We start from the raw sequence: 60,948 nt of genomic DNA, 5'->3' as shown, positions 1-60,948 counted from the left end.
TGACATATTTAGACAATGTCTGCCTGGAATTTCCTCCCCCTTAAACATTTGTTATATCTCTGCAGCAGAACATAGCAGGAGCCTGGTTCAGGTCTTAAATTGAAGCTAGCCCCCTTGGCTTTGAGTGTGAATAGTCAAATTTCTTAATGTGCCCACTCAGCAGACAAACATATGAAAAAAAAAACAGCTGGTGAACATGTTTTTTTGGTCTTCAGAGGTCATATTTTTCAACTATATGCATGTCAAGGGCCTGGGAATGATTTGAAAACCTTGTTCTAGGTAACTACTAGATTGGATAAAAATCTGGGACAAATTGATCAATTAGAAAAAATTCTACATCATGTTTTGTGAAGACTGGACCTGGAATGACATTAATAAATTAATACAAAATCATGAAAATAAGAATAAAAACCATTGCAATTGCTATAAAAACCTTTAGACACTGCTAGAGAGCCTTTATCTGCTGTTATGCAATGAAAACAAAACCTCAGTTAACTTCTGGTGTGGAAAAAAAGGAGCACTGATAAGAAACTGATACTGACACGCTGGGCTGGCCAGGTGTTTTTATTGGGATTCTGCTAGTTCATTAATTTATTGGTTTATTGCATAGTAGTGTCATGTCTGTGGAAACAAACTTTATGGTTTTGTTGTGGTGATATTGGAGAATACGTGCATGTGAGAAAATTTGTAGAGCGGTTTCAAACAAACGTTATCTCAAATATAAAAAGTGTCACCTGGGGAGACAGGAGTACCTCCCCCGGTGACCTCGATACGGACTACCTCCACCTGTTACCCCTCACACTCAATGTTTCAGAAAAAGGGTTTTAATTTAAGCTTTGCCCAGCAGTGTTTGAGCAGAGAAAAGAAACAGAAGCGGTATTCGCGCCAGTCTAGCACAGTAACCACTAACTCAAATAATTCAATAATAATAATAACAATTATAATACTAATAATAGCGAAAGAACACCGACTTCTTCTTAAAAAAAAAAACTATTAACATAGTGCGTCTCCAACACTGGCTGGAGACTCTGTGTGTCCGGGCTCAGCGGTTATATAGGACAGGACTCGGCGAGCTGCAGGTGAAACTCATTGCTCTGCGCTCCCCGTGCGGAATGCGCGTCTCCTCCCTCCAGACTCGTCACACCGCCTTCATACTCTTCAGCGGGGGAAAAAAAACAACAAACTCACCTTTACTGTCTTCATACATGCCTCTTAAATCCCAGAGTCAGTACTGGGTTTCTCTGTTCGAGGTTACAAGCAGAAACAATAAAAGTGCTGAAAGCAGGAAGTTATTTTTGCTCGTAGGCATAAACGTGTAAAAATACATTTTCTGATTCCTAAAACCTAATAAAATCCACGTACAGTAAGTCTCCCTTTTGTTCCCAACGCACATAACTGAATATAAACCAGTCAAGTTCAGGTATTTTTCTGCTGAATATGAATACACTAGTTCTGGCGCAGCTGTTACAACAAAGATACTTACGAACTATTTTTTTCATACGAGCTACTGCCGTTTTTAAATGGAATATTTTTTCAATTCGCTAAATCACACGAAACACCAACAACACTCATCGTAAGCATCTGACCAATCACATTCCTGAATTTTAAAAGTATTTAGTATTTATTTTAACTTGTTTTTTTAAAAAATATACACCTGTTTTACATATTCTTGCCATTTTTGGCATATTGTAAGTGGTTTGTAACTTCAAATTGATAATTCCTGATCTTTATAACTGTATCATTTCTTTTTACCTTGTTTTAATATGTTTTAATTATTTTTGCATTTTATAGAACTTTTTAATATATTGTGAGCATTTTAGCAAAATTTTTAAATAGGACTATCAATGCTCCTGACTTTTAAACCTGTATTTATTCTGACATTATTCTCTCCAACTGCAGATGAGGAGGGATGCATTTGATTTTTAAATTGGTTGATTTTGGGGGAAAATGTACATTAATTTCTTTGTACGTATCAACAGTGGGAAACTTGGCATTTTGGGATGAATTGCAATCTTTACTGCAAGGCCCTGAGACTGATATAGAAATGATGTGAGATTTAAATGACACGTTTGATAAATCAGACAGGCACAGTACAACATCTAAAATGGCAGAACCCTCTAAAGTACTGAAATATTTTAGGCACATTCATAATCTACAAGATGTTTTGTGGTTACTGTGTCCTGCTACCCTTTCATATTTTTTAGTGTGCATGAATGTGTCCCACTTCTTTTACTAGTTTTTAAGGAAGATTCTGAAATATCTGATTACGAGATCAAGCCAGAAAAAAAATGATGACAATTAGTAGGAAGAAAGATACAATGTATTGACAATGTAATATGCTTTAAAGGATTAAAAGGAAAATAAATACTTTATCTATGCAAACTAATTCAACTGAACTCCTCTAAACACTATAGCCCGAAGAATTGCCGAAGCACAATGTATCACTTTGGGTGACACTAAAGGAAGAGGAACACAACACTCAAAACCACAAACAACTTATTTTCAACAGCAAAAATATGCTTGAAAATATTTGACAAAAAAAAGAAACCTTACACGCATGGAAACCAATATTTATCTGCTAGGGTAGAATGCAGCAGAGAACAGTAGGGCAGAAGGTTAGTGTAACTCTATAGTGCATCACAGAGGCTGGTCTCTTCCCCTCATTATGCAGGCTGACTTGTTCACAGTGAACTGTCCTCCAGCGATCCTCCTCGTCAGCTGCAATCACTGACATCAGACATGATGTTAATACTCTGACAGCACTTTGGCTGATTTAGTTAATGCGTTTTCCTATTAAACAGGAGATCTTGAGTTCAAATCCCAGTGGTGTCTTTCTTCCTGTCTTGTCTTATAGAATGTATCACTATGGATGATCACGTGCGGCTTGATTTTGTTAAATGCAAGTTTTCATTTTCTTTCTAGAACAACTTGCTTTTCATGAAATTCATACAGCTTGCGAAAGATGAAACACAGATCTTGCTTATCAGTGCAAAACAAATATTACAGGCCGGCAAGAATAAAGTCTTTTTTTTTTACCAAAAGCTTGCAAATGGAGAAAAGGGTTGCACGTGAGTCTCTGGGAGCTGTTAATTGAAAGGTTAGTGGTTCGAGCCCATTTCTCATTATTCTACTTAATTGGATTCCTTAGTAAAACCTTAACCCACTTGATATTTGCAGGAAATGCAGTTGTTTTGTGTGTCAAACTACAACAAGTAAACAAGTGAGTACATTAGTCATTATCACTGGGAATGACCAGTCATGGCCAGCATTCAAGGGAATCATATTCAGCCATGGACTTTGACCTTCAAATGGCTGGCGGGAGAATTCATTTATACTCTCGTTGCACCCTTAGTTAAAATATTTAAAATTACAATACAGATTTGTTGGAGAACTTGAAAAGCAAAAAAGACAGTTGGACAGCATGATTATGTTAGGACTGTACATTTGTATTTCAATACTTTTGTATATTTATCTTAATTTTAATATAGATGTAACCATAAATGCTGTTCTATATATATATAAAGATTGTTGTATTTTATAATATTTTAGCAGAGGGCACAAGGGGGTCTATTATACCTTGCGAAACATCCAAGACAACTATAATAGAGGCTCATATTTTTTTTAAAAAGTGCTTTAAAAGAAAACCAAAATTTGTATGATATCATCCCTTAATACCGACGTTCAGTTGAAGGATTTGAAGAAGCAACACAGATAGGTGAGTACATTGATTTTGGACCCATGTTTGCATCTGAATAATCTTTCCTCCTGGAAAGAATTAAAAACAGGTCTGTTTTGAGTCTCATGATGAGTCTCTTCTGGATCTGAAAAAAACAGTGTAAATTTGTTTCCGATGTATTTTTCAATTTTATCAGATTTTTTCAGGTGAATGCAGTTGATACGTTCAAGTTTTTCTATGATGACAGGACCCACACTTAGGGCTCAGTACTGATAACACTGCTGATATTGATGGAGTAGAAATAAGTGATGTATTGGCAGCTTTATCTGAAACGAGAAGTCCTAGAACACCTACAAAAATGTTAGGATTCAGAGGAAGAAATATTTTTCTACCTCACCCAATCCTATTGTATTAACGAGGCTGAAGTTGGCTGCTTATTCGCCAGCTTCTTATTCGCGTTTTTCGTTCCAGTGCTGCTGCTGTGATGTTATGCCGCCTTTCGCCTTTAGATGGCTCTCTATAGTCATTTTTAAAAATACTAATCCGAGTGGATTACTGCACATATCCTCAGTAAAGGGGAATATGTAAGTAATGATTATCCAAATTGCATTTTTGTATGAAACACATTTCAGAAAATCGAAAACCAATTTTCAAAACTCACAATAACACAAACTGGCATGTTAGACAACAAGTAAATAAGACAAAGGCAAAACGTGAATTCTCAAAGTCTTAAAATCTTGCATTTTGCAAGAAATGTTATTATAGCAGTTTACAATGGGACATTTAGAACATGGCATATGAGAATATATGGTTAACGGAGGATGAGCAAAGGGTGATGACACTTTCTGCGTATTGCTATGACCCTCCCTCCTGATTATAAAATTGTCTCACAATTCTGCCAATGAGGTGTGAGACACAATGTAACAGACTCTCAAAATCCTGAACTTCAGGAAATGTTGCTGTACCATTTTTAAGATATGACCTTCTGAATATGGCATGAGAGAATTCATAGGGAAAAGCTAATTGCTCTTTCTGTTGTATTGCGATGGCCCCTGTTTAAAAAAAAAACATCTCAGAATTCTGACACAAAGGTGTGAGACACAATGTAACAAATTATGAAAATCATGAACTATAAGAAAATTTACTGTACCTTTTTTTAATATGACCCTCTGAACATGGCATGTGAGGATTTATTGTCAACAAAATAGCACCCCTTCTGCTGAATTACTTTTTCCCTCCTTCCTCATTACCAAAACACTGACACTAAGGTAAGAGAGACAAAATCACTCACCACGAACATTTGTAATGACAAAACTTCACTGTTGCATTTCTGCGTTGTGACATTCTGAACATGGCATGTTAAAGTATATAGAAAACCTAGATCAGAACAGGCTAAATGTAATTCATAGTGATTTATATTTTTTTAATTCTTTCTAAATGAAAAAATATGTTTTTCAGTGATTATGACACTTCTGTATTACATAAAATATGCTTCAATGCCAAAATAAATAATAATGGAAAAAATACCCACATTGGACATTCATAGTTGTGATTATAGGAATGTTATATATCAGGTGGGTAGCTGTGTCAGCATGCGTAGGCTGCAAAGGAAAAAGTAAAGGATTATTCCATGCTGAAAAGAGAAGAAAGGAAACATAACGTGTTGGCCGTAGAGCCTTCTTCAGGTGTGAGAAAGACAGGGCAGTAAGCAAAGATAATTTCCTTTATCTTTGCTTACTGCAGTTTAAAGACATTAGGAAGTTTTACGGCTAACAGCTCCACATCAACTTCCTTTTATAACTAACCTCATCAGATCCCTCAACTCCCAACTCTTCCAATTTCTCACTTCAGAGAAGGATAAAAAACTCAATCATCCTCTACAGAGAAAAACCATCAACACCCCTACCACCTCCACCAATCCTAACCTTGTTTTTACTATACCTTCTGACCTTTCCCTTTCACCCCTTTGCATCCTCGGCTAACTTATTTTAAAATTACAATAGACTGTATAGTATTTATGTTTAAAATTAAGGTAAATATGTCAAAATATCAAAATCCAACTGCACAGTGCTATCGTAACAATGCTTGTCAAGTTCTCAAACAAACCTGCATTGTATTTTTAAAATATTTCAGCAGAGGATTCAACTGGAGTATAAATGAAGATTCAACGATAATTTTTTTTGAGTGAATATGGTTTTCTGGGGAGTTGCAATGTTGGGCATTATTGGACATTTCCCGGTGACCCTGACACGTGTTAAACACTCGCATTTCCTGCAAATATTAAAATGGTTATGGTTTCGCCGAGAAATCCAATTGATTTCAGACAACATTTACATTGCAGAAGAATCCCATCGCTGGGTGGACTCGAACCACCAACCTTTCAGTTAACAGCCGAACGCGCTAACCGATTGCGCCACAGAGACTGACTGGCAGATTCTTCTATCGAATCACAAGTTTTCGGTTAAAAAATAATAATCTTACCGTTTATTTTGCCAGCCGGTAATATTTCTTCTGCACTGATAACCAAGAATTGAATTTCATTTTTCGCAAGCTGTGTGAATTTCGTCAAAAACGGAAAAAAAGTTTTCCAGAAAGAAAATGAACACCTGCATTTAACGAAATTAAGCCCTTTGTGATTGCCCGAAATGATACGTTCTGTACTACAAGATAGGAAGAAAGACACGGCTGGGATTTGAATCTCGGTTCTTTTGGTTAATAGAGAAGCGCTTTATCCAACTAGGCTACGGTGACAGGACACCCATCACCTTTTACAGCCACTTGGACACACCGCTCTGAGACATCTGCGTTCAGTAAGCGCTGAACCTGCGCTCAGAGCAAATTGCCTCTTTTACATAGCAGCCCCGACACTGAGAAACGAAGAGAACTGGCTTTTATCTGGCATTTTCATGTCCAATGCGTTTGACATCTCCCAAGGGCGACAGAGTTCTTTTGCGACACTATTTCTTCTTCTTTTTTATTTCTGTACGCTTTGATAAAAAACGAGAAATCGTGCAAGGGAAAAATGTCTTTTTTTTTTCATAGAGAAAACGTGCACCAGGAAATGTTGTGTTGAGAAGAAATGATTTAACATGATACGTGACCTAATTTATCAGAGCAATTGCTCACCCAGCAAGGTCTGGAGAGGTTGGGGAGTCTGGTGGATGTGATAATTATACGGTATTGTGGAAGAAAACAGTCTTTCTTTGAATTCTCAGTCAATCGGAATTTCAGTGCGAAACATAAACCCCTTGTCTGATTTAAAGAGATTATATTTTAAAACTCATAAAAAATCAGAAAACACATGTTTCTCACTTTGAAATTTTAGACGGAGCGGTGCATTACTAGTAGAGGCGCTGAGCACACTATGGGGAAATTCAAGTCATGTGAAATGCCAGCGGTTTAATAAACAACGCGTCTGATTTCGGATCATAAGATTATAGGTTCGACTTCTACCTGGCTCGTGTAAATTTTATTATAGCTCCTCAGTAATAGATGTATATTATGTAATGAACCGCACCTGAAAGCAAACGTTGGGTCTGTTTCCTTTGTTTTCCAGCATGAAATAGCAAATCGTTACAAAAAGCACCTGCTAATGTCCAACAGCGTTTTTTTTTTTCAAATTACATTTTCAGGCTTCAGACACTTTTTAATAAAACAAAAGTGTCCGGAAACTCATTAACTTTCAGGTTTGCTTGAACCTGTATTAAAAAAAAAAGTTATCTGAAACTTCTGTGATTCCATTATCTGATGTAGCTGTCTCTAAAGTTGGACGTGATGTTAAGCAGATGTGAACTGTGCCTTTTCTCTTAAAAAAAAAACAAAGTTCTTTTTTTCCTCCTCACTCCAATGCTGGAGACTGTAAGCCTGTTTGAGCTCCACACTGCGTGTCCTGTACTGCTCTATTTTGTTTAGATTATCTATGTGGTGTACAGATAGAACTCAACTGCATTGTGTGAATTCCGTGTTCAGGACCAGCAGAACCTGAAAAAGTAACAGCTGACCTCGACGTGATTTGAACACGCAGCCTTCTGATCTGGAGTCAGACGCGCTACCGTTGCGCCACGAAGTCACGGCTGTCCATACCTTTGAATTCCCCAAAGGAGACAAATCAGCTTCACAAAAAAAAAAATCTCCTATGAAGAGCGCAGCTCTTCCAAAGAGAGTCTCTTCTTCCCAGACCACATTTTATTCTTCCTGCGCAGCTCTTGTGCAGGTGTTGTTCTCAATTACAGATCCAGGAACACTGATTGTTTTTTCTATTTTTTTAAATTAAGTACCCCAAGGTGCAACGGTAGCACGTCTGACTCTAAATCCCCAAGTTCATTTTCAAAGTATATCGGAGTCAACTGATACTGATCAGGTTCTGCTGCTACTGAACCCGCAGTCTTCACCTTAAAGTTCAATTCCCCAAGCTTTTTGACCTTATATGTCCATCCCGTCTCGTCAAAACTCGTATTTTCACAGGGTACCCTTCATAAATCGCAGTATAGAATGAAAAAACTCCAGTAGATCTCGGCCGCTGTTGGTGATTTTCCTTTAAAAATAAATGAATCTCTGGAAATTTTACGGAGTATCACTTTCACTGAGACCGAGAAGTGTTAAGCTGTACATGCGTCTTTGTGGTTTGGTTGTTAACCAAAAGGGTGGTGGTTTGAGCCATTCCAGGGACGATATGAGCCTTTTAATGTACACACCCTCCTCACTTCATTTCTCCACGTCCGGTCTTGTACCGCTAACAAATACAGAGCCCGTAGGAGGCAGTAAGCTCGCATATATAGCTCTCTGTGTATATAATGAAGAAGCAGAGGTTAGTTTCTCATCTGCGCGTTACAGAGCCTTACGCAACTCGTAGTGTACCACGGGGCATCAATCATTCCAGGCGGAAATGGACTCCTTTTTGTTTCTCGAGGGATCATATTAAACATTTCATTAGTATCGAGAGGAGGATCACCATGAAACACAAAAACAAACAGTTTCATTCTGTCTTTTTTAGAAAGTAGCGTTTGTGCTGCATTAATTATATTTTCGTGGAAATATAGAAGTTGTAAATGTTAAAATTTATATTTGAATCGAAATGTGGTTTTGAGTTAAATTTTAGCGGGATCATGTGATTAGTTTGTTTGTCACTACTATATATATTGCCATGTTACTAGAATTTGTAACTGAAGTTTACTAGTTGTGTTTTTATGATGATTAGCCATTTGTTGATTACAATATTGTATATAATGTATAATTTGAACTACATATTTTTCAGGTGTGAATAATTGTATATTTTAAGAATACATTTCTAAAACAAATCATTGGCTTTATTTACTAGTTTCTACACCTATAAAATATTTATTTGATGTATAATAGGCCTTTAACTATATATGTATATTAGTCCTCTAAATTTATCCGTATAATATAACTCCAGCCATTTATGTATAATAAACATATAATCATAGATGTCTAATTGACGTATAATGATATATGTATATTTGAATTTCATTCTAGACCAGTTACAGAGCACATTTATATGTCTAAAGTATGCGTTTAATAGCCATATATTCTACATCTTTTGTCCACTGGGATGTGCCGATTTTAATTTAACAAAGCTAGATACACATTTTCTAATGCAGCCTTCATTACAAGACAGTTTGTTTCTCGAAAGCGTGTTATGTAAAAAAGAGAAAAACGAAAATATTTAGATGACAATCTTTCAAAGCTGAAGATTTTACTTTTGAAAAATTGACATTTTATGTATGCAGATGCATTCGCTGGTTCTAGAACTTTGCTGTGCTTCCTGAATCATTTTCAGCGTTATAAAGTGGGTGTAGAGGGAGCGATCTCTTTGTAGAGCAGTTGACAGGCTGGAGATGTTCAGACTACTCTCGTTATTTCTCAAATGCTTACATCATTTTTCTTTCACGCTAGGACGCGAGTGTGTACATGGGCTTGGTTTTCGTTTCACTGATTCTCATTGAAGATTTGGGAATTAACGACGAAAGATTCAGTTTGGCAGAAGGTTTGGTTCACAACGATCTTGAAGACACGCCATGTAAGGCAGCGTGTGATGATTTGTACTATAAAAGACCAAGTGCTCAAAGTGACGTCTGCGTTTACCATTTAGACTTTTCCATCTCGGGCACACTTTTAGAAAGCAAAGATAGAGTAGTTGTGTTGAATCACACTAAGACATCTGTTAGCAGAGTGGTGCAGCGGAACCGTGCTGGGCCCTTAATCCAGAAATCGACTGATTGAAACCATCCTCAGCTATGTACATTTTATGCACGATTGATAAGCGCACCATCAGTTTAATGAAGTACATTAAAACTGATTTTTCTCTCGTGTGTGTGCAAGCTTCACACTTACAGTACTCTTTAATCTTTACCAATAGCAGATGCCCAAATGTATCTTTGGTTGTTCTGAGATCCTTGATAGTTTCCTCAAATCCTTCAAATGAACATCCATATCAAAGCAATTATGTTTAATTTTATTACAATTAAGGTACATATACAAAATATCAACACACAATTGTATAATGCTCATTTAATAATGATTGTCAAGGATTGTCAAGTTCTCCAACAAATCTGTGTTCTAATTTTAAAATATTTTTGCTAAGGATACAACGGGTGTATAAATGAATTCTCCTGACAGCCAGTTGAAGATAAAATTCCACATGTGAAAATGGTTTTCTTGGACATTGACAGGTACTTAATTGTTTACTTGTAGTTCCACACGAGTAAAATCCATATTTCCTGCAAATTTCAGGAGGGCTTGCGAAGAAATCCCATCAAGTTTTAGCAGAGGTTATGGTTACAGCGGAACAGTCTGAAGCTCGTCCCTTAGTGGGTTTGAACCACCAGCCCTTCATTTAATAGCTGCAGAGAGACACACTCCCGTTGCTTTTTGCCATTCACACGTTTGTAATTAAAGAATTATAAAATACTGACATTTTCCTGCCAGCCGGCAGTATATCTTCTGCACTGACCATGAATAACCAATAACTTTATTTCATCTTTCGCAGTCTGTAATCCACAGAAAAGGAAGTGAATACTTGTATTAAGCTAAATTAAGATGACGGAGATGCACTGCCGTTGTTTTTCTCCACTTTTCATTAAAAGGAGAAAAATCACTGATATTTTCTTGCGGTATTTCTTCTGTCCTGATTAGCAAGACTTATATTTTATCTTTCAGAAGTTGTATGAATTTCTTGAAGTTCAGAAACAACTTGTTCCACAAAGGAAATGAACACTTGGTTCAAAGTAAATCAAGACATATGTATCTCTCACCGCGTGTGCTCTTATCTGTCCATCTCTCTACTTTTCTCTCACTCTGACAGTCTGTGCAGAGTTTCTGAAGGGGATGTAACACCACTTGGCAAAGAGAAAAATTATCAGAGGCAGAATAATAAATCATTATTCTCTTCTCAGTCTGATTCACAGCTCAGAGACAATCGGACAGAAGCTCCATACTTCTTTTTATCCGTCAATCCAGAACCAGAGGACGTTCAGACAATCCTGGAACAGCCTGGACTCAGGTCACATCTCCCCATTTTCTCCTTCCTCACAGCCACTTAGAGACAGAGAAGAGCTCCTGGTTCTCCTCTCTGTGAACTGGGCTCAAGACTCACTGATCTGTCAGCTGTGGACTCTGTACCAGGTCAGAAGCAAGAAGCTTCTATTAACCCTTTCCAGGACCTCCAGCCCTTCAGTATTACTTTCTTTACTGTATGTCAATCTCCAAACATGTTTTATAAATGTTTTCTAACACACATGAGTGTGGAATTATCTTTTAATGTAATAAACACAAGTAGTGACACTCTGGTCAGTACACTGTATATTGATTATTAGTAGCCGATGGGCCAATGACCGTGTCTACAGTAGTGACCAGTTGACCAGTCTGTAGCTCTCAGCAGTGGGACTCAGATCACACAGAAGAAGACCTGTCTGTGTGTGATTCCACACCAGCCCAGGGAATCACCAGCTCTCATATGTCTCTCACAGGTGTCTCACAGTCTTATAAATTTACAATTAGATGAATTATTGTAACAGTTATACATTTAATTTAAATAATCAGACTACCTATGGAACTGAGAGCAGGCTGGAAATAAAACCAGGATACACATTTTAACCTCCAGGATCAGGTTCCTGATCCTCCTGGCTTCTATACTCTGATGATTCGTTTAAAACATTTAAATGCACTTATTACAGGGACTTGTACTCGTTCTCTACTGCTCCACACAGGTACGCCTTGTAACACATTCATCTGCGAAGTAAACTATTTTTTTTCCTGTTTAATGAATTTCATTCCTTGGTTTGTCACTCTCCTTTTACAACTGTTATGATTTGCTTCTCTTCACAGCCCGGTGTATTCTTTTTTGGGGGGGATGTTATATCTGTAAGAAAAGCCCCCCAGGCTCCGGACAGGAGTCTCCTCCAGCGGAGACGCGCTCTGCTCTGTTAGAAAGAGCGCTGTAATGTCACAGACACCAGCCTGAGCACCTGGATCAGAGAGCAAGACCGCGGGAGGGTGCGCACGGAGGAGAGTTATTGATCATTTATCTATCGAAAACCAATTAATTCAATTGAAAAACCGTAGAATAAACGATTAACTTCACCGATTGGTGAGTACTGGTTCTTTTTCTGTTTTTGATCCTGTTTTAAATATCTAGAAAACAGTCAATAAAGACTGTATCGATCAATTACCACAGTGTGTTTAGTGTAAAAAATGTTCAAACCGAAATTAAACAATGATTATTCTTATTATTATTTAGGTAACTGTATCCTAGAGCTAAAAAAATATATTCCAAGTTGATAAATGTATGTACAGTGCCTTGCGAAAGTATTCGGCCCCCTTGAACTTTTCAACCTTTTGCCACATTTCAAGCTTCAAACATAAAGATATAAATTTTTTATTTTATGTGAAGAATCACCAACAAGTGGGACACAATTGTGAAGTGGAACGAAATCTATTGGATTTTTGAAACTTTTTTAACTAATAAAAAAATGAAAAGTGGGGCGTGCAAAATTATTCGGCCCCTTTACTTTCAGTGCAGCAAACTCACTCCAGAAGTTCAGTGAGGATCTCTGAATGATCCAATGTTTTCCTAAATGACTGATGGTGATAAATAGAATCCACCTGTGTGTAATCAAGTCTCTGTATAAATGCACCTGCTCTGTGATAGTCTCAAGGTTCTGTTGAAAGCGCAGAGAGCATCATGAAGACCAAGGAACACACCAGGCAGGTCCGTAATACTGTTGTGGAGAAGTTTAAAGCCGGATTTGGATACAAAAAGATTTCCCAAGCTTCAAACATCCCAAGGAGCACTCTGCAAGCGATCATCTTGAAATGGAAGGAGTATCAGACCACTGCAAATCTACCAAGACCTGGCCGTCCCTCTAAACTTTCAGCTCAGACAAGGAGAAGACTGATCAGAGATGCAGCCAAGAGGCCCATGATCACTCTGGATGAACTGCAGAGAACTACAGCTGAGGTGGGAGAGTCTGTCCATAGGACAACAATCAGTCTTACACTGCACAAATCTGGCCTTTATGGAAGAGTGGCAAGAAGAAAGCCATTTCTCAAAGATATCCATAAAAAGTCTCGTCTAAAGTTTGCCACAAGCCACCTGGGAGACACCCCAAACATGTGGAAGAAGGTGCTCTGGTCAGATGAAACCAAAATCGAACTTTTTGGCCACAATGCAAAACGATATGTTTGGCGTAAAAGCAACACAGCTCATCACCCTCAATACACCATCCCCACTGTCAAACATGGTGGTGGCAGCATCATGGTTTGGGCCTGCTTTTCTTCAGCAGGGACAGGGAAGATGGTTAAAATTGAGGGGAAGATGGATGCAGCCAAATACAGGACCATTCTGAATGAAAACCTGTTGGAGTCTGCAAAAGACCTGAAACTGGGACGGAGATTTATCTTCCAACAAGACAATGATCCCAAACATACAGCAAAATCTACAAAGGAATGGTTCACAAATAAACGTATCCAGGTGTTTGAATGGCCAAGTCAAAGTCCAGACCTGAATCCAATCGAGAATCTGTGGAAAGAGCTGAAAACTGCTGTTCACAAACGCTCTCCATCCAACCTCACTGAGCTCGAGCTGTTTTGCAAGGAAGAATGGGCAAGAATTTCAGTCTCTCGATGTGCAAAACTGATAGAGACATACCCCAAGCGACTTGCAGCTGTAATCGCAGCAAAAGGTGGCTCTACAAAGTATTAACGCAAGGGGGCCGAATAATTTTGCACGCCCCACTTTTCATTTTTTTATTAGTTAAAAAAGTTTCAAAAATCCAATAGATTTCGTTCCACTTCACAATTGTGTCCCACTTGTTGGTGATTCTTCACATAAAATAAAAAAATTATATCTTTATGTTTGAAGCCTGAAATGTGGCAAAAGGTTAAAAAGTTCAAGAGGGCCGAATACTTTCGCAAGGCACTGTAAGTAACAGTTTACATGTATTTTTTCCCGTGTTTATAAATCATAAGTATGGTAACCACGGGGACAGGCGCCACGTCACTGTGCGCGTCTAGGTGTATCTCGTTCATCACAAAGAGCGATGTAACGTCATGGGTAGCAACAAATACTAATACTAGTGTATTCATATCAATATTAATGAGAGTACAACTGGTTGTTTTAATGCTAGTGTTCATGTGAGTATTAATGATGATAGCGCTACTGATAGTTTTAGTTTTAATGTTAATATTCATGTAAATATTATTTATAATTATAGTGTTACTGTTAGAGAATTAACAGTAGTATTATTAGTTTTAATACTAGTTATTCTAGCATTACTGTTATTCTCTTTGGGGGAATTAAAAGGACTTGTCACGAGTGACCGCGTGGCGCAACGGTAGCGCGTCTGACTCCAGATCAGAAGGTTGTGTGTTCAAATCACATCGAGGTCAGCTGGTGTGTTTGCAGGTGCTGCTGGTGCTGAACCTGGAAATTATACCATGCAGTCAGGTTTTCTCTGTACACCACATAGGTAATCTGAATGAAATAACAGTGCAGTACAGAACACCCAGATAGGAGCTTATGCAGCAGGTCATCTTGAACACGACAAGAGAAAAGGTACACTGCACATCTGTGAAACATCACGTCTGGCTTTAGAGACAGTAACATCAGAGAATGGAAGTTTCAGACTGCTTTTTTGTTACAGGTTCAAGCAAACCTGAAAGTTAGGGAGTGTTTGGTCACTTTTGTATGACAAAGTGTCTGAAGCCTGTAATTATAATTTGCCCTTTTTTAATTGTGGTTGAAATCCACTCCCATGTACCAAGACCTTACAGTATATTCATGTTTACTTAAATGACTAACTTTTGGACTATTGGACATTAGTTGGTGTTTTTTTTTTGTAACGATTTGCTATTTCATGCAGGAAAGAAAGGAACCCAGACCCAACGTTTGCTTTCAGGTGCGGTTCATTTACATAACGTACATCTATTTCTGAGGAGCCTGATTTGAATCACAAAACCCCGGTAGAAGTCGAATCGACAATCTTATAAACCGAAATCAGACGCGTTATCCATTAAACCACTAGCCCATCACGTAAATTAATTGCACCATGGTGAGTTCAGTTCCGCTACTAGTAATACCCCACCCCCATCTTAAATTTCTAAGTGAGAAACGTGTTTTCTACATTTTTTTTTTAGTTTTAAAAAATCATCACTTTTAAGCAGACAAAGCCTTTATGTGTCGCTCTGAATTACTAATTGATTTAGAATTCCAAGACAAAAGCGTTTCGTTCCACAACGGCGTGAAATGATCACGTCTTTCACTCTACTTCTCTCTAGTGGTAAAGCAGATCTTGCTAGGTGAGCATTTGCTCCAGTAACTTAGGTCATTTTTCATGTTAACTCACTTCTTCTAAACACAACATTTCCCGGTGCATGTTTTCTCCATGAAAAAAGACATTTTTCCTTACATGATTTCTCGTTTTGTTTCATCAAAGTGTACAGAAAGAAGAAAGAAAGGAAAAGTGTCGTTAATGAACTCTGTCCTCCTTGGAAGATGTCAAGCGCATTGGACATGAAAAGTGCCCAATAAAAGCCATTTCTCTTCATTTCTCTTACGGTCAGGACTCCTGTTCCGTGTAAAGGAGGCAGCTTGCTCAGCCAGCAGACTCAGGGCTTACTGAATGCAGATGGCTCAGAGCGGTGTGTCCAAGCGGCTATAAAAGAGGAGAATTCTGCCGGCACCGTAGCTGAGTTGGTTTAAGTACCTGTCTCGTTGACTGGAGATCCTAGCTCCACATCCCAGCTGTGCCTTTCTTCCTGTCTTTTTGTGCAGAAACTACCATCTTGGACAACCACATAGGGCTTGATTTAGTTTAAAGCATGAATTTATTTCCTTTCTGCAACAACTTGTTTTTCAAGAAATTCATACAGCTTGTGAAAAATGAAATGTAATTCTTTGCTATCAGAGCAGTAGGAATATTGCCAACTGGCAAGAAAATGCAAGCAATGTTTATTTTTTGACCGGAAAGGTGCGAATGGAGAAAAGCTTCTCTCATCAGTCTCTGTGGCGCAATTGGCGAGCGCGTTCGGCTGTTAACTGAAAGGTTGGTGGTTTAAACCCACCCAGGGACGATCTTCTTATTATTGTCAATGTAAACACTGTCTCCGCTAAAGCTGAAACCTTAACCCTCTTTATATTTGCAGAAAATGCGAGTCTTTTGCCCGTGTCCAACAACAACACTTGAGACCGGGGAAGTCCAATAGTGATCAACACCGCAACTCCCCAGAAATCCATATTCACTCTTGGAAAAGTATCTTTGAATGGCTTGCAGGAGATATCATTTATACTCCTGTTGCGTCCTCTGCTAAAAGAGTTTAGAAATACAACGCAGATTTGTTTGAGAATTTGACAAGCACTGTTACAGTACCTTAGCACTGTGACGTTGGATGTTGATATTTTGATATATTTACCTTAATTGTAACATAAATGTAAACATAAATGCTGTACAATCTATGCTGTACAATCAAACACAGGTATATTTTGAGTCTCATGCTGATCGTCCTGTGGATCCAAAAGAAAATTTTAAAGCTGATAAATTTTCGATTGGAATTTGCATCTAGCTACAACGTCCCTGGAAAAGAGATTTTATGAGTTGTGTGCAATCGGTATCTTTTACTTTATGTATGGTAGTGGAAATAGTTTTAAAAATGTTTTCTAAAGAAGATTGTATTGCCAGGACCTGCCTTTAGCGCTCAGTAGCGATGACGCTGTTGATATAGATGGAGAAGAAATGTAAGATGAATTGATGATCTAAGCTAAAATAGCCCTAACACGCCTCCTGTAACAGTGTTTGTATTCATAGCAAGAAATATTATTTTTCAAACCCGAACGTTGCTTTTGCATTAAGTGTTATGAAACCATTAGCGGTTTCAGTAGCTTCTGAAGACCGCACTTTTCCAAACTGAAGCCTATAAGAACATTATTCAAGATACACCATGGCCCAGAATCGTGCATTGGGACAAAGATTAACATCCATTTAAAGTACTCCCAAATAAAAGATTTGACCGAAAAATTAAAAGAGTAGGCAAGTATTAAAACAAAACCATAACTTCTTGACTTCCAATCTCTTTCCTGGTTCAGGCCATGTAAAATGACATATTCAGTGGACTCATGCCGAGGTTGTGAGTTTAAGCCTCACCTGGAGCAGCCTGGTTTTCTGTCTTGACAGGTAAACAGTTTTTTGTGTTATTTGCTAAATGGAGAGAGGATTCTGTGTTAATTGTGCTCCTCCTGGGAGAGGTCAAGATGAGAAGTTCACCAGGCTGGTGGTAAATATCCTGTCCAGGAATATCGGGGCTGTAGGGGGTCAGATCTATAGATGTAGTAAACACATTAGTGGAGACAGTGTGTCTGCTCTCCGTGAGAGAGCCGGGCGGGAGGAATAATCTGTGGTCTGGGATGAAGAGACCCTCGTTGGAAGAGCGGCGCTCCTCACAGGAGAGAATGAAAACAATCTTTTTCAGGGACGCTGATATTTCTCTTTGGGTGAATTAAAAGCACGTGTCGCAAGTGACCTCGTGGCGCAACGGTAGCGCGTCTGACTCCAGATCAGAAGGTCGCGTGTTCAAATCATGTCGAGGTCAGCTGATGTGTTTGCAGGTGCTGCTGGTGCCAAACCTGGAATTCACACCATGCAGTTGGGTTTTAGCTGTACACCACCTAGGTAATCTGAACAGTACAGAACACCCAGTCAGGAGCTTATGCAGCATTTCATCTTGAACACGACAAGAGAAAAGGCACACTGCACATCCGCGAAACATCACGTCCGACTTTAGAGACAGTGACATCAGAGAATGGAAGTTTCAAACCGCTTTTCTGTTACAGGTTCAAGCAAACCTGAAAGTTAGGGAGTGTTTGGTCACTTTTGTATGAAAAAGTGTCTGAAGCCTGTAATTATAATTTGCCCTTCTTTTAATTGTGGTTGAAATCCACTCCCATGTACCAAGACCTTACAGTATATTCATGTTTACTTAAATGACTAACTATTGGACTATTGGACATTAGTTGGTGTTTTTGTTTTTGTAACGATTTGCTATTTCATGCAGGAAAGAAAGGAACCCAGACCCAACGTTTGCTTTCAGGTGGGGTTCATTTACATAACAGACATCTATTTCTGAGGAGCCTGATTTGAATCACACAACCCCGGTAGAAGTCGAATCGACAATCTTATAAACCGAAATCAGACGCGTTATCCATTAAACCACTAGCCCGTCACGTAAATTAATTGCACCATGGTGAGTTCAGTGCCGTTACTAGTAATACCCCACCCCCATCTTAAATTTCTAAGTGAGAAACGTGTTTTCTACATTTTTTTAGTTTTAAAAAATCATCACTTTTAAGCAGACAAAGCCTTTATGTGTCGCTCTGAATTTCTAATTGATTTAGAATTCCAAGACAAAAGCGTTTCGTTCCACAGCGGCGTGAAATGATCACGTCTTTCACTCTACTTCTCTCTAGTAGTAAAGCAGATCTTGCTTGGTGAGCATTTGCTCTGGTAAATTAGGTCACTTTTCATGTTAACTCACTTCTTCTAAACACAACATTTCCCGGTGCATGTTTTCTCCATGAAAAAAGACATTTTCCCTTACATGATTTCTCGTTTTGTTTCATCAAAGTGTACAGAAAGAAGAAAGAAAGGAAAAGTGTCGTTAATGAACTCTGTCCCCCTTGGGAGATGTCAAGTGCATTGGACATGAAAAGTGCCCGATAAAAGCCATTTCTCTTCATTTCTCTTACGGTCAGGGCTCCTGTTCCGTGTAAAGGAGGCAGCTTGCTCAGCCGGCGGACTCAGTGCTTACTAAACGCAGGTGTCTCAGAGCGGTGTGTCCAAGTGGCAGTAAAAGAAGAGAGTTCTGCCGGTGTCGTGGCTTAGATGGTTAAAGCGCCTCTTTAATAAACACGAGATCCTGGGTTTAAATCCCAGCGGTGCCTTTCTTCCTGTCTTCTTGCATCGTTTACTGTTATAGACAACATGCTTCTGCATTAAGTTTAATGGAGGTGTTTATTTCGTTTTTGGCACAACTTGTTTTTCAAGAACTCCACACATTGCGAAAGCTAAAATGCTTATCTTTGTTATCAGTGCAAAAGAATTACTGCCAGCTGGGAAGAAAATGACAACGATTTTTTTTTACTTTAGCCAAAAATCTGTGAATGTAGAAAAATATGACATGTGTCAGTTTCTATGGCACACTCAGTCAGGGTGTGCTTCAGTTAAACACAACGTTCGTAGATCAAACGCACCCAGAGACACACTTCGAATTAATCCGATCTAAACATTACCTTCTCTAAATGTGATTGAGTTTCTTTGCACGTCCTTAGCCATCTTGATGTTTGCAGAGATTTTCAACTTTTGACACGAGTCAAACTACAAGTAAATAGTTGAGTACCTAAGTCAATATCAACGGGAATGTGAATATAAATGTAAACATCAATATTTCTGCTGTCTCCTGAGAAACACAAGTATAGAGTCAAAACACAACAAATAATGCTAAAAAAATATTCAGTTAACACCCAGATGTGACAAAACACATTTAAGACATATATCCCCTTTAAATATGTATTTCCTTAATATCAGTTCTCTTCCCTCCCCAGGATACCTGCAAATTCACTATCGCAAAATAAAGGCTGTGTGTAAGTCTTACATGTGTTCTGTCACATCTGGGTATTAAATTAATAGATGTGTTGTGTTATTTAATATGATTTGACTCCATGCTTGTGTTTCTCAGGAGACAGCAGAAATATTGGGGATTTGCGGCTACAGAAAATAATGTGAACTTTACAGGCAAGTTAGGTTACCTTAAAGAAACAAAAAACGTATTGTCAACGTGATTTTTTAAGACATTTGTTCGGAATAGTGTATCTTCTCGTGTCTGTGGCTGTTGTCCTACAATAACGGTGGTGAAATAGCAGGAATGTGCGGAAAGAATCGGAGATTGAACAGAAGACTCATCCAGTCGATAGTAAGGTTGTGTAGGACCGCACACCCTACGATGTCAGTGTTGAGTAGTGTGGTTTAAAAGCTTTTTCACGAACCAGGAAGGAGTACAAACCTACAGTCTTCTGATCCGTAATCAGACACATTATCCATTGTGCCATTGGTGTTTGTATTGCATTCCCATCCAGCACCACATTGAGTTCAGAGCCGCTACTATTCATGTGTTTTGTAGGTGTGTCTAGTTACTACGTCTTTCATTATGTCTGGTTTAAAATAATGTATCGAGGGATATTGACGGTAATATCATACGGATTTTGGTTTTCTTTTGATGGAAAATTGTATTAAAATACAACCCTCTTTCACATTTGTATAATACTTTCCCTTGCATCCTCAGATAAAAATTCTAAATACCAAAAAGTTACAATATATGGAATAGCATTTATTTTAAAATGTATTTTAAAATTTGCATTTATTTAGAGCTTAGTAAAGATAACATTGCTAATATTGATGGAGTAGAAATGTAAGATGAATTGATAGCTTTTTCTGAGCTTAAAAAGTCCTACAACGCCTCCTGTAACAGATAAGGACTCATAGCAAGACAGGACATGCTATTGCATTGTGCATTTTGCAGATACGACCAGTTTCTGGTTCTGGTGAGTGCATTTTTTCCAAACTGAAATTAACAAGAACATTTTCAAGATGCGCCATGTCCCTAAATCGTTCATCAGGACTACTATTAATATCAGGTGAAAGCAGTACAAAGCATAAATTTAACCTAAATATTAAGAGACTATATCTGTCAGCTACTGCTGTTATCACGACCACCAGGCAGTCAAGACCAAAGCGTAAGCGAGCTAATCAGCCCCAGCAGCGGGTGATTATTAACAAACACCGCCGTATGAGTTAAACCACCTGCGCACACTCACTGTGCGGTGCGCACTGCTATTTAAACCATCTTCACCTGCTTCCCTCTGCTCGGTATTGAGTCTACTCCTTGAGAGCTCTACCTGGCGTTTTTCCCCGTACCTCGTTTATTCTGGATTTTGGATTCCCCTTCTGCCTTTTCGACTTTGCACCTCGCCTCTCGCCTCGGACTGCCTGCTACCGGAGAACTTCCTGGATTACGACTTGCCTTTCGCCTTTTGACTACGACCTTGCCTCTCGTTTTGGTTTGTTCGCCTGCCTCATCTATCACCCGTGCCTGCGTCTGCACAGGATCCGTGTATCTTCCCACCAGGGATTCCTAACAGCTGTAAGCCATGTTCAGCCAATGCTAGAAATATTACTGCTCTACTACAGTAGCTAAAGAAAGCAAGTACAACTTAGAAACAGATCACAAGTCGAAGACATAAACCGACAAGGATGGGATTCGAACCCACGCGTACAAAGCACAACGGATTAGCAGTCCATCACCTTAACCACTCGGCAACCACATCATGAAAGCTGCCCCCCCCGGGCATGATTTTGCTCGGCGACCAGGCTCAGCACATCGACCTCAGATGTCTCAGAGCGGTGTGTCCAAGCGGCTGTATAAGAATAGGTAATAGGTTTATTCCATGCTGAAAAAAAGAAGAAAGAGAACACAACGTTTCGGCCGTGGAGCCTTCTTCAGGTGTGAGAGAGACAGGGCAGTATTCAAAGGTAAAGTAGCGGGAGAACAAAGGTTTGAGGGTGGGTACCCACCTGTATAAGAATAGTGTTCTGCCGGTGCTGTGGTAAAGCTGGTTAAAACACCTATTTCATAAAGAGGAGATCCTGGATCCGAATTCCAGCGGTACCTTTTTTTCCTGTCTTGTTTTACAGAACATGTAATTTGGGACACTCAAAGAGGTCTTGATTTGGTTTAATGCGTTTATTCATTTCCTTTGAAGAACAACTTGTTTTTTTTTAAATCATATAGCTTGCGAAAGATGAAATGCGAGTGAATTTTTTTGTTCACCAAAAGTATGTAAATGAAAAAAATCAAGGTGTAAGCATTTCTGTGGTGCAATCGGTTAGCGTGTTTAGCTATTAACCCCAAGGTGGGTTTTTTGATCCCACCCAGGGACGCACTTCTTCCTATAGTAAACATCATCACCGCAAAAATTTAATTGTTCCGCAAAACCTGAACTATTTTGATATTTGTAGTAGTAAACAATTGAGTACCAGAGTCAACATTACCGGGAATTTCCAATAATTTCCGATATTGGCAACTTGCGAGAAAGTTAGTATTCACCCATGGAATTATATGTTCCAGTGGGTGGCGGGAGAATTCACTTATGCTCCCGTTGCATCTTCAGCTAAAGTAATTTAAAATACAACGCAAAATTGTTTGAGAACTTGACAAGCAAAAACGACAGATCGCCGAAGTTGTATTTTAATATTTTCGTATATTTACTTTAATTTGAATATAAATGTTAACATAAATGCTGTTCAATATAATGTAATTTTGTTGTACTTTTGAAATATTTTAGCTGAGGATGCGAGGGGGGCTATTACACCTTGCCAAACATCTAAATAATTGTAAAAGAGGCTGGCATTTTAATAAAACGGGCGATCAAAAGAAAGCTACAAATAGTACGGTATTATGCTCAATATCCCTCAATATTGAAGGTCAAATGAAGAACTTGAAGAAACTCTCAAAGAATCAACGGCAATAGCAGAGGATGTTGATTTTGAACCAATGTTTTCACCTCAATTATCCAGCAGTCATTGCTTGACAGACTTCCTCAAGATATTCGGTGTTCTATACAGAAAATCGAAAATTAAAGGGCTAATGTGCCAAGAGGGGTGGTCCGAGGCAAAGACTGCGTTAGAGGAAGACTAAGCTCCGCACGATAACACGTGTCTAATACTCGGCCCCTGAAAAGCATCATATTCGTTGAACTGCCTACCAGCTGTGACTCTTGCACGAATTTCGCAGTACGTGGGTACGAGCTTATAATTCAGGAATAACAATGGTCAGACGTTTATGGTGGGTTTGTGTTTTGTATTATTTAATGAATGGAAAAAAACATTTTCAAAACTACAGCTCGAATGGAATAATAAAAAAAGTTTATTTGCCTGTTTGTTGTAACAGCTGTGCCAAAAATATTCATCTACAGATGCAGCCATTCAAAGTGCGCGGTACAGACACGTACTGGAGGTAATTGGCTACGGCGTCGCGCATCGTGACACAAGATGACGCGGGGTACCGCGGTATGTGATTGGTTGACTGACAGGGGCACTCGTGGTCCGTTGGTCTGTCGTAGAAAGATTTACAGTAAACGTCTTTACTGTGTCCATTGTAGTATTTAATATTTATATGGAATTTTACCTCTGAAGGGAAATCTTAGTGCCTGAGCATAAAAAGAATAGGAGCATATTGCAACGCGTGTGAAGTCCATAAACGATATTAATTTTGGAACTTAAACATACAGTATATGGCTGGTCTCGGTACTTTAAAGAAGACATACACACCAGTATTCCATTTCTCCCTAAACATTTTAAGCATCGAAGACTTAAACTAACGTGATACCGGAGACAACAAGCATACTTTTAGAATTTGATTAAAAGGGAATATAATATGGAATCGCGTATCTCAAGAAATTAATAACGATATAATTATATTCATGTTGCAAAAAAACTGCAGCGGACATAAAAACTCCCTTGCTTTTAACAGAGCGTTCCATAATTTCTAATTACGAAAATGATTTAAACTGCGACACTTATCATTCACCAAGAGCTCGAAATATCACAAGGATCCTCTAGAGCACAGCAAAGACTGTATCAAAAGAATCACGTATCTCAAGAAATTAATAAGATATAATTATATTTGTGTACTGCGACAGGGCTGTTTCACCTCTGTCTTCATGTGACTCGATTCAAAAGCCATTTAGCAAAGAGGGGATGAGAAGAGTGACAAACTAGTATACAGTACAGTACTTCAGATCTTTTTTTCTGAACCGGGGAAAATCTGATCATGTTTCTCTATAACAATAATAAAAAAACATTGCCACACCCGGACTGTTATTGCGCCCATTGAGGAGCCGGGCGCAATAACTGTTTTGTCGTCCCCTGATTTACTGATCGGCATTAATTACAGAAATCGAGTTCCTCCTCTTTGCAGAGGAACTGGTCCTGCTGTCGCCCACAGAACAGAGGCTGGAGCAGCACTGTCAGACCTGGGCGCTGACAGTCAATCTGGACAAGACCAGAGTTATGGTTTTCCAGAAAAAAAGCCAGACCCCCATTAGTCTTCCTGAGATCGTCGGATTATGAACAAATAAAAGCATCTTATTAAAAACGTGTTTGCTTTTGTCTGGGTATTTACTTTGTAATCTGTGGTTTACATCTACTGTATTATTTTGAGATGCCACTTTTAAAGGTGATATGTAAAATAAAGTTTTTTATTATTGTTATAGAGAAACATGATCAGATTTTCCCTGGTTCAGAAAAAAGACGATTAAAATCTGTAATCTTTCCAAGAAGTTTCTGCTTTGTGCTAAGACATTAACAAGTACAACCCCCATCTCTGTGGGAGGGCTGGCTGTGATGAATTAAACCGGTTTCACAGGTATTTTCAAAGTAGGAAGTACAGTAGGACAGCACAAAAAAAACAGACATTGTGTGGTACAGCACGGAGCTCAGTCAATTCAAACAAGTTCAGTTTCAAAAGAACTGCAACGGACATAAAAACTCCCTTGCTTTTAACAGAGTGTTTCATAATTGCCAACTACAAAATTTATTTAAACTGCGACACTTATCATTCAACTAGAGCTCGACTATCACAAGGATCCTCTAGAGCACAGCAAAGACTGTATTAAAAGAATCGCGTATCTCAAGAAATTAATAAGATATAATTATATTTGTGTAATTCGCATAATTATATAATGCCAGCAAACTCTTGTTTTTATGTCCACTATAACTACGCTGGGCAAACGTTCCGAGGTCAAATTCTTCCAGCAAGGGGGTACCTTTAAAGCGGAGACGACGGCACCAAAATTTTTTGGCGCGCCTTCTCTTTAAAGCCCTGGCCAAATATGAAGACAGTACGTACAGTTATAATTCAAACGGAATTAAAAACTATACATCCCAGTTACCATGGTGGTGCTTGTGATCATTGCGTTTGACCAACGAAACAGGGCGAAAAATCAGTCACATGACTTTGGGGCAGAGTTTCGAAATCTTAACCTATCAGCAACAAAGCGAAATTTACACGATAGGCTACCTCAAACTGTCAGTTACACGACTGTGTATGTCGACATTATGAAAAAAATGTTTCAGGCATTGATGTGAAGGACAAGAGAGCTTTCACTGGCCGATTATCATTATTATCATTATAATCATTATTATTAATAATGATATTAATTTAAGGGTCTAAATATCTAAACATATGTATCTGTATAGCAGGTAGTATCACTGTATTCCACTTTCTTTGGAAAAACAGATTCACAACGCAAAGCTGTATTGCTGTGTAAAAAAACCCGGTTTGTAATGAGCTGCTGAGCTAAGAATAGGAATGTTCCTGCTGGCAGAGGGGGTGGAAAGTGCCTGCGGTCATTTAATTAGTATTGCAATTCGCACTGATTCCCTTGCAAAGATATGGACTTAAGAATATTCGTGCCTGGTCAAAAAATGGCATTAAGCACTTAAAATTAATATGGTTAATAATAGTAAACTGTAACATGCTGTAACAAGATCGGCTAAACTGCGAAGAAAATGCTTTCAGAGAAAATGTTTCAGGTGTGAAGAACATAGATCTCCAATGCAATTTCAACCAAACCTGTTCCCACACACCCTGCCCCCACTACCATTAGAATATACACAAAGCACTCAAATCTTTCGAGCTAATGATCAGGTGACCCGAGAGAGAGCAAGAGAAACACCAAGGGGTGCAGAACCAGGGAACTATTTACATGGAAAACGGGCGATCTCCCCAGACTGTCTGCCCGTTTCACTGTTACCTGGATACCTCTTTATTTAACTCACTAACACTGATTTTTAGTTTAGAAGGATTCAAGTAGGGTTTTAGATGAAAGGCAGCGACCTTAATCTCTGACCAAGGTAAATGTTTCATTTTTTCAAAGAAATGTTTGTTAAAAAATAAAGTCATAGTTCCAAGGGATTCAATCACAGACCATGTGACATGGGAGTCAGGAAACTAACACACAGCACCACCGGATTTAATAACGCTATAAAAACACTATAAAATAATGTGACTCGGCACAAAACAAGTTTACAGCACAGTACAATAATAAATGCTGACCATGACTTCAGAAGCATAAATTGCCTTACACTCAATTTAAACACAAGCTGTCTTTAGCCCTCTAAGCTGGTTCATACAGAAATGTAGAGATCCAGGCTCAGAACACACAGCTTCATTAGCGAATACATATGCAGGACAACTAGAGAAGACGCTTTACAGAGGATGGATTTTTAGAAACATCCCATCAGTGACATCACTGAAGTCAACTCCTAGGTACTGTAACTGTCGTGTGGATAGTTTCACAAGAATCAGACAAAGGTTTAAGCATCGCTTGTTCTAGATAAAACTGCAAAAAAAAAACCAACAACCCATAATGTACTTCTTTGCGGCTCTGTTTGCCCAAATCATATATTCACAACGTGAAATCTAAAATCCGCAAAATCCGCAATATGGAAACAGAACCTGTGTAATTGTTGATAGATGATGTACTCGTAACATTTTTACAAGACGAACTACAACATTTAAAAAATGACTTGTATGTACTTGATATCTCTAATCAATGCACGGTGACATTGTTAAAAGCAGAGTCCCAGCACAAAATGAAACTAAAATGCATACCGTTTTGCGCTTCTTATTAGTTGCTCAAAAGTAATTTGACCGTATGAAATACATAATATAAACCTAGAAACATATACGTGAGCAGTATTTACGCACTGTAGTATCGGTGTTAAGACATACCTCTCAAATACTGTAAATCAAGTTAAAAATATCTCAAGACCGATTCTGGTCATAATGAAACCATGTTTCGTGAATGTTTTCTTTAAAGTACCGAGACCAGCCATGTACTGTATGTTTATGTTCCAAAATTAATATCGTTTATGGCCTTCACACGCGTTGCAGTATGCTCCTATTCTTTTTATGCTCAGCTACTAAGATTTCCCTTCAGTGGTAAAATTAGATATGAATATTCAATACTTAAACGGCCACAGTTAAGACATTAAATATACATATACATACTGTATACAGTACAGTTTTCATACTGTAATATGTTTACGTTCCTAAATCAATCTCTTTTATGAGCATGTGAAAGGCATGGTGAATCGGAGATTCTCAAAAATTACTGTACTTTGCATGATTGGAAACAAATGCGTGATTGCGAAATGCTGTGGTGTTACTTTTAACAAGACGGTCAATGAAAAAAAGAACGTTGACCAGGGCAATACTTTGAGTTTACACTTACAGCTTGTCCAAGGTCATTCATTATTAATACTATTAGTAATATCTTCTTTAAAGACTTTAATGGCCACAGCTCAAACATGAGAGGTTGAGCTTTATTAGCTCCACCTTGCCGAAATTCCGGATACTATTATTTTGCTTGTCATATTATAGGAGAATTTACGGTAACTCGTGGTATTTACCAGTAGCTTGCGGTAGACTGCGTACAGCGTACCGCAAAATAATGCAGTATCCCCCGCGCATTTTGAATGGCTGCATCTGTACATGCGAAGCATGCGCTCTACCACTGAGCTACATCCCCGATGGAAAAGGTAATGGAACAGACTTGTCCAGATGCTCACTGATCACAATCCACCACTCACGAAGAATGCCTGCAGTTTCCCACTTTCGCGTTTCCTCTACTACAGAGTAAATTCATGGGAATGAAGAAATAAGGAAGGAAAAATAATCGCATTAAAGCTTCAAGAGACTGGGAACAAATTAATCTATTATTTTTGTATCCAGTCACACGTGCGACGGTGGTTAATTCCCAGAAGTGCTTTTTTTCTACCTCCTTACTCGACTGTCTTTCAATTCTGTTTTATTTGAAAGCTTTTTGCATCTTTTAAGTGCTCTTGATTAAACTATGCATAGAAAAACAGCACTACGGATGATTTTCATGGACCGATGCACACTTGTTCTGTACAACTCAAGTGATAAAGCCCTGTCTGCAAGTAATGTAGAAGAAAATAAAAGGGTGAAACAATGCCCCAGCCACAGGAATGGTAACGGGAAGGATCGTGTTCTTATTTGATAAGTCCTTTTGAGATGTCTTGTCAATGCACACAGGCGTTAGAGCTGAATAATTTACTTTTAGTGGTGTTTTTAAACAAAGATGGAACATGTTATTTCTATACCAGGAAGAAAGGAGCAGACTTTAACTTTAAGAGGCAAAAACGACACCTTATCAAAGCTAATATTAATTAAAATGACATCACAACAAAAGTGGAGCCTTGAGTGAATAAAATTAGTTTTCATTAGTTGTGTCTCCATAACTTTGTAGGTGAGAGAGAGGATTGTGATAATTTGCAGGTGCTTCTCGGAAGTGCGTTGGTGGTACAGGCGCCTTCCAAATAATTGAGTCGGGTTTGAATCCCAGCCAGTACAAACCCAAATCTTTTCAAGATAATTTGTGGTCCGCTAACACATCTTTTGAAACACTACAACAGGTAACACCCCGTGTGAAACATCATGAACATCTGTTAAAGCCTGAGTTTTACATACTCTAACGTAAATAAACGTTAGTGTCTTCCGGTGTGTGAGCCAATTTCTCCAAAAAAATATTTGTTAGTCTGCCGGGAGGCTGTGCAAGGTGTTATAAAATAGAATTTCCAAAAGACAGGCTCCCTAAGCTTAACATCAAGGCAGAAAAAATGCTGTTTTCTCTACAGAAATGCTCTTTACATTTCAGCAATGTTGCAACTCCCTTTATAAACGTATACAACCAAGGCATTGAAAGTTTTTTTTTTAATTATTGTTCCAAAAAATGTTCCATTTGTTTTCTTTTTAATGTTGTTGATTAAAAGATTTTATTAAATGTGAAAAAAATCTGAATGTGAAAAAAGGTCAAAATGCTATTGAAAAAAATCAGTAATGTGAGGAAAGATGGATTGTGGGAGCCCCTTAACTACCCATGTCATGCTGTATTTCTCACTCATTCTACTGGGAGTGGTGCCGTCGCTTCATGATAAAGTCTGTCAGTGGTCATTCCAGACGGGTCAGGTATGACTGCTCTTCGGCACAAGAGACACGTGACTTCCGAGGATCCCGACAGTGTCGGCGTCTTTTCAGAGCCCGGATAGCTCAGTCAGTAGAGCATCAGACTTCTAATCTGAGGGCCCAGGGTTCAAGTCCCTGTTCGGGCGGCTGTGCCGTTTTTAATTCTATTGTGAATGTCATTCTGAATAGTCTTTTATCTTTCACTCTTCTAGCTTTACTGTGGTTATTTTAAATGTCCATTACTTGTATTTACAGTAGTGTATTTAGTGTTTCATTTCACAAACCGAAAATGTTCAAGTAGATCTTGTCACTCTACTCCACGTAATCATCTAAATTAAATCACAGTAGAGCACAGAACACGCAGTGAGGAACTCACACAGTGAGTACTCTTGAATACGACAAGAGGAAAGGCACACTGCACATCTGCAGAACATCACGTCCGAGTTTACAGTGACAGCAGAGGTTGGAAGCGACGTAGTGTTTTAATACTCGCTCGCTGAACGATCTCTCAAGAAACCTCGGTGGAGATTTAACGGGTGTCTAATAATCACGTTCAAAAAGATGACGATAAGTTTTTTTTTTAACTAGGTAGCCTTAATGGCAACACGGTGTGAGTAGATCTTAAAGCAGCTGCAGACAGAATACCCGTAATGGCAACACACTGCTTTGAGTTCGGCTTTTCTTATTTCTTCTGCAGAACCAGTGGTATCGGAATATACTGATCCGCATAAGAAGCGCTTTCGGTTTCTGATCATTTTTAATGAGCGCTGCTCTAAGTACCACAGGCAAGATGGCTGGTGGTCTAAGGCGTTGCGTTCAGGTCGCAGTTAACCCTGGAGACGTTTGTTAAAATCTCACTTCTAATAAAGAGGTCTTTCTCGTTAGAGTAGAAACGATAGAAGCCTTAAGCTGGAAAAAAAATCACAACATCTCGCATTTCACGTGTTTAATGTTAACTGTCTCAGTGGTTGCCTCGGTGATTGATGGCTCTTCTCCCTCGCAGGGTGACGGCAAACTTCTTCAGAGAGGGAGTCTCCCACGCACGGCTTTTCTTTATCAAGAGCTGAGACAACAGAAACAGACTTCCAACTGACATGAATTACTTCTTGAGCGTTTATGACCGTCTTTAAAAGCTGAGAGCAGGTGAAAAAGTATTTGGAAATGAGGAAATGACTGCTGACAGTAAACCGAGCTGATGCTCAGCTGCAGACAAGCGCTCCTCGTTAGTATAGTGCTGAGTACCCCCGCTTGTTGCGCGGGAGACTGGGGTACGTTTCTGTGACAGGGCACTGGTTTAATTTTTTAACAACCTGAGTTCACTTAAAAAGTGTGTACTGTGTACTACGTTTCGGACTAGTTACTGCGGTAAAATATGGAGATCATCTCCAGCTTTGAGCTCAACTGCAACAAGAAGTCATGCTAAATGTAGTATAGTGAGTAGACATCGCGAGACAACAGAACGAGAGAGTAGAAGGCGGGAATATATGGTGTAAGGGCGTGATCTGTGTAGTTAACAAAATAGTTAAAATAATATAAAAACATCTCTTTATTAAGATACACAACATTTATGGCGACGAGAGATGAGTGCTTGACGGACTCAAAGCGAGCAGAACACTGCAGATTTTAGTTCTCTTGCTGGTAGAAACGAACGTCTGAATTTTCGGACTTTTCGTTTAGCTTGCGCATTGGAAGATATGGCCGCCGCGCCGAGAAGCTTTGCTTATGCCCGGCTTTTTCCACCGCTTCTACTGAACCTCGGAGCTCCGGATTTGTATACGGAATACAAGATATGGATGGAGTCGTACAGATTTTTTTTAAATAGCCGGTGGATCTACAGAAGCTGAGGATGCCGTGAGACGTGCTACATTACTGCACTGTATCGGGGCTTCCGTGCAGCGGATTTTTGCCAACCTCCCTGGAGAAAAAGACTGTAGCTGCCTTAGACGCTTCCTTTACACCGCGGAGAAATGTGGTTTTGGAACGGCATAAATTTAGGCAGAGAACTTAGTCTCAGGACGAATCTGTTGATGCTTTTGTGACTGCGCTAAGAGAACTGGCTAAATTTGTGACTTTGGAGTATTGGAAACTGACATGTTAAGAGATCAACTTGTGGAAAAATGTGCACATAAGAGACTATAAATTGCTGCAGGAGGAAGGGCTGACTTTAAAAAGAGCTCTTACAGTCGCTAGAATTCATGAAGCAGCTCAAGCAGAATCAAGAATGCTTTCTGACCACAGTGACAAAGTGACACTGAACGGGGCACTCGCTCAAACTTTACAAACAAAAGCCGAGCAGCAGGACACAGTCATGCTAGAGAAATAGAAGAACAGGGGACGGCTGACATTACATGTTACAGGTGCGGACTAACAACGCACAAAGCAGATGAATGCGGATCGTGAACAGCAAAATGTCTACACTGCAAGAAAACAGGACATTGTGCACATGTCTGCAGAACATCACGTCCAAGTTTAAGGACAAGTATCCTTTTTATTGTTGTTGCTGCCTCCGGTTTACATTTGGCGATGTAAACCAGATTCAGAAAAAAATAATTTGAACAACCTTATTCCCATGCTTACTCGAAGGCGCGGTGGCCAAGTGGTAAGGCGTCGGTCTCGTAAACCAAAGAGCGTGGGTTCAAACCCCACCCGTGCCTGTTTCATTTGTCACCGCTTTTCTTTAGTTTCAAAGTCTTAAAAAAACTCGCAATGTAGGGATCTCAATAGTAAGAGAACATAACTTTCGCCAGTGATTAGTATTCTTGCATATCCTGCCTTGTTTTTTAGTCGACAAAGCTTGTTTCTCTTCACACCCATCTTCTGAATGATCGCCTCAGCATTGGGAAGGAACGTGCGCTTTGTACAGCCCCCGACTCCATGGTCTGATCACAAACAGATCAGGTGAGCTGTCAGTCCAGGTTGGAAGGAACGTTCGAAAGCACTAAAAATCTGACTTAGAAACGAGAAGACCGTGTTTTTTTAAACGAGTAAACGATAAAATAATATACTGCCTGCAAGACTATGTCAAGTTCAAGTTCAAGTTTAAAGTTCAAGTTCAAGTTTATTTTCATTATACTCATACACAGGTATATGGTATAACGAAATGCTATTTAGCAAGCTCTCGGACATAAGTAGTACAAAGAAGAAAACACAACAACAATACAATTGTATAACAAAAGAAAGACAGAGACAACAGCCGATGTGCAAAAAACAACAGGCAGCGTGCAAAACAACAAAAAGGTAACAGGTTATGTGCAAAAACATGCATCAAAAGAATGAAATAAAGGGATAGAAATGATGGGGAGTGAGCTTTTGACATGTATGGTAGAGGTAGATTTTCAATGTGTGTTTGGGTTTTTGGTAAGAAAGAAGGCACCGTGAGGTTCAGATCATAGGTGAGAAGTGAGGAGAGAGTGAGAGAGGCTGGGAGTTTAATAGTTTGATAGTGCGGGGTAAAAACTGTTTCTGAGTCTGGTAGTCCGGACCCGAATGCTCTGGTACCGTTTTCCATGTCATGCTAAACGCCACAAATTGTGTTTGTCCAGTCGTATCAATCATCCTAAAGTTACAGAAAATTGGATGCGACTGGTGCCATCAGCACACATTTTTTCAGGATAGTCGAGCAGTTTAAAACAGCAAATTCACAGCTTCGTGTCTTTTAAGCTTTGTGTTTCACTCTCCAAATAGAGGCAGGGGTTCAAATCCCACTCCCGACAGTCAGGCGTTTTACCCTGTCTTTTTTGCCTGCTTTTACACTGTTTCAGTCTTGTTGTGCTCGCTGACAATCACAGTACGAGGAAAACGGAGAAACTGCTTAGCAAAAACATAACGGACAGAAAAAAGCTTCATAAACATGTGAATGTGATTAGCAGCAGTAAGGTATGCATTCAAATGTTTAAGGCTGATTTATAACAGCAGCAGAAGAAAGTTGCAGCACAATGCAATTTGTGAGAATTCATGGGTTTTTATGCTGCTTGGACTTCTTTCAAGCCTATGAGGTGACCCCCGTTTTATTTTCATTTTCAAACTTCAGAACCGAATAACAAAAAGGTTTCATGTGTGACAGCATTCCGTTGCAAATACCGTTTCCACGATGTATTCAGCGACGGGAATGAAATATTTTAGTGCTGGCTCAAATGCGAGGAATTTCAGAAAAACCTGGAAAAGCAACGCTTGCAGTAAATGACATATCTAAAGCGTGTAGTCAGCATGAACAGAACAACGCAATGCTCTGTAAAAACGATCTGAAGCCGCAATTACTCTTTTATCTCAGGTAGTTCATTCCGATACGATGTTTCCGCAGACTAAATGAAATGCCGAACTCCAAACATGTTGTTGCCATTATTGTACTCCTGCTGAAAGAAGAAAGAAAGAAAGGTGTCCTAAATGAACTTTGTCGCCCGTGGGAGATGTCAAGTGCATTGGACATGAAAAGTTCCCGATAAAACCCATTTCTGTACGTTTCTCTTAGTGTCGGGGCTCCTATTGAATGTAAAGGAGGCAACATGCTCAGCCAGCCGACTCAGCGCTAACCTAACGCAGGTGTCTCAGAGCGGAATTATTCAGAACAGGAGCCTCTACTTCTTTGTATACTGAGCTTTCGGGTGAACGTCAAAGTGAAAGACAAATTCGCAATTTTCACTTTTTGATTAAGGAACAAGAAAACACCATCCTTCAAACTGGATTCAGACCAGGGACATAAGACATACTCGCTGTTTTTTCTACAGTTTTAAGAGCTAGCAACTGAGCTATCGAGAGGTCTAAAATAAACGTTTTGTCACACGCGTAGCCCAATGTAGTGTAGTGTTCCTCTTTATTTAAATCCCAGTTTGACATCAAAATACTCACTCCCCATAGTCTCGTTTAGTAGAAGAAATGCAGGCTTCTACTCTATTAACGTCAAGAGTTCTTCTAAAACATTTGAAGGGATATCAGTGCAGGCGGAAATTGACTCTTTTTCTTTATGATTTGGTCATATGATTTTTCTTCATATGATTTGGTTTTGATTTTGAATCGTTATATTATTAAGTTTGTGCTTTCTCTGTTTTTATCGTATTGTGAACTTATTTTTTAAACAAATGCTTACAAAGGCAAACAGGGCACACAGTACAAGCTAAATACCCCAGACTGCGTGTAAAGTCCTCCTTGAGGTATGCTTTCAAAATAGCTGCACCAGGCACTTGGACACAGATAAACACAGGGATTTAAAATTCAGGAATATGAATGGTCAATTGCATACAGTTGGGTTTTTTTCGTTTTGTATTTAGCGATTTGTGTATAAATCTTTTAACAATTCATTAAAATGCTAACAATATGTAAAATAAAAACAACAGCAACGTTAAATGCCAGGGAGACGGGCAGTTTTTTTTTACAATCAGATTCCAATCTCTAATGCTGTGTTTGAGAGCTGTGTGTGAGGGCTTACTGTACATAACTTTCCTTTTCTCACATTTTCTGAAAACTATTCCAAAGGGGCACCTGTCACGGACGTCCAAAGGGACTAGCCATGGGGAGTAGGAGAGCGGAAAAAGACCCATATGCGTAGCGGCGAGACGGGAAAAAGGCCCGGGCTCATTAGTGCAAAGAGTTCAGGAATGCCGTAAAGAAACCTATGCCTTCTCGGCCTTTTGGCTAAGATCAAGTTCAAGTGGCATGCCCGCAGTTCTTGTCTTTCCAAAGGTCTAGAAGGCGATCGAAGATTCTGAAGAGTGCTTGAGCTGGTATCGCTCTAGGTTGAGCCTAGGGGGTTAAGGCCAAGCAGCAGCTGAGCTGGGTGGAATCCGGCATCAACGTTCTCTCTCTCTGCTCTCTCCTCTCCTCTCCCCTCCCCCTTTCTCTTGCTCCGCCTCCTTGGCCTCTTGCCTGGAAGTGGGTACACGTGGCCTGCCCGCGGTGCTTGCTTTCTTCCTCGAGACTCGGAAGCGCTATCCGCTCCCTCTCTCTCTCGCTCTCTCTCTCTCCCTCTCTCTCTGCCTCTCTCTCTGCCTCTCTCTCTGCCTCCTTGGCCTCTTGGCTGGGAGTAGGTACACGTGGCCTGCCCGCGGTGCTTGCTTTCCACCTCGAGGCTCGGAAGCGCTATCCGCTCCCTCTCTCTCTCGCTCTCTCTCTCTCTGCCTCCTTGGCCTCTTGGCTGGGAGCAGGTACACGTGGCCTGCCCGCGGTGCTTGCTTTCCACCTCGAGGCTCGGAAGCGCTATCCGCTCCCTCTCTCTCTCGCTCTCTCTCTCTCTGCCTCCTTGGCCTCTTGGCTGGGAGCAGGTACACGTGGCCTGCCCGCGGTGCTTGCTTTCTTCCTTGAGACCCGGAAGCACTTTCCGCTCTCCTCTCTCTCTCTCCTCCTGCGCCTGCACCTAGCTGGGCTTTGCCCACAAGGACAAAGGCCAGGGCTCCCTCGCTGCTCCCTTTGCTCTCTCTCTTTCCCTCCTTTTTTTTTTCTCCCTCAAAGATGGCAGACAAGAGGACATTGATCCGGTTCCACTGGACAAAGAAGACGGAGCCGATGCCGACTGCAAAGGCCTTCTTTATGACCTTCCTGCGAGGAATCTTGCAGTTGGTGGCCGGAGATCTCTACTGCCTCCAGGACAACAAGGCAGAGAGATACATGGAGGCCTAAATGGCTACGGATGCATCGTACGAAAAGGCAACGAGACTGATCAGGGAGAAAGGTAAGCACCCTGGTTTCTCTGATTACAGGCCGGAGCCGATGAGGAAGACGAATCAGAGGACCATCACGGTTTGCACATACAATCCCTACGTACCAGCGGAACGGGTAACAGCGTACCTAGGGAGGTATGTAACCGTGGTGGGAAAACCGACAGAGATCAGGGACAAAGGCGTCTGGTACGGCAAACGCCAGTACCGAGTCCTCCTGAAGGAGGACCCAGAGGGCGTTGACGGTTTCCAGCACCCCCCGGCTCGCTTCAACATCGGAGCCGACAGGGGGTACCTCTACTACCCCAAGATGCCGGATTTTTGCAGCAAGTGCAGACAGTCCGGCCACAAGACAAACACATGTGACATCGTCAGATGTCACAACTGCAATGAGGACGGGCACCTGGCAAAAACCTGCCGGGCAGCCAAAAAGTGCGACGGATGCGGCGCCGAGGGACACCTCCTTCGCCAATGTAAGGTAAGCAAACCTTCGTTTGCGCAGGTGGTGGAAGCCGGCAGGCAGAAACCGGTCTCCAGACAAAGGGAGAGGGCTGAGAACAAAGAACCCGCACCTCCCCCGCTGAGAACCGAAACTGCCGAGGCCACACCCCCAGCCGCATCGGTGCCACAAGATGGCCGCCAGGAAGAGGGACAAGACGGCCGACCGGAGTAAGGGTCCTGGATAACTCCCAGCAAAAAGGGAAAGCGATAGCGGGAGAAGAGACCCAGGGTGGACCCACTTTCGGAAGGACAGAAAAAAAGAGTGGTAAGGGAAAACCGTTTCCTCGTCCTAGAGGAAACGGAACTTTCTTCCCTCGAGGCCCAGGAACAACCGGAGGAGGCTCCCCAGGAAACGGAACCCCCCTCCCCCGAGTCCCACGGACAAAAGGAGGAGGCAGCCCAGGAAGAGGTAACCCCCTCCCCCGAGGCCCAGGGACAACAGGAAGAGGCATCACAGGAAGTTGGAACCCCCTCCCCCGAGGCCCAGGAACAACAGGAAGAGGCAGCCCAGAAATTGGAGCCCCCTTCCCCCGAGGCCCAGGAGAAACTTGAGGCCCCCGAAACTCCCGGAGAAAGGGAAGAAAGGAGCCTTCCCGAAGCGGTGGCGGAGAGTATCCTCGAGGACGACGAGGATTATTTCGAAGCCGGCCTGGAGCCCGGACTGATGGTAGGGCTGGACCTGTCCAGCATGTTTACATTTCAGTCCCCAGCGAAACCTGGAGGGAGCCCAGCATATTCCCCCCAGGACCCGAACGAGAGGAGTTACATCTAGGCTAAACAGTGCCCAGATGTAGACTCCCAAGTTTCAACTGTAAGTACAGAGAGGAGGTTTAACTTTCACTAGTTTAACCATGACTGTGAAACTAACCTTCCTAACAACTAACGTGAGAGGGCTGAGAGACCCCGTGAAAAGACGGGGAGTCTTTCATGATCTGGCCTCAAAGTCTTTCTCAGTTTGTTTCTTACAGGAGGTCCACCTGAAGGATGAAAGCGACAAGCTGACATTCACCAGGGAATGGACGAAGGGAGAATCATGCTGGAGCGTAGGAGGGGTCCACTCTTCCGGAGTGGGAATTCTCCTCGGAAACCCAGAGATGACGCTGGTTTCCTCCTTCTCGGTGGTGCAGGGCCAGATCCTGGTCGCAGACATCGACTGGAGGGGGCAGAAGTTGAGAGCAATTAACGTCTATGCTCCAACAGAACCCTCTATCCTGAAGGAAGTGTTTGCTGACCTGGCCAGCTGCTGCACCACCAACAGACAGATGGTGCTCGGCGGGGACTTCAACGTCGACCGGGAGAAGGGGAGCGACGCTAGCTCGGCAGAGCTGGAGTCGCTACTCAAGCAGTTCTCCCTGGTAGACGGCTTCAGACGGTGCCGCCCTAACGACGCCGGAACGACCTGGAAAAACTCCCTGGGAGTGTGCACCCGCCTGGACTACATCTTCCTGCACACGACCTGCTCCCTGGAATCGGCGACGGTGTCCCCGGCGTGGTATTCCGACCACGGTCGCTTGACGGTGGTGGCTAACACCAGCCTGCCGGCATTCGGTCGTGGGTACTGGAAGCTGAACTGGGAGATACTGGAGGAAGACGACTTCAGGGCACTGTTCCGGAAAGACTACGCGAGCTGGGTTGATCTGAGAGACGGCTACAGCTCCGTGGTGGAATGGTGGGAGTCGGTGAAGGACGGGACCCGAACCCTGGCGCAGACGTACTGCAGACGGAAGGCGGCCAGGGAGAGGACTGAAGCTGCACGTCTCCAGAGGCAACTCGAGGAGGAGTACAGCTCGGCTAACGGGGGAGGAGCCTTCAATTCAGCCCGGGCACGGGACCTGAAGGAGAGGCTCCGCAAACTGCACACCGAGAAAGCCAAGGCTTTCCTGGTCAAGGCACAAAGGGAGCATTATGAAAATAATGAAACCTGTTCCTCCTATTTCTTCAACCAGGTCCGGGGAGCCCAGAAAAAGAGGGTGATCCACAGCCTGAGACGGGGAGATGGAGAGGAAGTGCTGGACGAGAGCGACAAAGTAGAAGCAGCCACCGCTTTCTACACGGAGCTCTTTTCAGAAAAGCAGACGGAGGTGGAGGCAGGCGATGCTTTTCTGGAGGGGCTGAAGGCACGAGTACCGGAGAAGGTGAGGGAGGACTTGGAGGGTCCGATAACGGCCGAGGAGCTGAAGGCGGCGTGCTTGTCCATGGAGAATGGCAAGGTGCCGGGGCCGGACGGACTCCCCAAGGAATTCTACACCTGCTTCTGGGACACCCTGGCGGCAGATCTGGTGGAAGTGGTGCAGGAGATCTTCCGCCGGGGGAAACTCGGAGACACCATGAGGGAGGGCATCATCTCCCTGCTCTTCAAGGGAGGAGACGCCGCCGACCTCAAAAACTGGAGGCCGATCACGATGCTCTGCGTGGACGTAAAGATCCTGTCCAAGCTCCTGACCGGCAGACTGAGAACCACCCTCCCCCACATCATCCACAGCGACCAGACGTGTGGAGGGGCGATCCGTCAGCTGGAACCTCCAGCTGACCAGAGACGCCATCGCCTGGGCCGAGGACCGGAACGTGCCCATGATGGTGGTCAGCCTGGACCAGGAGAAAGCCTTCGACAGAGTGAACCACAGCTATCTGTTCAGGGTGCTGGAACGCTTCGGTTTCGGAGAGAGTTTCAGCCGCTGGATTCAGATTCTGTACTCTGACGTGGGCAGCAGAGTGAACATGAACGGAATCCTGGGGGATTTCATTCCCCAGGAATCCAGAGTACGACAGGGCTGCCCCCTTTCACCCCTTCTCTATGTTCTCTTCACAGAGCCCTTAGCAGAGGCGGTGAAACGGGACCCCATCATCGACGGCCTGGAGATACCGGGAGGCGCGGGGGAAACCCTGAAGATCTCCCAGTACGCCGACGACACAACGCTGTTCCTGATGTCAGACAGGGGGTTGAGGAGGGCCCTGCAGGTCATGGAGCAATACTCCAGAGCCTCGGTGTCGAAGCTCTACCGCCGAAAGAGCAAACTGAAGTTCTTCGGGCCCTGGAAGCACAGGACGATGGCGCTGGAGGGTCTCGAGCTCTGCACGGAGCCCCTCAGAATACTGGGGGTTTCCTTCCAGAGCCGGGACAACGAGACCAACAACTGGACCGAGAGGATCTCCAGGGTGAACGCCAAGCTGGGTCTGTGGAAAACGCGGTCGCTGTCCTACACAGGGAAAGTGATGGTGTTGAAAGCAGACGTCCTGCCGGCTTTGGTTTACCTGGCGGTGGTGTACCCGCTGCCGGCTAGACTCAGACGAGCGCTGCAAGGGATGATCTTCGACTTCGTCTGGGGCGGCAGGTACGAGTACATCACGAGAAACCGGATGTGTCAGCCGGTCGAGGAAGGGGGTCGAGATGTCCCACATTTCCCCCTGAAACTCGACTGCATCTTTTACTGCAACCTCTGTCGGGTGCTGCGGGAGCCCATCGGCCACAAGTACCAGTACTTTGTCAGGCTGTGGCTCTCCATCCCGATGAGGCACTTGGTCCAGTGGTCAAACACTGGGCCCAAGGCAGAGAGGCGACCAAAGTTCTACACCCACGCTGTCAAGTGGAGCAGGAGGTATGAGGCCACGAGACGGCCAGAGCTCTGCACCAACCACAGAGCTCTGTACAAAGAGGTGAGGGGGCATCTGGTCGCCGACGAAAGGCTGCAAGTTCCCAGACAAGTCTGGGAAAGGACGCAGCCTAAAGAACTGGACAACGAACTGAAGGACCTCAACTGGATGGCCGTACACAAGAGACTGGCTACCAGAGAGGTCCTCTACAGACACTCGCTTACCAGGAACCCGCATTGCCCCCGGGACACGTGTTTCGTCGAGGAGACTCAGGAGCACGTGTTCTGGAGCTGGAGCTGCCCCTTCGCCAAGGCGGTGTGGGGCAGAATGGACATGTGTGAGATGTTTTCTTTTTGAGATGTGTTTTTTTCGGAATAAAGTATATTTTAAAAGAAAAAAAATATGCGAGCTTACTGCCTCCTACGGGCTCTGTATTTGTTAGCGATACAAGACCGGCCGTGGAGAAATGAAGTGAGGAGGGTGTGTACATTAAAAGGCTCATAGCGTCCCTGGAGGGGCTCAAACCACCACCCTTTTTGTTAGCAACTGAGCCACAAAGACGCATGTACAGCTTAATACTTCTCGGTCTCAGTGAAAGTGATACACTCCGTAAAATTTCCAGAGATTCATTTATTTTAAAAGGAAAATCACCAACAGCGGCCGAGATCTACTGGAGTTTTTTCATTCTATACTGCGATTTCTGAAGGGTACCCTGTGAAAATACGAGTTTTGACGAGAAGGGATGGACATATAAGGTCAAAAGGCTTGGGGAATTGAACTTTAAGGTGAAGACTGCGGGTTCAGTAGCAGCAGAACCTGATCAGTATCAGTTGACTCCGATATACTTTGAAAATGAACTTGGGGATTTAGAGTCAGACGTGCTACCGTTGCACCATGGGGTTCTTAATTTAAAAAAATAGAAAAAACAATCAGTGTTCCTGGATCTGTAATTGAGAACAACACCTACACAAGAGCTGCGCAGGAAGAATAAAATGTGGTCTGGGAAGAAAAGACTCTCTTCGGAAGAGCTGCGCTCTTCACAGATTTTTCTTTGTGAAGCTCATTTGTCTCCTTTGGGGAATTCAAAGGCACAGACACCTGTGACTTCATGGCCCAATGGTAGCGTGTCTGACGCCAGATCAGGAGGCTGTGTGTTCAAATCATGTCGAGGTCAGCTGTTACTTTTTCAGGTTCTGCTGGTCCTGAACACGGAATTCACACCATGCAGTTGAGTTCTATCTGTACACCACATAGATAATCTAAACAAAATAGAGCAGTACAGGACACGCAGTGTGGAGCTCACACAGGCTTACAGTCTCCAGCATTGGAGTGAAGGGGAAAAAAAGAACTTTGTTTTTTTTAAGTGAAAAGGCACAGTTCACATCTGCTTAACATCACGTCCAACTTTAGAGACAGCTACATCAGATAATGGAATCCCGGAAGTTTCAGATAACTTTTTTTAATACAGGTTCAAGCAAACCTGAAAGTTAATGTGTTTCCGGACACTTTTGTTTTATTAAAAAGTGTCTGAAGCCTGAAAATGTAATTTGAAAAAAAAAAACCCCTATTGGACATTAGCAGCTGCTTTTTGTAACGATTTGCTATTTCATGCTGGAAAACAAAGGAAACAGACCCAACGTTTGCTTTCAGGTGCGGTTCATTACATAATATACATTATTACTGAGGAGCTTGAAAAAAATTTACACGAGCCAGGTAGAAGTCGAACCTACAATCTTATGATCCGAAACCAGACGCGTTGTTTATTAAACCGCTGGCATTTCACATGACCTGAATTCCCCCATAGGATGCTCAGCGTCGCTACTAGTAATGCACCGCTCCGTCTAAAATTTCAAAGTGAGAAACGTGTTTTCTGATTTTTTATGAGTTTTAAAATATAATCTCTTTAAATCAGACAAGGGGTTTATGTTTCGCACTGAAATTCCGATTGACTGAGAATTCAAAGAAAGACTGTTTTCTTTCACAACACCGTATAATTATCACATCCACCAGACTCTCCAACCTCTCCAGACCTTGCTGGTTGAGCAATTGCTCCGATAAATTAGGTCACGTATCATGTTAAATCATTTCTTCTCAACACAACATTTCCTGGTGCACGTTTTCTCTATGAAAAAAAAGACATTTTTCCCTTGCATGATTTCTCGTTTTTTATCAAAGCGTACAGAAATAAAAAAGAAGAAGAAATAGTGTGGCAAAAGAACTCTGTCGCCCTTGGGAGATGTCAAACGCATTGGACATGGAAATGCCAGATAAAAGCCAGTTCTCTTCGTTTCTCAGTGTCGGGGCTGCTATGTAAAAGAGGCAATTTGCTCTGAGCTCAGGTTAAACGCTTACTGAACGCAGATGTCTCAGAGCGGTGTGTCCAAGCGGCTGTAAAAGGTGATGGGTGTCCTGTCACCGTAGCCTAGTTGGTTAAAGCGCTTCTCTATTAAACAAAAGAACCGAGATTCAAATCCCAGCCGTGTCTTTCTTCCTATCTTGTAGTACAGAACGTACCATTTCGGGCAATCACAAAGGGCTTGATTTCGTTAAATGCATGTGTTCATTTCCTTTCTGGAAAACTTGTTTTTGATGAAATTCACACAGCTTGCGAAAAATGAAATTCAATTATTGGTTAACAGTGCAGAAGAAATATTACCATATATTACCAAAATAAACGGTAAGAGATTTTGTTTTAACCGAAAACCTCTGATTCGAGAAAAGAACACACCAGTCTCTGTGGCGCAATCGGTTAGCGCGTTCGGCTGTTAACCGAAAGGTTGGTGGTTCGAGTCCACCCAGGGATGGGATTCTTTTGCGATGTAAACGTTTTCTTTAGTCGATTGGATTTTTCAGCGAAACCATAACCATTTTAATATTTGCAGGAAATGCGAGTGTGTAACACGTGTCAGGGTCACCGAGAAATGTCCAATAATGCCCAGCATTGCAACTCCCCAGAAAACCATATTCACCCAAAACAAATTATCGTCGAATCTTCATTTATACTCCAGTTGAATCCTCTGCTGAAATATTTTAAAAATACTGTGCAGGTTTGTTTGAGACTTGACAAGCATTGTTAAGATAGCACTGTGCAGTTGGATTTTGATATTTTGACATATTTACCTTAATTTTAAACATAAATACTATACAGTCTATTGTAATTTTCAAATATGTTAGCTGAGGATGCAAAGGGGTGAAAGGGAAAGGTCAGAGGGTATAGTAAAAACAAGGTTAGGATTGGTGGTAGGGGTGTTGATGGTTTTTCTCTGTAGAGGATGATTGAGTTTTTTATCCTTCTCTGAAGTGAGAAATTGGAAGAGTTGGGAGTTGAGGGATCTGATGAGGTTAGTTATAAAAGGAAGTTGATGTGGAGCTGTTAGCTGTAAAACTTCCTAACATCTTTGATGTTGTCATCAAAGATAAACTGCAGCACGCAAAGATAAAGAAAATTATCTTTGCTTACTGACCTGTCTTTCTCACACCTGAAGAAGGCTCCACAGCCAACATGTTATGTTTCCTTTCTTCTCTTTTCAGCATGGAATAATCCTTTACTTTTTCCTTTGCAGCCTACGCATGCTGACACAGCTACTCACCTGATATATAACATTCCTATAATCGCAACTATGAATGTCCACTGTGGGTATTTTTTCCATTATTATTTATTTTGGCATTGAAGCATATTTTATGTAATAGCGAAGTGTCATAATCACTGAAAAACATATTTTTTTCATTTAGAAAGAATTAAAAAAATATAAATCACTATGAATTACATTTAACCTGTTCTGATCTAGGTTTTCTATATACTTTAACATGCGATGTTCAGAATGTCACAACGCAGAAATGCAACAGAGAAGTTTTGTAATTACAAATCTTCTCTTACCTTAGTGTCAGAATACTAAGATGTTTTGGTAACGAGGAAGGAGGGAAAAAGTAATTCAGCAGAAGGGGTGCTATTTTATTGACTATAAATCCTCACATGGATTTGTGATTTGTGATTTGTAATTTTGTGTCTCTTACCAAAGTGTCAGAATACTAAGATGTTTTGGTAACGAGGAAGGAGGGAAAAAGTAAATCAGCAGAAAAGGTGCTATTTTGTTGACTATAAATCCTCACATGCCATGTTCAGAGGGTCATATTAAAAAAATGGTACAGTAAATTTTCTTATACTTCATGATTTTCATAATTTGTTACATTGTGTCTCACACCTTTGTGTCAGAATTCTGAGATGTTTTTTTCTAAACAGGGGCCATCGCAATACAACAGAAAGAGCAATTAGCTTTTCCCTATGAATTCTCTCATGCCATATTCAGAGGGTCATATTTTAAAAATGGTACAGCAACATTTCCTGAAGTTCAGGATTTTGAGAGTCTGTTACATTGTGTCTCACACCTCAGTGGCAGAATTGTGAGACGATTTTATAATCAGGAGGGAGGGTCATAGCAATAAGCAGAAAGTGTCATCACCCTTTGCTCATCCTCCGTTAACCATATATTCACATATGCCATGTTCTAAATGTCCCATTGTAAACTGCTATAATAACATTTCTTGCAAAATGCAAGATTTTGAGACTTCACGTTTTGCCTTTGTCTTATTTACTTGTTGTCTAACATGCCAGTTTGTGTTATTGTGAGTTTTGAAAATTGGTTTTCGATTTTCTGAAATGTGTTTCATACAAAAATGCAATTTGGATAATCATTACTTACATATTCCCCTTTACTGGGGATATGTGCAGTAATCAACTCGGATTAGTATTTTTAAAAATTACTATAGAGAGCCATCTACAGGCGAAAGGCGGCATAACATCACAGCAGCAGCATTTAAGGTGGAACAAAAAACGCGAATAAGAAGCTGGCGAATAAGCAGCCAACTTCAGCCTCGTTAATGCAATAGGATTGGGTGAGGTAGAAAAATATTTCTTCCTCTGAATCCTAACATTTTTGTAGGTGTTCTAGGACTTCTCGCCTCAGATAAAGCTGCCAATACATCACTTATTTCGACTCTATCAATATCAGCAGTGTTATCAGTACTGAGCCCTAAGTGTAGGTCCTGTCATCATATAAAAACTTGAATGTATCGACTGCATTCACCTGAAAAAATCTGATAAAATTGAAAAATACATCGGAAACAAATTTGCACTGTTTTTTTTTTCAGATCCAGAAGAGAATCATCATGAGACTCAAAACAGACCTTTTAGTAGTATAAAGCGACACCTTTCGTCAAACTTTTGACAGGTACCACGCCCCCTTTTCCAGCCAATGGTAGTCTGCGGTGGTTGGCTGTCCCGCCCCCTTGCCAGCCAATGGCTTGTTGTTATTTGTGCATGTCCCACCCCCTCAGGAGCCAATGGTGTGTCGTTGTTGGAACTCCCGCCTCCCCCCCAGCCGGTCGGTCCGGAGCCTCAGGGTCCCAAAGCCCCAAGGCAGTGCATCCCTCGCTTTAGGTGTGTGAAAGTGTGTATTGGTTTGTAAGGGGACCATGTCTGCCGTGGGGTTGAGTGCGCTCTATTATAACCCTAGGAAATCAGGTAGTTACGGCGGCGCAGGGAGTCTGGTGCGGGCCGCGAGATCCCGGGGTGTGAGCGGCGCTAGCCGTGGCCGGGTGGCCGAGTGGTTGTCCGGCCAGGCTGCTTATACGCTGCACAAGCTGAGTCTCAAAAGCAGCAGGGGTGCAAGCACACACACACACACTGACTGCGTAAAGTCTCACGGAAAGAATTCGCAGGACAAACACCATGTGAAATGTGAACCGCTTTATTTCAACAGGGGGTTTTCAAACACAGAAACAACGCAGCACACACGCGTTACTGGCTCCTGTTTGCATTCAACAATTAAATGTTGGTGCGGAAAATTAGTTCGGTACACGTAACCACCACCCCAACATTGCTGAGAAACTTTGCGGCATCTGAAAAAGCATTCATAAACCCCTTCCGCTCCCCGTGTCTAAAGCCATGCGAACCACACTGGGCGATCTGATCTAGCAGGGCAAAAAAATTTGCCTGCGTAATCAGCGGGATGGTGTTACCACAGGTTCTGAGCAAAAGACGCTGTATTTTGGAATACACACTGTAGAACCCCCCAGTGTTTTTTCTGTTTGGGAGTGTTAAAAAACCTTATTTTAAAACTGCTTAGCTTTTAAAGTTAAAAGCGACTGGTCTGTGCGTGGGTCTATAGGCCGTTAACCACGCCGCTTGACCCAGTAGCGCCACCACAGCCGTAAAGGAAACCGGTGTAACAACATGTCCGTGTAACTTGTTCCATTCACCTGCAGCCCTGTGTGTAAGGATGCGCCACATGTGTGGCGTTTTTATCATAGTTATCGTAGTTTTCTGATTTTGACAGTTTAGATTTCATTGATTGTTGTGTTGAAAAGTCTTTTATTTTTAACACCGTGTAGTTTTCTGATTTTGAGATGTGGAGCATTGGCGTGGTAATAAAAAGTCTTTTTTTTCACACAGCCGCTGTATCGACGAGCGGCGAAACAAATGTGGCGGAAACGTCGGACCCTAAGGTGGTGACTGCATCGGAGACGGCTGTTAAGACCCTGACCAAAGCCAGACGTGTCAAGCCTGCGGAGAGAAATCATAACGCCCCTAAAGACTTAGTGTTGGGTGATGTGCTAGATTCAGTGCGCGGTATTACACAGTCACTATCAACGGCAATCAGTAATGAGGTGGCCAAAAAACGAGCTTTAGAGCATCTAAGAGCGGTTTTAGCCGGTGTACAAACCTTGTTTCCAAAACAGATCCAGGTTTTCACCGCTAACCTCTTAGATATAATTTCTACAGAAGATGCAGCTCTAAGCTCAGGATTTCAGACCATGATGATGATATTTCATGCTTCATTGGTGCAAAACCCCGGTGATAAATGACTAAACATGCGGTCTAAAAAGTGTTTAAAAGACCGAGCGCTTGCCAACAGCAAGCGTTTGTACATAAATAAAAGAATTAAACTGGCAAAAGCATGTTTGTTGCGTCGTCAAAGATTCAGAGAGAGGCATCAGATTTCCCAAGGGCCGCCCGAACCACGCAATGAGAATGCCGTGGTAGAAAATAACTTAAGGCCCGAGGTTGTTGTAGCAGAACAGGATGTCGGTAACCGAGAACCGGTTGTACTGAACGATCTGAATCAGGTTGGTAGCGGTGCAGGGGCGAATAGAGACCCCTTAGTTTTCCTGGACCGTATACGTAGTTATAACAGGTCTTATAATAATTTTAGAGCAACAGAGCACCATGAAGAATTTCGTTTTGTTAATCTCGACAGAATAACCTCGTATGTACAGGCTATAGACGCTGTGCATGGTGCAGTCCAGAGAATATTGGATGAACTTTCTCCAAACATCGGGGCGAATGATTTTGTACAGCTGCGTTTGACTGCGGGTGGTTTTAACAAGCCCTTGTTCTCACGCAGGAGACACCCCGGAGAATTAAATGCTGCCTTTTTTTAAGCCACATCTCGGACCTCTTACAGAGCCACACAGAGGTTCTCACCAATGACAGCCACCGCTTAGTGGTGACGATAGTTAGGAATATGCAGGGGGGTGCCCGCTAAACGAATGCACAAAGAGTTGGGTTTTCCAGAGAATCGGAAAATTAGTTTGTCAGACATTACCGCTTTTGAAAAACATTTAAAGGTGGTCATTAAAATTTTGTACCACGACCAGGGTGATTGGAAATATTTTACAACGGGACCCACACCACCAAATTTCTAAAATACTTTTTGTTCTACTGCATGAAGAGCATTTTTATGGGGTTTTAAATATTAAAGCTTTTGTGGGGGCGGCGTATTTTTGCACTAACTGCCATGTGGCGTATAGCCACAAGAACGCACACGCCTGTGTTAAAGCTTGTAAAACCTGTTTAGATCCCCAGTGTTGCAAAATTGATGCCGAAATTCAGAATTGCCCGGCCTGTAAGGTCTTTTGTCGTAGCTCTCAGGGGTTGGCAAGACACTTGCGGAATGCAGCGACGGGTGTGAGTAAGTGTGAGCGCAGGGTCTTTTGTGAGAAATGTCGGGTTTATAACCTCGCAAGTCACAAATGTAAAGAGAAACTGCTCGCGTTGTAACAACGTGATCGACACCCCAGACACAGATTTGTGCTACATACCGCCTTTGGACAACCCCAAAATTTCAAACAAGTACATTTTTTTCGACTTTGAATGCATGCAAGAAACAGGGACACACATACCAAATTACGTCCATGCCCTTCATATTGACAAACGAAGCTGGGAATTTTATGGTGAAACTTGTCTAAAGGATTTTGTGTGTAAATTTATCGATAGACGTTTTAAAAACCATACGTTCATATCGCACAATGGCAAGGGATATGACAATTACCTAGTGATCAGACAGTTGTTAGCTGAAAAGATGGACGTTGAACTAATTAATCAGGGTGGCAAGATAATGTGTATGACTGTAAAAGCTCTGAACATCAGATTTATCGATTCTTTAAACGTTCTACCTATGAAATTAAGCAAACTGCCGGCCGCCATGGGGTTCCCTGGGGCTAAGGGGAATTTTCCACACTTGATGAACACTTCAGAAAACCAAAATTATGTCGGACCGATGCCGCCGCCAGAACTTTACGGCGTTAACTACGTGCTGCCGAGCAAGAAAGCCGAGTTTTTGGTTTGGTAAGAAGAATGCAGGGGAAGTGTATTTAACTTACAGAGAGAGTTGAAACGTTACTGCCAGTTGGATGTGGCAATTCTAAGAGAAGGCTGTATCAGGTTTCGGGACGAGGTCATGAATATGACCAGACAGACACGCGTGACTGAGTCAGGGGCCGCCTGCGTTGTCTGCATCGACCCCTTTCAGTTTGTGACCATCGCTAGTGTCTGCATGGCCATGTTCAGACTTATGTTTTTACAGGAAGAGACGATTGCGTTGCTACCCCATGAAAATTACCACCGCCAGCAAAAACGATTTTCTACACCCAGCATTCAATGGCTTATGTACATCGAACACACAGAGCCCATTAAAATCCAACACGCGTTAACCACGGCCGGTGAGTTCAAGGTTGGCCCATATTTTCTGGATGGTTATGCTGTAATTGACGGAGTGCCGACAGCCTTTGAGTTCAACGGTTGCTTTTTTCACGGTTGTAGCGTTTGTTATTGTAAAAACGATTTTAATCCGCTGACAAACACTACTTTTGGTTGGTTGTACAGAAAGACGATGGTGAAAATTAATTTTCTCAAAATGAGAGGTTTTAACGTGCGTGTTTTGTGGGAGCACGAGTTCAGAGACATGCTTGTTGAAAATGGAGACTTGGGTAAATTTCTAACAGCTGCGCAGTTACCAGAGGCCTCTGCAACCGCGCGAGTCGCTTTTTGGGGGGGAGAACAAATGAGATTTGTTTGCATTACACAGCGCAGCCCGGTGAAAAAATCCATTACTATGATTTCACCAGTCTGTATCCATTTGTGAACAAAACTAAAAAATACCCACTGGGGCACCCCCGAATAATTTATAAAAACTTAAATTATTTAAAATAATATTTCGGTTTAGCAAAGGTGAAAGTTTACCCACCCAGATGTTTGTACTTTCCAGTTCTTCCAACCAAAATTGACAAAAAAACTGTCAACACTGTCGTACATGTGGTGAAACAAAACAGACCACCCCCTGTGAGCACGGTGATGAAGATCGCGCCTTGACTGGTGTCTGGTGCGCCCCTGAATTATGGCCTTAGATCTGGGGTATAGAGTGGGTAAAATTTATGAAATTAGGCATTTCGAAAAGGCCTCACACGATCTTTTTACAGACTACATCAAACTGCATCTGAAAGGGAAACAGGAAGCTTCGGGGTTTCCAGAGGGGTGTACAGATGTCGCGAAACAACAAAGATATATCAGCGAATATTATGAAAAAGAGGGTGTCCGGCTGGACCCCAGCAACATTAAAAAGAATCCGGCCAAAAGACAGCTTTCAAAAATTGCCTTGAACAGTTTGTGGGGGAAGTATGGACAAAGAGACAATTTACCACAGACCACCATTGTGAGAAACCCCGATGAATTGTTCAGGTACTTATTTACGCCATATCATGAGGTGTCAGCCTGCAAGTTTATCAATGAAAACACAGCCTGTGTTATGTGGAAACACACTAAACACTAAACACCACTATATAGGCCATTCAAACACTAACATTTTCATCGCTAGCTTTACAACCGCCTTTGCCCGCTGGGAGTTATACAATCTGCTAAATGCTTTGCAAGGCCGCTGTCTGTACCACGACACAGATTCCGTTATCTTTGTGAGCCGGGAGGGTGAGTGGAATCCGGGGCTGGGTGACTATTTGGGTGAGCTGACCAGCGAAATCGATGCTGGACAACACATCACCGAGTTTGTATCAACAGGACCCAAGTCGTACGGGTACAAGCTGTCTGGTGGGAAAGCCTGTTTAAAGGTGAAAGGCATTACGCTCAATGTGAACAATTGTGAAAAAGTTAACTTTGAGAGTCTGCGGGACTTGGTTTTTGACTATGGCGTTAACCCTTTTGCAGAGTGCCGGGAATTTAAACACATTTCTATTCAACAGCCGATGATCGTGCGTGTTAAAAAGGATTGGCGCAGTGAGACCCGGACCTTAAAGAAAACCCAGAAGGTGGTGTACGACAAGCGGGTGCTGCAAGAAAATTTGACATTGTTGCCCTACGGATATTAACACGATGGATGTCAGGTTAAAACACCCTTTTTCATGCATTTTGTCCTGACCCTCGAATTGCGGTAAAAGTTATTTTATAAAACAGCTCTTGGAGAACAGTGATACCGTTATGACTCGTAAACCCGAAAACATAGTCTGGTGTTACAGCTGCTGGCAACCTCTATACGCTGAGTTGCTTGTGAAATTTCCATACATTCAGTTTATAGAAGGGCTACCGACGTCGTTTTCCGACGACCAGCTACTGCCACCGGATAGAGTAAATTTGATTATAGTTGATGATTTGATGGAGTCTGCGTGTGAAAATAATGAGATAGAAAAAGCTTTTACAAAATACGTACACCACCGAAACCTCAGCATCATGTATATCGTCCAAAATGTGTTTTGTCAAGGCCGGAAAAGTAGAACCATAGCGTTAAATACAAAGTACATGGTGCTGTTTAAAAACCCTAGAGATAAACTACAGATTCCAACCCTGTCACGGCATATGTATCCCGGTAAAGCCCGATTTTTTTGGAAGCGTTTGATGACGCTACTAAAAAACCTTTCGGTTACTTGTTGGTGGATTTAAATGCCGACACCCCAGATGACTATCGCTTGTGAACAGGTCTTTTCCCCCCAGATGTACCCGTGGCTTATGTATTTAAAGAATCTAAAAGTCGGTGATCTCGCAACCACAGACTCAGTCAAAAAAACACGTTCGGGCCGTCGTCATGTCTTCACGCATTCGGAGAAACCTGACACTTACATTTTCTGGTAAAAGCCAGCCCCAGTCACCGGAAAGCTATTCTCTGTGGGGCTTCAGATGATCTTGTACAGGGAATAGCTAAGCCTGCTAAGCAGTTTGGGACCCTGAAGAGAAAGCATAAGCTTTTAAAGACTTTGAGTCAAAGGGGTCTTTTTCTTAAAAGAAAGAGACTCTTGGTGAACCAGTCCGGCAGTTTTATCGGGACACTGTTGAGTATTGTAGTACCATTGATTACGGAGCTTCTACAACACCGATAATGGACCACAATGAAAAAAAATGTACCTTGTACCTCAAAAACAGCTCGATCGACTCCTAGACTGGTCCGGCAAAGAAACCGATGTGAGAAAAATAACAACCCGCAGGTTGGATGACGAAATGAGAGACATTTTTTAGAACTCGCATCTGCCTGAATATGAAAACGTGAAATTATATAATCAGCTGTTACAACGGTATTTGACATTAGTATGCCAGGAAGTTTCTGAAGAGGGGACTTTAACTGTTGTACGACCCGAAAATGCACCCGCCGATCTATCACACGCATTACCACAACAGCCGTCATCGACCGACGCTGACTTTGGGTATATTTTAGACAGTGCATCTCAGTGGTTCCAGAGAAATGCCGAGATATTGTTAAAGACTGTGGCACACAATAAACCGTTAATAGCCGGGAATTAAAGAAAATTTGTGTACAAGGGGGCACCCGTTGAGGGCTCTCACATGATTGATCTTGTCAGGGCTCTCACACAACAGCAATCAGTTGAGGCCGGTAAGAAGCTAAAAGATTGGGATGTGTTCACAGGGGCAATGGCCGAAATCAACGTACCGGGCACCTTGCTAGCCAATGCTGGTAACTGAGAGCTACTAAAACTCAAGTCTGCCCCACTGTGGTGTGCAGCGTCTGTCAAAACTTTAAAACCCCATGTCCCACCCCCTTTTCAACCAATGGTGTTGTTATAGGGTGGATGTCCCTCCTTCCCCCACAGAGCAGTAGTGTGATAGAGAGGTTTAACCAAACTATTAAAACAAAAATGTGGAGGTACCTGACACACAAAAACACCTTTCGATATATCGATCTGTCTGATCTTATTTACTTTTATAATCATAGTTACCACATGACTATTAAACGACCCACGGCTTCTGTTACGACTGATAACTCCCTTGAGATGTGGAGAACCGTCTATGGCGAACACTTTAAGCGAAAACCGTCAAAGTTTTCATTTAATGTAGGTGATCATGTGCGGGTGTCCAAAATAAAAGGGAATGTTTGAGAAGGGGTATGAACAGACCTTCACAGATGAAATTTTCATTGTCAAAGAGCGGACCACGGCTCTGAGACTCTATTACAAACTGCAGGACTACGCAGGCGATGACATTAAGGGCTCTTTCTACACAGAACAGCTACAGAAGATAAACCCCAATTCTGAGAGCGTCTTTCGCATCCAAAAGATTAAAGCAGCCAGGGGGCATGAAAAAAACAAACAGATTTTGGTAAAGTGGCGCAGATAGAGCGATAAATTCAATAGTTGGGTAAAGGCTTCCGAGGTCAAAGAAATATAGAGGTGCTGAAAAATGAACCCCAATGTCTTCTAGGTTACGCTGGCCAGTAATTCATCCTCAAAGATGTTTCCAAAGAACACCAGCGCGTGCTTCACAGAGCATCTGGCAAAGGCGATTGACCTGGACAGGGGCTGGGAAGTGGGTCTGGTCGAGCTGCACTATCCGCATACGCTAAACACGTTTGATCAAGATGAAGATTTTCTGTCCATATAGTCTAATCGCTGATGAACATGTACCTTACCTAGAGGGTACTACTGCAATATCGATCAGCTCATACATGAAATAAAACGTGCTGTGGAAAAAGTTCTGTTAAACCTCTCTATTACACTAACCTTCACATCACTGGCCATAATGAATTGTTCAATATTCTCACATTTGAGAAAATTTTGGAAGGTCCTGTTAAGAAATTCTTTTCTGTCATCAGTTTGTAGCATTTTAGGAGTACGACCCTCTTGAAATATATTTCGGAAATCACTTGTCACGACACCTCCAGACTTATAACATGTCTATATGTGAGGAGATGTAACAGAAACCATCGTTGAACTCACTGTAGTCTCTCATGTTCACCAAGTCGGCCTGCCACTGCCAGTCCATTTCAGGTACCAGCGTCCTGCTTCTCTTAAAGCTCACACGTGCTGGCTTGTGTAGAATATAAGCCAGCTGGCCGGACAACCAGTCTGATACCCGGCCGCGGCTGGCGCTCACACCCCGGGAAGTTGTGGCCCTCACCAGACTCCCCACGCTGCCGTAACTTAGTTGGCAAGACCTGGGTTCAAGCCTATACAGTGAGGCACGAACTAGGGCGGGAGCGGCAAGTGCACAAGCCCTAGAACCTGAATCCATTACAATAACAAAAGGACAGAATTAAATGGGGTTAATTTCGAAATCGCAAATATGAGATACCATAGCGCGTTTTTTTTCCACTTCCTGGCGGAAACGGGCTTCCGTAGTTTTGTGTATTCTTGATGCATCACAAGGAGGTACAGATGCAGCCATTCAAAGTGCGCGGTACAGACACGTACCGGAAGTAATTGGCTACGGCGTCGCGCATCGTGACGCATGATGATGCGGGGTACCGCGGTATGTGATTGGTTGACCGACAGGGGCACTCGTAGTCCGTTGGTCTGTCGTAGAAAGACTTACAGTACAGTAAACGTCTTTACTGTGCCCGTTGTATATATTGAATTTTACCACTGAAGGGAAATCTTAGTAGCTGAGCATAAAAAAAATAGGAGCTCAGTCAATTCTTATGGAATGTGTTTCCTTTCTTCTTTTTTTCAGCATGGAATAAACCTGTTACTTGATTCATATGGATGCCTGGTTCTGCCGGGGATTCAAAACATGTTTTATTTTATTTTTTTAAATCGGGTATCAAAGGGAATAGGCAGTATAACCCTGTTCATGCACAAACTGTGGCATGTTACATTGATTTGGGTGTCTCCTCTTGCCAGAGAGCTCTAAATTGCATTTTGAGCGCGGTTTTTGACTTTTTTTAAAATTGCATTTTGGGCACGGACAGCACATACAATGGTTAATGAACTGCGCCAAGAAATTTAAAATAGTATTCTTTAGGTGTGAGGGTAGGAGTGGACCGCAGCAGGCTTAATCAGCAAACCAGGAAAACAAAGAACAGGACAGGTGAGACGTGTATCCAGAAAGCGAGTGATCAGAAAAAGGAAATGGTGTTACGCCCAGGTTTTCGACCCAATTGTTTTAACTTGCTAATGCATCAGACACATTTCCTGGCGTATTGTGTTTTAAATAAAATAGGAGTGTCTTTCCCTGGCATTAGCTCATCGGTATAGTGTAAGTTTTATCTGTACCATATCATACAGTATATAGGTACAGAATTCAAGCTGCACCACTGTATCGCTTTGGTAAGGAGATGGACAATGACCAAAATCACGAAGACTCTCTCACACCAAATAATGAAGATGAAAAGAAACGGGAAGTCAACAGGGGACATTGTACAGCAGTTGGCTTTGATGGACATCTTCGTTTCTGAAAGCACAGTGAGAAGGCATTATAAAGGGGAGAGGAGGCAAAGAGAATCTAAACCGAGGACGATTCAAAGGTAAATACATTTCTAAAAATACCTTTCTTGCATGTAAATACAACTACGCACATTATTTTTAAAACTAACTGTTGATCTCTTTTTTTTCAAGTCCTATTGTGCGAGCTATCGACAAACTGACTGATGAAAATGATGAGCTACCGGCGATGCAAGTCCAAAGACGGCTCTGGGCTGACCTCGGTGCGACCATTAGCCCGACATCGATAAGAAGAGTACGCAGGAGGCTTGGATGGAGATACAGAAAAACCAACACATGCCCCATGATAAGACTAAAAAACAAAGAGGAAAGACTCAAGCAAGCGCTCCAATGGATTGAACAGGGGGAGGCATTTCAGGATGTACTTTTTACCGACGAAACAACAGTGGCTCTGGAACAGTTTTCAACAATGGCATTTTGCAAAAAGGGGAGACATGTGGACAAGCCAAAGCCCAAACATCCACTGAAGGTTCACGTCTGGGGGGGTATATCTAGAAGAGGCCCGGGACCACTTATTTTCGAAGGAATTATGGACCGTGTATTCTTCGAGGAAGTCGTGGTCACACACCATGCCGCCCCATATATCAGGGAGCAGTTTGGATCAAGGCACCGTCTCTTTCAAGACAACGATCCGAAACACACAGCAGCAAGGGCGAGGCTTATAGCAGAAGGAGTGAACTGGGTGAAAACTCCAGCCGAATCACCAGATCTAAATCCGATAGAGATGGTTTGGCATTCGTTGAAAGACTACGTTCGGAAAACTGCTAAGCCCGTCACAAAGCAGGAACTGATCGATGCGATCTATAAATTCTGTGAGGAAGAGCTGACCGAACAAAATTGTAACAATTTCATTAACAGGCTGTTTCGTGTTCTTCCTAGGATTGTTGACCAGGGCGGAGGACATTCGGGAATGTAAGTCTGAGAAAGAGTCTCACATTTGTGGACAGTCTGTCCACAAACAAAACATGTAAAAAAAATGTAAAAAAAACAATTACTTTTTGTCAATGAAAACCGGTGTGTGTGTGTGTCTCTCTCTGCTGGATGTCCCTCTCACTCTCTGCTGAATGAATAAAAGCATTTTATTAAAAACGCATTTGCGTTTGTCTGGTATTTACTTTGGTCCCTTTTAACTGTTTTTCCATCTACTTTATTGCTTTGAGATGCCACTTTTAAAGGTGAAATGTTAAATAAAGTTTATTATTGTTATAGAGAAACATGATCAGATTTTCCCTGGTTCAGAAAAAAAGATCTAAAGTGCTACACATAACTTTCTTAATTCGATGTATTTAAAGCAGTGAACTACTGTAGGTGTAACATAACATTCAGACATACAATCGAGAATAGTTTTGTGGTGTTTGTTTAGATGAAACGTATAACGTAACAAAATTAAAGACGATTAAAATCTGTAATCTTTCCACTTGTACTGTATGTCATCGGAAAGTTTCTGCTTCGTGTAAGGATGGTATCAAAAAGCAATCTTAAGTGGTGAGAAAGCTGTGCTCAATGTATTTAAGGGACTTAAAAGTAAAAGGAGATGCTTCATATTGCTTGACTAATTTTAAAAACTAAGTTTTAAATGCAGACGCTCCCTCGGTGCCGCGCCGGGTGTAAATATCAAAATATACATTCGCCCCAGGCAGAGGCCGAAGAGCGCCCGGCTGGGGTGCGTGGGGAAGAGCATTACAGGAATGAAAGGTGGGGTATAGGAAGGCGTTCAGTCTGGGCAGGTATAGATTACACTTTTCTAAAACGTACTTGAAAAATAAAAATGATTACAATCTAATCCTTCCACGTTTGATCCCAAAATCCCAAGAGATATAAATCTAAACGGGTAGAAAGTTATGCTGAAAGTTTATTAAGATACTTAGAAGACAAAGATACTATATCAATTTATGTTGCATTAGCCTGATTATGATAAAAAAAACACATAATTAAACACACGTTTGCGATTTAAATCAATATAAATGTTTATATTGTAACACATACTGTCCAGCCTCCATTTCTCTATAAAAATTTACTCTATTACACACACACACAATAGAACCAGGAAGCAGAAGCAGGGACCGTTGTCAGAAGGCAAGAAGGTGACTATTCATTGTTATCAAAAATGACTTAGAATCGATCATGTTGTGATATTTTGAAATAAAAAAGTCAATTGACTGTCCATACTATCGCTATTCTATTTTTTTGAAGTAATGTTTGTTAAGAGAAAAGTCCAGCACCAGCTGGATTTGAACACACAACCCGTGAGTTGGTAATCGGGCACGTAGACCAGTAGGCTACAAGGGAAGTCACATGAAGAGAGAGGCGAAACAGCCCTACACAGCCCTGTCGCAGTACACGAATATAATCATATCGTTATTCAATTTTTTTGATACGCGATTCCATATTATATTAGCAGAAAAGCTTAAAACTACCACTTTTTCACATGCTATTTCACATGCTAGTTAAATACTTGGATGCTTAAAATCGTTAGGGAGAAATGGAATACCAGTGTGTATTTTTCCTTTAAAGTACCGATTCCTGGAATCTGACTGGCTGACACCCTTCTGAAGTGATTCCATAAAATCTGGTATACGGAAAAGAAAGCGTTGATACATACAAGTATCTTTTAATACAGTCTTTGCTGTGCTCTTGAGGATCCTTGTGATATTTTGAGCTCTAGTTGAATGATAGGTGTCGCATTTTAAATCATTTTCGTAGTTAGAAATTATGAAACGCCCTGTTAAAAGCAAGGGAGTTTTTATGCCCGTTGAAGTAAAACAAAATGCCTGACAAAGTATGGCTTGGACAGATTCCAAGTGCTTGTACAAATGTGCTAAAGAAATTATACTTTGAGTATACAGCTTGTCCAAAATCATTCATTATTAATACTATTAGTAACATCTTCGGTAAAGGCTTTGATGCATAAATATTTCTGATAAAGGTAGGTTGTGTATTTTTGTCCAACTGAGCAATCTTGCTTTAATAAAATATACGAACATTTTAATGACTGATGATTAACATGCTGTAATACACAGTTCAAAATTAAAAGCTCAAATGCTGTACATGAGAGGTTAAGCTCCCCCCGGCGGTTTTACAAGGTGACGCGGATAGTTTCCGGCATGGCATCAAATGACGCGATTAACCGCGTGATACTGCGTGACACCGCGACACGCCTACCGGGGTATGCTGCGGAATACCCCACCCATTTTGAATGGCTGCATCTGTACTCTTCTCTTTACCGCACGTATGGAGTTTGGGTCTGATCGAGCTCGTTACTCGTCACTCACGCAATCTACTACCAAATCCAATACAGCCCTTTATTTGGCTTTAAACTCCACCTGTTACCCCTCACACTCAATGTTTCAGAAAAAGGGTTTTAATTTAAACTTTGCCCAGCAGTGTTTGAGCAGACAGAAGAAATAGAAGCGCCATTCGCGCCAGTTTAGCATAGTAACCACTAACTCCAATAATCCAATAATCCACTAATTATTATTATTATTATTATTATTATTATAAAAGCAAAAGAATCCCAGCTTCTGCATAAAAAAAAAACTATTGATATAGTGCATCCCCAACACTGGCTGAAGACGCTGTGTGTGTCCGGGCTCAGCGGTTATATAGGACAGGACTCGGCGAGCTGCAGGTGAAACTCATTGCTCTGCGCTCCCCGTGCGGAATGCGCGTCTCCTCCCTCCAGACTCGTCACACCGCCTTCTACAGCGGGAAAAAAAACTCCCCTTTACTGTCTTCATACATCCCTCTTAAATCCCAGGAACTGAGTCAGTACTGGGTTTCTCTGTTCGAGATTACAAGCGGAAACAATTAAAGCGCTGAAAGCAGGAAGTTATTTCTGCTCGTAGGCATAAACGTGTAAAAATACATTTTCTGATTCCTAAAACCTAATAAAATCCATGTAAGTCTCCCTTTTGTTCCCAATGCACATAACTGAATATAAACCAGTCAAGTTCAGGTACTTTTCTGATGTATATGAATACACTAGTTCTGGCGCAGCTGTTACAACAAAGATACTTACGAACTATTTTTTTCATACGAGCTCTTGCCGTTTTAAAATTGAATATTTTTTCATTTCGCTAAATCACACGAAACACCAACAACACTCATCATAAGCATCTGACCAATCACATTCCTGAATTTTAAAAGTATTTAGTATTTATTTTTAACTTGTTTTATTTTAAAAAAAATGTATACACCTGTTTTACATATCCTTGCCATTTTTGGCATATTGTAAGTGGATTGTAACTTCAAATTGATAATTCCTGATCTTTATAACTGTGTATCATTTCTTTTTACCTTGTTTTAATATGTTTTAATTTTTGTTGCATTTTATAGAACTTTTTTAATATATTGAGCATTTTAGCATAATTTTAAAATAGGACTATCAATGCTCCTGACTTCTAAAATCTGTATTTATTCTGACATTTTTCTCTCCAACAGCAGATGAGGAGGGATGCATTTGATTTTAAATTGGTTGATTTTAGGGGAAAATGTACATTAATTTCTTTGTACGTATCATCAGTGGGAAACTTGGCATTTTGGGATGAATTGCAATCTTTACTGCGAGACTGATATAGAAATGACGGGAGATTTAAATGACACATTTGATAAATCAGACAGGCACAGTACAACATCTAAACTGGCAGAACCCTCTAAAGTACTGAAATATTTTAGGCACATTCATAATCTACGAGATGTTTGGTGGTTACTGTGTCCTGCTACCCTTTCATATTTTTTAATGTGCATGAATCTGTCCCACTTCTTTTACTAGTTTTTAAGGAAGATTCTGAAATATCTGATTACGAGATCAAGCCAGAAAAAAAATGATGACAATTAGTAAGAAGAAAGATACAATGTATTGACAATGTAATATGCTTTAAAGGATTAAAAGGAAAATAAATACTTTATGCAAACTAATTCAACTGAGCTCCTCTTAACACTATAGCCTGAAGAATTGCCAAAGCACAATGTATCACTTTGGGTGACACTAAGGGAAGAGGAACACAACACTCAAAACCACAAACCACTTATTTTCAACAGCAAAAATATGCTTGAAAATATTTGACAAAAAAAAAGAAACCTTACACGCATGGAAACCAATATTTATCTGCTAGGGTAGAATGCAGCAGAGAACAGTAGGGCAGAAGGTTAGTGTAACTCTATAGTGCATCACAGAGGCCGGTCTCTTCCCCTCATTATGCAGGCTGAGTTGTTCACAGTGAACTGTCCTCCAGCGATAGTCAGCTGCAATCACTGACATCAGACATGATGTTAATACTCTGACAGCACTTTGGCTGATTTGGTTAATGCGTTTTCCTATTAAACAGGAGATCTTGAGTTCAAATCCCAGTGGTGTCTTTCTTCCTGTCTTGTCTTATAGAATGTATCACTATGGATGATCACGTGCGGCTTGATTTTGTTAAATGCAAGTTTTCATTTTCTTTCTAGAACAACTTGCTTTTCATGAAATTCATACAGCTTGCGAAAGATGAAACACAGATCTTGCTTATCAGTGCAAAACAAATATCACAGGGCGGCAAGAATAAAGTATTTTTTTTACAAAAAGCTTGGAAATGGAGAAAAGGGATGCACGTGAGTCTCTGGGAGCTGTTAATTGAAAGGTTAGTGGTTCGAGCCCATTTCTCATTATTCTACTTAATTGGATTTCTTAGTAAAACCTTAACCCACTTGATATTTGCAGGAAATGCAGTTTTTTTGTGTGACGAACTACAACAAGTAAACAAGTGAGTACATTAGTCATTATCACTGGGAATGACCAGTCATGGCCAACATTCAAGGGAATCGTATTCAGTCACGGACTTTGACCTTCAAATGGTTGGCGGGAGAATTCATTTATACTCTCGTTGCACCCTTAGTTAAAATATTTAAAATTACAACACAGATTTGTTGGAG

General features: G+C 41.5%; 7 non-coding genes across 7 annotated transcripts; 6 read left to right on the top strand and 1 right to left on the bottom strand.

Moving 5' to 3' along the window:
* Window positions 1-7,673: 7,673 nt before the first annotated feature.
* On the bottom strand, window positions 7,674-7,745 carry trnaw-cca (transfer RNA tryptophan (anticodon CCA)). Its single transcript has one exon. It is a non-coding gene; the product is annotated as a tRNA-Trp (tRNA).
* A 6,764-nt stretch (window positions 7,746-14,509) lies between these two features.
* Window positions 14,510-14,581, top strand: trnaw-cca (transfer RNA tryptophan (anticodon CCA)). The gene has a single exon. It is a non-coding gene; the product is annotated as a tRNA-Trp (tRNA).
* A 1,609-nt stretch (window positions 14,582-16,190) lies between these two features.
* trnan-guu (transfer RNA asparagine (anticodon GUU)) lies at window positions 16,191-16,264 on the top strand. Its single transcript has one exon. It is a non-coding gene; the product is annotated as a tRNA-Asn (tRNA).
* Window positions 16,265-17,704: 1,440 nt separating this feature from the next.
* Window positions 17,705-17,776, top strand: trnaw-cca (transfer RNA tryptophan (anticodon CCA)). The gene has a single exon. It is a non-coding gene; the product is annotated as a tRNA-Trp (tRNA).
* An 11,584-nt stretch (window positions 17,777-29,360) lies between these two features.
* Window positions 29,361-29,433, top strand: trnar-ucu (transfer RNA arginine (anticodon UCU)). The gene has a single exon. It is a non-coding gene; the product is annotated as a tRNA-Arg (tRNA).
* A 2,436-nt stretch (window positions 29,434-31,869) lies between these two features.
* On the top strand, window positions 31,870-31,941 carry trnat-cgu (transfer RNA threonine (anticodon CGU)). Its single transcript has one exon. It is a non-coding gene; the product is annotated as a tRNA-Thr (tRNA).
* A 10,815-nt stretch (window positions 31,942-42,756) lies between these two features.
* On the top strand, window positions 42,757-42,830 carry trnan-guu (transfer RNA asparagine (anticodon GUU)). Its single transcript has one exon. It is a non-coding gene; the product is annotated as a tRNA-Asn (tRNA).
* Window positions 42,831-60,948: the final 18,118 nt, after the last annotated feature.

The sequence above is a fragment of the Lepisosteus oculatus genome, chromosome 14 (genome assembly GCF_040954835.1).
Source record: "Lepisosteus oculatus isolate fLepOcu1 chromosome 14, fLepOcu1.hap2, whole genome shotgun sequence".
NCBI lineage: Eukaryota > Metazoa > Chordata > Actinopteri > Semionotiformes > Lepisosteidae > Lepisosteus > Lepisosteus oculatus.
Note: the sequence above shows the minus strand (reverse complement) of the source record. Positions and strands in the feature narration are given on the sequence as shown.